At 38.7% G+C, this 51815-nt stretch overlaps 3 protein-coding genes and 1 non-coding gene across 4 annotated transcripts; 2 read left to right on the forward strand and 2 right to left on the reverse strand.

Moving 5' to 3' along the window:
* Window positions 1-527: 527 nt before the first annotated feature.
* Window positions 528-8946, reverse strand: ren (renin). The gene is made up of 9 exons (XM_053504326.1): window positions 8891-8946; window positions 7240-7393; window positions 6003-6126; window positions 5062-5180; window positions 4204-4400; window positions 3909-4031; window positions 2650-2794; window positions 1213-1311; window positions 528-732 (listed from the first exon to the last, which is right to left on the reverse strand). Exons 1-9 carry the CDS (start codon window positions 8944-8946, stop codon window positions 571-573), a joined length of 1179 nt encoding a protein of 392 aa, XP_053360301.1. The 3' UTR covers window positions 528-570.
* On the reverse strand, window positions 5905-5976 carry trnah-gug (transfer RNA histidin (anticodon GUG)). Its single transcript has one exon. It is a non-coding gene; the product is annotated as a tRNA-His (tRNA).
* A 4892-nt stretch (window positions 8947-13838) lies between the features above and the next one.
* On the forward strand, window positions 13839-33872 carry zgc:162200 (uncharacterized protein LOC558638 homolog). Its single transcript, XM_053504044.1, has 10 exons — window positions 13839-14041; window positions 15157-15431; window positions 18424-18636; window positions 20799-20951; window positions 22297-22758; window positions 23881-24720; window positions 25424-25597; window positions 28165-28316; window positions 29400-29739; window positions 31300-33872. The coding sequence occupies exons 2-10, from the start codon at window positions 15213-15215 to the stop codon at window positions 31303-31305; spliced, it is 2559 nt and encodes an 852-aa protein (XP_053360019.1). The 5' UTR covers window positions 13839-14041; window positions 15157-15212; the 3' UTR covers window positions 31306-33872.
* A 4405-nt stretch (window positions 33873-38277) lies between these two features.
* Window positions 38278-48005, forward strand: si:ch211-218o21.4 (uncharacterized). Its single transcript, XM_053504667.1, has 4 exons — window positions 38278-38515; window positions 40530-40641; window positions 43463-43610; window positions 46883-48005. The coding sequence occupies exons 1-4, from the start codon at window positions 38278-38280 to the stop codon at window positions 46997-46999; spliced, it is 615 nt and encodes a 204-aa protein (XP_053360642.1). The 3' UTR covers window positions 47000-48005.
* The last annotated feature ends 3810 nt before the right edge of the window (window positions 48006-51815 follow it).

Consider the following 51815-nt stretch of genomic DNA (forward strand, 5'->3'; position numbering starts at 1 on the left):
TGCTATGCTATGATGTGGTATAGTAAGATGTGGTAGAAATGTATAATATAGTGTGGTTGAGTATGGTGTGTATGGTGTCAGAGGGTAGAGTGTGGTATAATATTGGTTTAGTGTGGTGTGGTGTGGCGTCATATTGTTGAGTGTGGTATGATATGGTGTAGTTTAGTATGGTGTAATATAGTGTGGTGTATTGTGTCATATGGTGGAATGTTGTATGATATAGTGTGGTGTGGTATGGTGTCATATGGTGAAGTGTAGTTTTATATGGTGTGGTTTAGTATAGTGACGTGTGATATGGTGTGATATACTGAATTGTTGTATGGTGTGTGGTGTGGCATAGTGTTATATGGTGGACTGTGGTATGTTCTGGTATGGTGTGGTATGATATGGTGAGATATGGTATAATATGGCATGTTGGTGTGTGTTGTGGTATGGTATGGTATGGTGTGGTATGGTATGGTATGGTGTGGTGTAATATAGTGATAGGGTGGGATATATTGAAGTGTTGTATGGTGGAGTGTGGTTTGGTGAGGTGTGGTGTGGTATGGCTCTGGAAGACCCTGGAGAACATCACACTGCTTGTGCAAAGCCAATGCGGTTGTGTTTTCGATCAAACACTGTGTAATATCGTGCAATGAATTTAGCCCCCAGGATCCAGACAGGACCAGCAGGAGGTGGAAGGTCTAGCTCTCTGAATGTCACAGTGCAGATGTCCTCCCCAAACTGTGATTGCTGTAGATGGTAAACGAAAGGGAAGAGAGTCGAGAAAGGAAGTAGATAATGGACATATCAAAATATTAACAGTAGCATTCCACTTAGGTAATCTATTCCACTAGTGAGTGTGGGTAAACAAAGATAATGAAACTGGAGTTTCTTTACATATAAAAGCAGAGTCAACATTTAATCATCTTTCAATTCAGTGTCTAATAATATCTTGTACTCCCTTGTCCTGCCATACGGTAGCTTAGTGCTTAGCAAAAGCACCTCCAGATTCCAGGTTTGATTCCCGGCCAGGGTTGATTCCCACCTCTGTGTGCATGGAGTTTGCATGTTCTTCTCATGCTCCCCATCCTAGTTGCTTTCCTCCCACAGTCCAAAGACATGCACATTATGCTACTTGCCGTTTCCAAATTGCTTATAGTGTGTGTATGTGTGTGCCCTGCAATGGAAACATGTCATCCGTATTTTCCTCTGTGATTAAGGCCAGCTTACCCAGAGAACATAGTCTTCCTGTGTCAGAGGATACTCCTGATCACCAAGGTGAAAGGTCACACTGGGTAAGGACATCACCAGATTACAGTTCACGGTATACTAAACAGAGAAAGACAGAGACCAGGACAAGCTTTACACAAAATCTGTCTACATAGCATCTTACTTTTAAACTTCATTTTTAACAGAACATGTTTAAGTTTAATACACTGGTTAAAACTAGGCTGATAAAAAAAAAAACCTTCATGACATATTAAGCGTTTTCATGAACAGCTTGCAAACTCCAAAACAACTCCAATGATCTCTTCATTAAATAACGAGGAAACAGGTGACTTCTGGCCATAAAACTCCCTATTAGTCAGTTGTCCAATTACTTTTAAGCATGTGGAAATCAGGTGGCATGGTTCTAAAAATGGCTTAAATTTTTTTAAGGCTAAATGTAAAAAAATAGCTTAATGGATCATAAATTAATAGAGACCTCTCATTGGTTATCTTACCAGTTTTAACTAGCTGACACCAATTCAATGTTTTCAAGGAACCCCTGGAGACATGTACTTTTGACATATTCAATAGCCTTATGTCATATTTGATCTTTACCACAGTCTGTGCAACATAATGGGCCAATTAAACAATGGAGAGCTTTTACAAAAATTCAAATATTCATCATTTGTTCTCAGAGCTGCAGCTATTATTTTATGTAATCCATATTTTGTAACAATGTCTAGGGAAAGTTGGCTTGAAGAATAAAGCCACAGAGCTGGAAAGAGACAATCTATATAAAGGAAAGAATGGCTTGGTGTGTACATTGGTCAGTACTCGCTTTTTCAATGATATGTTTATGTTTCATATACTGGAGGACACAAAACCAGCCTCAGAAGAATTTGTCTGTCTGTCTGTCTGTCTGTCTGTCTGTCTGTCCAGCCAAATTATGTCATAGCATCACAAAAAAATGTCTAGAAAGAATTTAACAAGGCTTTTGTAGTACTTTCATATCTTCCTGACGTTTAATCTTGTTGCTTACTAATAAGTTGCAAGCAGTCAGATACGTCTTACCTCTTATTCTTACCGCAAGCTTCAGAAACACAATTTACCCTGAAAGAATTCTCTTTCCAAAACATGCTCAAGCAGATAAAGATGAAGCTGTTCTGGAACTAACTATAGCCAACTACACGACACATCTAAGGTAGACTACTCTTATTCTGATAGCTACTTCCCAAATGATCCAGCCATGTAGTGAACACTCAAGCTAATTATTAAACAGGTTTGACTATAGATTGGTCGAATATACAAACAACACAAACAGTTACACACACAGCAACCTCGCTGCCAATATTAACAGTATTCTGCTTTTGTGCTGCAAAGGGCCATCTGTGTGTCAGGCTTCGTGTAGAAAAGCTAGATACAGTTCAAGGATAGTTTCATGACATGGACAGAACTCACTCCTCCCTCTGCCAGCTCCACGGCACCGATCGTCTTCATCAGAATTGAGATGGAAGAGGCGGGGCCAGTGATGTAGGAGGAGCCCGTGTCAATCATGGTCTTACAGCCTTCTGTACAAAACAATGTCTCTTCACCTACGGATACACTGTAAGGAAGACAGTTTAACATTAGTAGTAAAAAAGGAGAAAACTTCCGTTTTGCTTGTTTAAGTAAATGTCTTTACATAATATAGTATAAAGTATACATATATGAGGAGTGTTCGGGACTTTTAACTGTGCAGAAAAACTGATCATACCATCATTCATAAAAAAAATTCATCACAAGCCTCGGTTTGATTTTTAACACTCCTCCTTATCCTATATATATTGTTTTCCATGTTAAAAAAAGAGTAGAAATACTGCTATGCCCCATTTATTAAATACATAGTAATATAATTTGTACATGGAGGGTGTTATGCATGGGTTAGAAATTGCAGGTGGCAAAAAAAATAATAACTTATGAGACAGGATATTAATACATTTTATATGATTGTAAGTTAATTAGATATTTTAAAAAATTATATCCTTTAGATTTTTTAAATGGGCGGCACGGTGGCGTAGTAGTTAGCATGGTTGCCTTGCACCTCCAGGCTCTGGGTTCAATTCACGTCTCTGTGTGCATGGAGTTTGCATGTTCTCCCCGTGCTTGGTAGGTTTCCTCCTATAGTCTAAAGACATGCAGGTTAGGCTATTTGGCGTTTCCAAATTGCCCGTAGTGTGTGAATAAGTGTCCAGGGTGTACCCTGCCTCGAGCCCTAAGTCTTCTGGGATAAGTTCCAGGTCCCTGTGACCCTGAATACAGGATAAAGCGGTATAGAAGATAAGTGAAAGTGAGTGTGAGTGAGATGTTCAAATGGAGTTGTAGAAATGTCTCTCAATATTTGAGCATCCCAGACTCATCAGAAATAATTATTATTCCATGGTGTTTAGGGTACTATCCCAGTAACATAAGGGTCTATTTATTGTACTGATGTGATTTTTTAACTATTATTAACTATTTTCGTTGTTTTTCCTCCAGAATCATACAAGAAAATGTATAAAGTATTAAAATAAATTAAGTGTTGCTGTATTTCCTTACTTATTGTCTTGTTCATTTTTAGCTGAGCTCAACTCTTTGGGTAAACTGAAATATATTTGTAGTTAATTTAATGTTATAAATGCCATCAGTGCTTTCTAAGAACAGATTATAAAGGGACTCAATAGTATTGCTGAAATACTCACGCCTTCATAATGACCTCCCACTTCCCCTCGCCCTTGGTGCTGACGTAGTGGAAGGCTCCCGTATAGTAATTCGGATCAATGCCGCCGAACACAAGTTCTCCTCCCGGGTTGCGTTCTGGGTCTCTGATCCAAAAAATGTATAAATGCTTTTTGTTTACACAATGAACATGTTAAGCTAAGACAATATACAGGACAGATTTTTTTTTACCTTGACTTTAGATCAAGATAGAGGTATTTCCTGGGCTTAACAGGAAAAAAAAACTTTGGGGGCATAAACCTGCTTTGTACTGCTCACCTGCTGTAATACACAGAGAAAATGTCCTCTTTCAGCACACCCTGGGACATAATCTGATCAAACACTGGTGTGATGCCACCGATAGCTGCACCTGGGTAGCCCATTCCCAGCACACCATCAAACTTTGCAAAGATGAACGGGATAGCTGGGAGAGCTGTGGCCTCTGCAAATACCTGCACCACTGGAATCCCACTCACCTATGGATGGCAAGGTCACCGGTCAAATCATTTCATAGTATAAATAAAACACCATATGTTTGCTGTTATAGAAAAATAATCAAGAACAAGGTTGTATGATGCAGCCCAGTGCAAATCTCGTTGTTACTGCATTGATGAAGTTGATTATTATCATATTATGACATGTTTTAAAGTATTTTATTCCTCTTCTGGCATTGCATTGCATTTACCCATTTATGCTTTTATTTAATATTATGGAATGACCCTGCAGCAAATTAGTTCCTTTTATCAGCTACATTATAAAAGCTTTAAACTATCTTTAAACAATTCTCACCAGCCTTGCTTTGCTATTAAGATGCAGCTTGTAACTTTCATGAGACATTGCAAAAAACAAATCCTTATAGGTATAAGACACAAAGTTATAACTTTTTAATCAGTCTGGACTGTTCCAACTCACTAACACTGGAGACTCCTTCCATAAATGTTGCATTAACATCGCCTTACAGAAAACAAACATCATCATCATAAAATAAACAATTATAACATATCAATTTAATATTTTACAACTAAATAGAAAATGAAGAATATTTTTTCAAAATCTGACCAATCAGAGATTTGAGAGATTAGTAAAGGAAAGTTATGAACACGTGCAATGTTTGTAATGTTGCCCTTTCATTCTTACCACAACTATATCCTCACTCAGAAATCCCCGCACATTTCCAGAAGCATACTGGATGGAGAATCCTGTCCCGTTTTCAATATACGTATGAGATTTAGATGAATCATATCTGTTATGAGTAACTGGTTGAAAAACAAGAGTGATAAAAAGAAAGTTAAAGACAGGCAGAACCTTAAATGGAGCATGCATTCACGTGTGTGTATATGGGTGTGCGTGATAATTAAGCCAAGACTTTATTAGTCACATATACAGTTCATTACTTGAACAGTGAATCTTTTTTTTTTTCACATATCACAGCTTTGTTAGGAGGCTGAGGTCAGAGTGCTGGGTCGGTCATTATATCATTCAGTGGTCATTCAGTGCCAGTGCCAATAGAGGCTGCGTTCCAGTCAGATTTTAGTTCCCTGTAAAGTATTGTCCAGGGTATTCAGGCATGTTAAGTGTGGTTTCACTTAACTGTCCCAGAAGTAGACATGGAGCTCGAAAAATGCTATATCTATTATCTTTATTATCAAGGACAATGTAATATCAATTATTTAATTAATAAATCCTTACTATTATATAAAGTAGGCTATTAATCTTAAAAAAAACAATAATAATTTCTCTGGACATAATGTAAATTAATAATTTATTTATGAGTTATAAACATTTCAATGGTATAGGGTTTTTAATGATATTAGGTTTTGGCTTAATAAATATTCAATATTTAATTTCCATAATGCAAGGTACTTATGTTACCAGGGTAACGCAAGGAACACAGCCAGTAGGAGCTGGGGCTTAAACCGCCGACTTTCTGATCAATAATTCAGAGCCTCAACACACAGAGGTGCGACTGACTAAAACTCCTGCCGTGACCCGGATTCGAACCGGGGTTGCTGCGGCCACAACGCAGAGTACTAACCACTATACGATCACGGCTTGCCAGCAGGAGCTGAAGTACTCACAGCATGCTGTATATAGTGGAGAACAGCTCTGGGAAGGAACCCAAAGATTGGCAGACCCGGTATCAAACACGACGTTGAACATCTGTGCTGGTGTACCAATACTAATCTCCCCAAAGTACTGAGTCTGCAGAGACAGAAGATGAGACAGAGAGAGTGGGAGAATATTACAGACGATCTGTAAGATTTTCAGGGATCCAGATGTGATATTTGAATATTTTGATGATGTTTCACAACTCATATTTAAAATTTAATTAGATTTCTATTTATGTAAAAGAGTAAATGGCTTAGATTTTTTTTTTAATCAAAATCTGATACATTGATATTGTAAATTAAGTTGCGATACTACCGTCTCCATGCTTTACTGTAGGGATTGTGTTCTCAGGTCAACATTTTTGCCTCTGTCTCAATATGGCTTTATTCTCTCAATCCATCAATATTGATCATATAGTTATATTTTGTCTGCTGCTGTCATTGATGCCCTTGTTAGAAGTTCACTAACATAATCTTCCATTCTCCCAATAAACTCTAGGACCTTTCAGGAATATAACATTTATATTGTGTCCATGTAAAACTGTAAAAGCACACAGGTCAACTCCATCCAACAAATTCCCAGTAAAAAAATTTAGAAAATCACAACAATGAGGTTCAACCCCCATGAAATTACAGCCTATATATTTTTGATTTACAAACTATTTGTCAATATTGTTTTTTTATTCTCCCATGTTGTGGAATATGGCCTAATTACTTAATTACTTATAACTAAACGTTATAAGATCACAATAATTACTTAAGTGCATATTTCATATACCTGTACTTAACTTGAGTTGTTTTATTAGTGAATACTTTTTACTTTTACTAGGCTACATCCAACAAATATTTGTACTTTCTACTTCACTACAGTTCTGCATGGTGTTGCATTACATAACCAGAGTGGTACATAGTGTTTGCAGTGACATGATGCGGTAACATGCTGGTTTCTATGCATAAGCTTTTCTAGGTGTTTGAAATCAGAAGTGGAAAGAGTTTCTTTTACAGTGACTTTAAAACTACTGTAAGCTACAGTAATATAAGTTCAGTATGTTAAATACTTCTGCATAATCCCAATTAAGTCCAATTTATCATTTCAGACTGTAAGAATACAAATGTGGAAAAGTTCAGAAGAGTTATTCACTCTGTGTCAGATTTTTTTTCTTAGGTTTCAGCTGTAAATGATATAAATGACAGTTTTAGCTCTCACATCCAGATAGTTGGTAAGAGGTGTTGGGGCTGTGCCATTATGAAGTGAAGGACTGGCATTCAACTTTGGTGCAAGTACTGCAAACACTTCCTCTTGTCTGATGCCTGTCTCCTTAAGAGTCTCTCGAATGGACGGCATTTTCTTCAGAGTGATCCTAAATAGTAGACAAAGTGTTAATAAAAAGGTGTAATGTTATAGCTTTAATTCTGTATGTTACAAATTCCTGACACTATGTTTTTATCCCCATAATTAATAAATAAACCTCCCCTTAATGAAAATTTCACAATATTAAAAAAAAAAAAGAGCATTTTTGCACTTTGTAATGATCAAAGGTTAAGCTGCACCTTACAGAACAGAGGGATTTGTTGTTTAAATTAACATCACAAGCTGTGTTTTTTAGTCTTTTTAACTTCAAGAGAAACTGAGAGACTGATGGCAAATTACTGTTAAAAGCCCTTACAATTCCAGCGGCACAGATCTGTTTCAGCAACACAGCATTGGTTAATGAACCATTTAAAAAATAAAAAAATAACTGCTTATACAAAAGTAAGGTTTTCAGATATGTCAGGTAAAACTAAATTTATCATTAGTTTTAAATTGCAGAAAATTTGCATAAATATGAAAACAACGTCACAAAAATGCTGGACACACAAAACGCTAGTCTTCTTTTTTATTTTTGGTCACAAAAAGAAATGAAAACACCCATAAAAGCACATGGTCACATTTCTTTATCTGTGTGACCCATTTTTTATATTTAATTTTTTTGCTGAGTCATGCTTGTGTAGTAGATTAAATTGGAACAAAATTCATTTTTTTATATTGTCTAAGCTGTGCTGGAAAAACGATATGTCACTCTTTATGACACAATCCTGACCCCTATATACTGTATGTATTAAAAACACAAAAAGTATGATGTCATTCTTCATTACCTCATTCTAATGTATAAAAGTGATGGGATGTGCCGTTACTGAAAATTAATCACGTTTGTTCATTATTTTCCTTTTAACAGAAGGAAAGTGAGCTTATGATCGAAACAGAATAAAGATGCTGAAAATTAACTACACTTCACATCGTTTTCTGTACAGAACCAGAATGAAAAAAAATTACTTATCCTTGTCATTAACCCATCTGCACATATGATATATGATATTTGCCTGGCACAAATGCATTTAATTATATCATAAAACATTAAATATAATAGATTGTAGAAATTAAACATTAGTTTAGGAAATAGGGTAATTCATTCATTTTAGATCTGCCCAAGAACCCCATAAATCCCTTTACCCCATGAATACATTTCAGAATTATAGTAGTATTTAGTTTTAGTATTAGGATTTGTTGTATTGCACTTCAATCCTTTAGTGATTGGTTTAGATTTTTATATCACATTTATATTTACAGCATTTAGCAGATGCCATTATCCATTTGTCATCTTATCCAGCACCTTGGAGAAATAGCAACAGAAAAAAAAAACTAATATGTCCATGCTAGTACAAATATGTGAGCATCCATCATGCTAATAGTTGTTAAGATGTTATAGCGATGAAAGCTCAGCAATGAACTAAAAAGATCACACAGCATCCAGCCACATTTCACATCCCTTAAACAGAAATAATCACCTATTATTTAATAAAAAATTGTATAAACATACCTTCGTAATGCCTTCGCAGCCACACACAGCAACAACAGAGCTGCCCACACTTTCATTGCTTCAGATGTAGTTTAAAACTGATGAGAACCTGATGACTTCCGTAGTTTACACCGTTTAACTAAAAAACTGTCTTTCCTTAATGGTTACACTAACTTCTTCCTGCAATTCCTCTCTATTTATCTCTTTATCTTCATCTGTCTCTCTCTCTCTCTTTCCATCCTGATTAAGTGCTCCCTCGATGAGTGACCTATTGCCCTTCAGTATGTTGTGCAAATTTCTGTAAACCAGTTCAGGCCAGATATTCCTCAACTGCACAATATTATAATACAACATTCAGGTCATAGAAACTCTCTTTGGAAAATATTGAGTATAGTGTAATCAAACACAATTGAGGAATCTCTGTGACTATCGTAAAGTTTACACTAGTTGTTGGAAACTTTAATTGTTGGAGACATTATAAATGAAACTGCCCTATTAATTATTGAGTTCATTCAAAGCTTATGGTTATAGGTCTATAACCTCAGGTGACAAACAGCCAGGTCCATAAATGTTGGAATAAAGATAAGTTTTTTTGGCATTTGTTCTTTGTAGAAAGATTAAAGTCAATTTTATTGTCATTGTGCAAGGTACATGTACAGAGCCAATGAAATGTAGTGCACCACCATTAAATGCTCTACACTACCAAATTAAATTTAAATTCAATTTCTCAAGAGCTTTGATTCAAGGGGGTTTACAATAGTGTGGCAGCAACCATTCAGGAATTACAGCAATTTTTACACACACACACACACATGCCTATTTGTGGGAGGGGCTTATAAATAAAAGAATAAATATAATTACAAACATAAGGATTGTTGTTCATACTTGGATGTAAATGCTTTGCAGTCAATGACCGTCTGAAGTCTGGAGCCCATGGACCTGACCAAATGCTGAGTTTCCTCCCTCAAGGTGCTTTTGGATGCAGCTTGTTTTTAAATCTTTCTGCCCTAAGTTGTTTGTTTTAGTGAAGTTTCCTTAAGTGAAAAGCATGCTTTGTTGAGTTGAGATCAGGTGGATGACTTGACCAGTAAGAAATATTCAATTTCCTAACGTTGAGAAACTCTTGGGTAGCTTTCATTGGATGTTTTGGGTCATTATCCACCTGAAATATGAAGCGGCATCCTATCAGTCTAGTAGCATTTGCCTGAATCTGAGCAGAGAGTACACCTTGCGCTTTACATAAAATTTATTCTGCTACTTTAATCAGCAGTTGGGTCATCAACAAAACATCAGTGACCCAGTTTCATCTGCAGCATTAAAGACATGTGCCTTTACCATGTTTGACAGATGATGTGGTGTGCTTTGGATAGTTCCCTTCTTTCTCACTCTCCTAATTTTACTTTGATCATTCCAAAGTCTAATCTGGCCTATCTGTTCTTGAGCATTGCTAGTGTTTTTTTTACCGTATTGTGAAGCTTCTGCGCTTATTATATGATTTTTTTCCCCAGCCTGATCACGGCCTCCTTCACTTGTCCAGATGCCTCTTTGGACCTTACGTGGAGAGTTTATGTGAACAGGGCTGTTCCTGAATGGGTGATGCCACACTTTTGTCAAAGACCTTGAATTAACGCTGAAAGTCAAGCAGCATACAGAGGCCAAATAGAAAAAAGAAAAAAGGGTAAAAAAAAAAAAAAAAAAAAATTATTATTTTTGTTGCAAAATTAATGCACCTGACTGATATGTAATAATAGAAATGGCTATGGCCTTAATAAAATATATATACTGTTTATGCTTTTTCTATACACATTTTAATTATATTCATGAAAGTATCATATAATTTATTAACCTGGCCATGCAGCTTAACTGTTTTAAATAATTTAACAAAAAATAAGCAATTTAACAAACATTTGGTTTGGATCACCTTATTTTATGTCAAGCAGCGGTTTAGTGGTTACCAGTGTCGCCTTGCACCTTCAGGGTTGAACTAAAATGTATGTAATTTTTAGGCATTGAGTTTGCATGCTTGATGGGTTTCTATTTAGGCTGACTGCTGTTTCGAAATTGACCATAGTGTATGATTAGGTGTGTGAGAGTGTGTGCTTGTGCACTGCTATGAGTTGGCATGCCATCCAATATCCAGGGCATACGCCACCTTGTGCCCTAAGTTTCCTCAGATAGTCTCAGGTTTTCTGTAATCCTACACAAAATAAGCAGTATAGATAAAAAAAAAAAATGGATGAATCTTTTTATGAAGATTAACCTGATGCACTTTAATTCCACTGACGGCATGCTTATTCACCAATTTCAAACACTGTGAAATTTTTTATGAAAAATGTGATGTACAGAAAATATGTAACATTTAAACAAATTACAATTAAAAAAAGCAATATCTCTATCCTCAGCATGTATAACAAGCAGGTGACAGTACATAGACAATACAAATGAACAAATGATGTCTCATATACAGTTATTTGTAAAGGATAATCAGAAGACATGGATCTTTATCAGCATATTAGTCCAACAGTGTAAAAAGACCAAATCATGCAAGACAAGACTTTGTTCTTTACACTAGTAGTCTTTAATTGGTTTATTAAGTTTCTTTCATTTTTTGTGTTTTGTGTAAATTCTCTGTAAATAGGGGTTATGGGATTTTCATATGCTCATATAAACTGGTTTGATCTGGATTTGATCTGCTAAAAGATTACCTAGACTAGCATGTTAGATGGGAGCATAATTATTCCCATCAGCATCCCTGTAGTGGAATCAGATCGCACTGCTAACGTCAGTCTCAGATTAAAGGTTACTGCTTAATTCATTCCCAGGCCTTGATAGTGGCCAGCAAAATAATTCAGATAAAGTTTCACTATTCTGTGACTTCACCGAGACTATCCTATTTGCTTACGATATTACGTAAATTGCTGAGACTGTGTCACCACATGTTATTGGAGCCTCCTGGAATGACATGAATTCTTTATATTTTGGTTGCATCACTGCAGTGCACTGACGCTTTTGACCTAACCATGACGGCAGGCAGTTCCATGTGACCTCTGACCTTTAAACTTGGGAGGTTGTGTGGATGCCTGACACTGAGTTTCCCACACCAGAGGGAGGTCTTGATCTCTCTTCATCTTCCTGCTCACTGTTTTCCTGGCTTTAATGGGCCTGGGAACTCCACATATGACTTCTGATGTCATAAAAATTTATATTCTCTGTTTAATTTGGCGGCTTTGCTTTATGTGGCCCTTGTTTTTTTTCTACAGTGGCTCCATGCGTAAAGCTTTCAGCTGATGGGAACGTTTTTGGGAAGATGGTGAGCAGGCTGAGTGCACTTACTTTAAGTGACCACATGGTGGTGAGATCTACAAAATTTATGATCTGAATTACTGAAACGTTTTCATCTAGCCCTATTTTCCTTTCTTTTCTTTTCTTTCTTTCTTTCTTTCTTTTCAATTGGCTCATTGGCTGTGAACCTAGAGGAACAGCAAGGATGATTACATTTTAAGATGATGATGATTAGCCTATTAGTAGTAGTAGTGGTAGATAAATTAGATCTATAACATGATTAATTCATCTTCTATACTGCAGTTCCTATACAGTGTCATAGGAGGTCTGAAGCCTATCCCAGGAGACTTTGGGCACGAGGCAGGCTACACCCTGGACAGGGGCCAATCCGTCGCAGAGTACTCTCACTCACACACACTACAGGCAATTTGGGAATGCCAGTTAAACTAATCTGCATGTCTTTGAACTGTGGAAGTACAGTCTTTGGACTGTGTTCTCTCCATGCATGGTGGGTTTCAACCCAAACTCCAAAGATTATGCTAATTGGGGTTCCCAAATTGCCAATAGTGTGTTTGTGTGCCCTGTGATGGATTGGCACCCCGTCCAGGGTGTACCACGGCTTATGCCCTAAGACTCCTGAGGTAGGCTCCAGGTCTCCCATGACCCTGTATCCAAGATTAAGCGGTATAGATAATGAGCGAGCAAGTGAGCGTCTTCACAGTAAAACGCTGATTTGTGCATGTGGGTGTTTATAAATATGCAAACTTGTGCATATTTAATTCATTTTGAAAAGCTTACAAAAGTGGCATGGTAGCTTGTTGTTTGGGTCTGTGTGCCTGGAGTTTGCATGTTCTTCCCGTGCTTGGTGGGTATCCTCTGTGTGTGTGTGTGTGTGTGTGTGTGTGTGTGTGTGTGTGTGTCCAGCGATGGATGGGTGTACCCTGCCATGTGTTTCCTAGGATAGACTCCCTTAATGTGACATTTTTTTCTATAAAAAACTACTTCTTGATAGATAGATAGATAGATAGATAGATAGATGGATAGATAGATAGAAGGCAGCATGGTGGCGTAGTGGTTAGCACTGTGGCCTTGCGCCTCCAGAGTCGAGGGTTTAATTCTCGCCTCTGGTCTGTGTGTGTGTGTGTGTGTGTGTGTGTGTGGAGTTTGCATGTTCTCCCTGTGCTTGGTGGTTTTCCTCTGGGTAATGGGGTTTCCTCCCACAGTCCAAAAACATGAATGCTTCCAAACAGCCTGTAGTGTGTGTGTGTGTATGCGCTGCCTCGTGCCCAAAGTCTTTACTTGACCCTGTACAGAATAAAGCGGTATAGAAGATAAATGAGTGAATACATAAATGTCTATAATATATTTATTTATTTATTTAGAGAGAGAGATAGAGAGAGAGATAGAGTTATAATTCATGACGCTTTGTTTAGATTTCCCTGAATAAATAAGATGCCCTGCATGACTAACTCATCATTCCAGCCAAAATGCGGTACTTGACGTTGTCTTTCCACAGAACAGGACGCGCTGGTCTGGTTTTGTTCTCATACCGCTCCGTACTTTCTCGATAGGTGCACTACGTAGGGTGAAAGATAAAAGCTTATGTGTGCTACCTAGTGCACTGTGTGTGCGTCAGGATTGGCTTACGGCAGTGACGTTGTCAAGGAAGCGCTGAAGAAAGGAAGAAAGAGCCGGTCATTCGCGGCGCGCGCACAGGACGAGGAGGAGGAGAGCAGTGCCTGAATGCGGATTTAATCGGAATATTTCTCGTCCTTCGGTTTATTTGAGACCGGATTTTATTGTGGATAGCTTTGGACAAAGGAAATTGCAGCGTGTCACATTTACAGACGGTAAATACATTGGTGAAGGCTGAGGACGTATTTTAAAGAGGTAAGAATGGCTTTAACTAGGTCAGGGATGAATTATAAATTGTAGCTAACTAGCTGGTTAAGAGTCGCATCCAGTGCTGCGGCTTTTAGAGATGTAACGTTAGCTAGCTGGCTAACTCTGTGAGGGAGCGTTTTACATGAAAATGTTAAACATGGAACGTAGCATTTATGCAGCAGTTAGCGTTTATTTGATAATTAGCTGCAGCTTATTTAGGCGGGTTAAGCTCGACTAATTTACAGAGTGAACACCACCAGACTGTTCTTACATCTCGCTAACATCTGTTATCTTGTAACAGTTCGTCACGAAGCTAGCGTGCTAACTGCTACCACCAGCCGTACGCCTGTGTGTGTATTGATTAGCCTCCTTGCTAAGAGGCAGTCCGCGATGTGACATGGCTAACACCCGGGTGATGCTAGGGGTTTAGCCGACATACAGTACCCATTAAAATGTTATGTGTTTTATCAGGTTTATACTTGTTCAGTTTATATATTTGTTCTTTGTCTTATATTGGGAGAGTGTATACATTGTGACCTAACGTTTAGCCACCTGACTAAAACCTGTAAGTAACACTGCTTAGCTTGTTTAATTAGTAAAATGTCATTATGTTTACTTAAGATCTTATTTATGGTGTCGAGGTTTAAAGTGCCTAGTCAGAAAAATGTCAGGAGGCCCATTTAAACATTACAGCTTGAGCTTGAGAGAACAATAGGGACACTAATAATAATAATAATAATAATAATGTATATTTTTTTATGATAATAAAAATAATTATAGTGATAGTTGCAAAAACAAGTTTTAACATTGTCTTTCATGTCAAGTTAATCTATAGTGAATGTCTTGGTGGTTGTATTGTTGTCAAGTATTGTCACTAAGGGTGCACAAACTTTTGCACTGCACATCCATTTGGCTGTGTCTTGAAACCAGGAATTCCAGGAAATATTATTGTTTAGCAAAATCCTTACAGCTCTGATACAAAAAGGGAACATGATAAAATGTTCTGGTTGCCCTCAAGTCAGAGATTCCTCTGGTGTTCTGTATAATGTCCTTGTAAGGTGATTACACGAGCCGCGTGCATGCAGCCGAGTCTTACAGTAAACCCTCTGTCGCATGATCAGGGCCATGAGGAGGCAGGCGTGACCGGCGTGTCCCAGAGCGCAGCGTGAGGAGGAGGATGCTGGAGGAGGAGGACATGGAGGCGACAGGAGGAGTGAGCCTCCACGCTGAAGTGGAGCGGCTCTCTGCCGAGCTCCAGGAGGCCAACGAGGAGAAGCTTCAGGCGGCACGGTACGGCCTGGCCGTGTTAGAGGAGAGCGCCGCTCTCAAGACCAAACACACCCAGCTGGAGGAGGAGCACGAGGCACTCAAACTGGAGGTGCAGCAGCTCCGTGAGGTCAGTTCACATGCCCTAACAAATGGCTTGAGTGATGGAAAATAATGTGATCTGTAAAAATGGGAAAAAGCCAGGCAGATGGTGTTTGTGGCTTCAGGGAGGGATTTTGCACAGAGGGTGTGGGTCTAAAGGGGGAGCAGGTGGTTGACTTCAGTGGCCAAGTGTGGCAGGATTATTTTTCCAGATTGCCAAGATTATTTACAGTAGCTTTAACATATGAGAATGACCTTTTTGCATGCTGTTTATTAGAGATGCGAGGAAAAATCAGTTAAGTGATGCATCACAAATATTATTTGTGTGGCGAGTCATGTATCACCACCATGACGACAATAAAAAAAATAATAATAATAATTTATTAGTTTTTAATTTATAATAATTTTAACTCCAAACTAGTCATGCATTGTTATGCACTGGTGTGCTAGAAGCGAATTATTTGCTAAATTTGTTTAGACTAATAAATATTTTTAAATAATAAAAAAAGTCTGCCTGTCTATCTATCTATCTATCTATCTATCTATCTTATTGGACAAAGCTCAACTTGCATAAATCAAAAGTGATGTGCTGTCTAACTGTACGAGTGTGGAATTGGACGTTTGTCAAAGAAAGAGGTGCCCAAACTGTAGCAATTACAGTACTGCAGCAAGCTTGCTTTCTCATCCTGTTCCCACTTTCATGAACATTTAAATTGTTATTCACCATTTGCCAGGGGTATAGAGATTATGATGTCTAAAATTGTTAATAAATGTTTTTTAAAAAATCAACATTGTAAAGTCTGTAGCCGGCAGGAGGATCTTCTTGTATGATGTTCTAACTTGTGCATTCAGCAACACTTGAGATATCAAAGAACAATTTGTTGCATTGAATACATAACCTTGCTAAAATTAGCCAAGATGCCATTCATAGGGTTGGGCAAGGCTTGGAGACTTCTCTGGTCACCTCCCTCACAGAGAATGCCATGAAATGAAAATGAACCGCATTTCATATGTGATTCTAAGCCCAATTTAACAGTGAGTCATTAGCTTTGCCTTTTTAAAAAATGTATATCTATTTATTGAGTTGTCAAATCTGATCGTTCAAAAGCTGTTGATTAATTTTCTCTAACAGCAGCTTTAGTTGTAGTTTCAGCTGCCAAACAAATCCTAGGTTTATATTAATGTGCTCAGTTTAATACATTATCTGTTTTTTTACTTGTTTGGTAGACCCTTTGTGTGGTAAACAGATCTTTTATAAACTATAATTTTTTAAATATAGTGATGTAAGGGAGTGTATTTCTAGATTTATTAAGCATTTTCAGAGAAAGTTTCTATTGACAGAGCCTTACTACAGTGGTAAAACTGTACGTTTTATGTAACAGGAGAGCTTTTAAAGATTTTTTCTGCTTCCTGCTAACATGATGTGTTGCATTTGAGTTGATTTGTGAACGTTTTGTAAGGCTGCTAAAAATGACTTTAAAGTCGTAAAAAATTGTAGCCTAATTACTGGTATGGAGCAGGCATCATTAAATGAAGGACCGTGGTCCAGATTCGGACCGATTGACGGTTCTATTCAACCCTGATGCTTTTCTGATGAATAAGAATAATTAATATAAGAATAATCTAGGACTTTTGTTGTGTGTGAAAGAAACAGAAATGGATTTACAACACAGCAATGATCCAAGAAAAGTAAAAACTGAAAACTTTCAAAGATGAATGAATGGATCAGTGTATATATTTATTCTTCCTGCGGGATGTTTAAAGCCAGTTTGTCGCATATGTTACAAAATCTTGACGATAAATAAAAAGCAGTAATATGAGGTGCCACTATAAGACAAAGCATTTGTCGTTAGTGCAAACGTATCTGCAGCACTCAGTGTTGAGGGATTGTAAAATGCCCAAACTGAGAGCCTGGTATGACAGAGTAACCAGAATCCTTTCACATTATTTTCCAGCCCAGGATCATGCAAATGAAAATTTAGAAAAATTTGAGTAAAGATTGTTGCTTGTATTCCATACGGGTACAAGGAAATATACAAGGCTGTTAATGTTCAATTTGTTCACATGGTTAACGTTGTTACTGAAAATTGACAGTAAATATTATTGAAATGCTGTGGAAATTTTCAATTGCTTGTTATTATAAACTTACAACAACTGCATTTATGGAGACATCCGAATCCTACACAAACATGAAATTCAGACCTCAAAAAAACTTTATTGACAGGATCTCTTAAATTTTAATTTGTGACCCATGGATTAGAGGAATAAAACACTTTAGTACTGGCTTTAATAGGAAGATAAGCAACTTGTGACTGTGAATTACATCAACTGGATAGGTGGGGAGATAGTGGTGTGATTACCAGAGCATGAAATCCACAAAGTGGTACATCAAGATGTGCCCTTAAATGCTCTCTGTGCAGTGAAACAAGGCAGAAAGGCAGCATGCCTATGTTAAATAACTTGGAATGTTAAGCCGTGAAGAGGAGACACCAGATCGGCTGAGCTTTTTCCTCCTTTTTACTGTTTTTAGTGTCTCAGCTATTCATCCTAAAGGCGCCACTCTTAACCTGTTTTTACCACAAGTCTCTCCCTCAATGTTTGTCCTGCATGTTCACAAAAGAACGGCACATGGTTTATAAAGGTTGACCTATTCAGACTCGATTCAGTCCATAGTAATTCATCACATAGGGTTGTGGTGTAAATTTGGGTCATGTGATCCTGAAAGTGCAGTGCCTCGGTTGCCAGCAGGTTGAGAATGCGAGGTCGTAGGAGTTGCAGGGAGACTCAGCTTGCTTCAGTGACTCAGAATGCATGGTCATGTGTACTTTGCTTCCACCAAATTAACTAAGAGTAGTCTGTCCTAGTCGTCTTGTTTGGGTTCTCACAGCTGATGACACAATTTGACTGCTGCAAAGAAAGCAGTCATATTATGCAATTAGTTATTCATGCTTATAAATGTAAATGTACTTACCATATACTGGCATATAAGATGGTATGTGTGTTTGTGTATACATGTGCAGGCGCTGGCCGACACTGTGAGCAGCCACAAGCGTGCAACAGCAGATGGGCAGTGTCGAGAGGAGTGTCTGCTACAGGAGACGGCTAGTAAGGAGGCTGCCATGGCAACGCGGATGGAAGAGCTGCAGGCAGAGCTAAAGCAGTCTCGGCTGGCTCTGGCCAACAGCATGGCTGAGAACGAGAGGTTAAGCGGTCTCTCCACTCAGCTCAAGAAGGTATTCTGATACTTAGTATATCACTTTAGGATCACACTTTTTTAAATTAATTAATTTATTTTTTTATAAATATATAATTAAATAATTAACAAAAGTGCTCTCAGGTCAGTCTGAACTAGGTTTTTAGATGTTCAGGTCTACAAAGAGGAGCAGAAGTGCTTATAACGGTTCCTCTGTGGATATTATGGAAACAGAGCAAAGCAAAATAGGGAAAGAGATCTGATCATAGGTTCGTCTCTTACAGGTATTGTAATTCAAGCCCAGGGTTGGTTTCAGTTTCTGATGGAATAAGAGATCAAGGTCACTTACAGCTGACTGACTGGTGTTAAGAGAACAGTTTTTTTGCACAGATGGTGTTAGTTCCATATGGTAGAACACACACTCTACCACTTAAACCTCTGGTGGGGAACAAGGTGTGTGACAGCATATGTGTATTAAAGTGGGGAAATCCCTCTCATTCTGAAAGTTTACATTTTGATGTTTTCATCTGTATGTTCTGAAATATGTTTTTCTTTTATACGCATCTCGAAATGTAGTGAAGCATTTACATTATTAAAGCAGTTAATTCCCAAATATGACACAGAAAAAAAAAAAACATTTTATAGCATGGACATAATATTTTTATTCATCCCTCTGTAATAAATAACATTTGCAAAGTAGCATTTATGAACATCCATGACAAGATAACAACTATGTTTTGATTCGTTTGTGGCAATGATGGAGAATTGCAGTAATTTTCACAGACAAAATCTGATTGGAACCAAAAACTTTTTCTTTCGGCTGCCCCCATTAGGGGTCGCAACACGGATATTTGTCTCCATTGAACTCAGTCCACCACATCTTCCTCCAAGACTTCCACCTGTGGTGTCCTGCGTCATCACATCCATAAACCTTGTCTTGGGCCTTCCTCTTTTCTTCGAGCTTCATCTCTAATATTTTCCTCCTGTTATCCCCCCCATACATTCTCTGCACATATCCAAACCATCTTAATCTGACCTCTCAAACTTTGTCTCCTAACCATCCTACCTGCACTGTCCCTCATCCTGTCCATTCTTGTCACTCCCAAAGCAAATTACAGCATCTTCTGAGCTCTTGTACCAAACTTCCAATTGCTTGGGACAGTTAAATGAATATTTAAACTTCTCTACCTTCCACTACCTCTGCTCCCTGCAGCTGCACCTTTCTCCCACCCTCTCTCTCTCTCTCTCTCTCTCTCTCTCTCTCTCTCTCTCCTTTACACCCATGTAATCTGTCTTGCTCCCACTGATCTTCATGCCTCTTCTCTTCAGTGCATCCCTCCACCTGTCCAGACCCATCTCAACCAGCTCCCTGCTCTCGTTGCTGGTCAGAATATCAATAAAAAGCGTCATAGTCCATGGGCACTCTTGTCAAACCTCATCCGTCAACCTGTCCATCACCATTGCACACAGGAAGGGGCGAAGAGCCGATCCCTAATGCAGTCCCACCTTCACCTTAAACCACTCAGTCGTACCTACGACACACTTCGCTACTGTAATGCTGTTCTTGTACATACCTTCCACCACCTTCACATATTTCTCTGCCACACCTGACTTCCTTAAGCCATACCACTGTTCATCATCTAAATAGAAACTTAATATTTGCATTACAGTTTGGTGTGTGTCTGTTTAACAACTTAATCAAAGCTTAAGGTTCATTATATGACAAAATCATACTTTGCTACAAAGTGTTAAGACATCCTTAAACACGGTCTTTTAATCAGCGCTTGGTTAAAGTGGCCCAGAGTCATCTGGAGGCAAAGGTGTCATGGTAAAAGTATGTTAGGTGTGAAAGGTGTTATGGCTAAAGTAGAGTTGTCAAATTATAGGTAGGAATACCTCATTCAGCTCACAGTGCTAAAACAGCAAGAGCAAAATATGAGAGAGGGTACTATATGGAGAAAATTAATACAAGGTCTTGAGGGGCTAATAATTGAAGAAAGTCATCTCGCTTTAGCCCTCTCCGTTATCTTTTATTGTTTCTATTAATTTAACCCCTCTCACAGAGGCTGTATATAAATGTATATATGTTTATACTGTATATATTACATAGTGGTAATATGATATATAACATTATTTTAAGGGACCAGTAATCTTCTGAACAATAATCTGACTTTTTTGTCTGTATCTTGGTTTTTGCTGTAGGAGTGTGATGGTTTAGAGGATGAGAAGGCCCGTGTCAGAGAAGAGATGAAGGAATTTAAGGTTCGCGAACTGCAGCAGCTTCAGGACAACACAGAACTGGAGGAAGAGAACATCTCCCTGCAGAAACAAGTCTCTGTACTCAAAGAGAACCAGGTGTGTGTTTGTGGGTGGTGTTGTGGGTGTTACAACACTTCCTCTGATTTGCTGTTGCCTAATGCGTGATACACGAAACACTTGAAGCTGGAAAGTTGCTGTGTAACTGTGGGCAGTGCCGCACGTCGTCTCCTAATCTTTGCTACATGAAGTCAGCCTTTGTTTAAAAGGACTGGTGAGAGGTGTCTTGTGACGGTTTGTGTGTGTGTGTGTGTGTGTGTGTGTGTGTGTGTGTGTGTGTGTGTGTGTGTGTGTGTGTGTGTGGTCCTTACTGTTATCAGGACAACACAACTGCTCCCTTTGTAGTATCTGTGTTCTCAGCTCTGTCTCGACAATAGACCTCTACTTAGTTTGACCGCATAACGGAAAGGCTTTCACAAATGACCTCTTCTGAAACTCTCTTCACATTAGCACATCTCTGGTTTAGAGCACTCACTGCTAAACTGGTTCGACTAGAAAAACAATCTAGAACAGTACAATCAGACCAGAAATTCAGGGTGGTACAAAGGGGTTTAATCCTTACTTTACATGGACTTGTTGTTTGTTAAACATCAAGCTCTGACTCTAAATAAGGATAATTAATCCTGACAAGCAAAGTGGTTTCAAGCAGGGCTTTATACTGTTAGTTAAAAATAAAACTATAATTACAGTTATCTTTCTCACTGTTGAAACCACAATTATTCAGTCAGTTTAGATACAAAGACATTTTATGACAGACATTTTATTTTTATCAGTAAACTGAACATCAACAATTATAACCCTACATTTCTTTAGCTGTTTAAAGCATTAAATCTTAAAACAGTTCAATAAATATCTTTATTGACCCTTTTAAATGTTAAATCTAAATCAATCTATACATAAACAAATAAATAAGCAAACCACTTCGACGTACAAAGCCGTCAAGGGACTATCACACTTTTTTTTTTTTTTTTTTTTTTTTTTTTGCTACTTTTTTTTCCCCTGTTGTAAGATGATAGAAGGACATCAGTCTGTAGTCTTTGTGTGTTTGTGTCAGATCTTTCTAAAGTTTGTCAGAAATTGTCAAACTTTGAATAGGGAGTTGTACAGTACTGATACAGTGCATTAGACAGAATCGTTTTATGAGCCAGGGTGGATTTACACACATGCTGAATTTTGTACATGCTAGTCAGTGCATAGTGGTTAGATTGTTTTTCCACAATCAGAACGCAATGGTTTAAGCCAGAACTGTGTATACAAGATGGCATAGGCAGAGCACCCGAGACTGACAGATCAGTGATTTTGATCATTTTTAATTTTCCTTTGCTCATCCAAGTAAGCATACACAGCGACTTGATCTAGTTCTCCTCCTCTGCCCTGCCCTCAGGTGGAGTTTGAGGCACTGAAGGTGGAGCTCTCACAGAAGGATGAGGAACAGGAGCTGCTGCGAGCACAGCTGGAGGAGGCCGGCCGGTTGCGGGAGATCGCTGAGAGGCAGCTGGACGAGGCCCTCGAGGCCCTGAAGGATGAACGTGAGCAAAAGAACAGTTTAAAACGGGAACTAGCTGCTCACACGGTCAACCCGTTCGATTCTGTGGTGAACCTGGACCTGCAGTTGGACGACAGTCTGGATGGCGATAGGGCTGCAGAGGAGAAGGATCGGGGGGATAAAGAGGGAGAGGAGCAGGACAGCGGCTACAACCACTCGAAGGGAAGCGAGAAGCAGCACTGCTCTACTCCGAGGAACACCGGCGTGTTCCTTCGGCCTCAGGCTCCCGGGCTGGTGGCTGACCTGCTGAGCGAACTCCATCTGTCCGACAGTCAGAAACTCAAACAGCAGCTGTTGCAGGTGGGCCACACATTAAAATTTCACAAAGAAGAATATAAAACTACTTTTCTTAAGCTCCTTAACCTGAAGCAAGTATGCTGAATCCTTAAGTGGGTGAATACACTCATGCATTGTTATTTTATAAAGCTGAATTCCTGTCTTAGCTGGTAATGAACCAAACTGTCAAAAGGAATTAAGAACCCTCCTCTATATATATATATATATATATATATATATATATATATATATATATATAAACACACAAACACAAAAAGAAACAAACACACACACACACACACACACTTTAAAATGTTTCTGTTTTGACATAAACATAGAAGATTGATGCAGCAAAAAAGTACAAAAAAGTTGTTACTTATGCAAATTATAAACTCCTAATTGTAAGTTGTTTGTATGAAGGTACCTGCTGATCCTAACCAAATCTAATTTCTCTCAGATCAAACCAAAAGTGATTTAAAGGTCTTCAGCTGTTAAGCCGCTTGCCTTTTATGACTTTATGATGCTTGAAATCTGCTTCCCGTCTTTAAACCACATCCTGTTTGAGATCATGTACACAGAAGCCTCTTAACAGGCGTTGAAAGTGTTTTGAAATGGCTTGTAACCATCATCTCTTTTCAACAGATGGATGGATTGAGAAGCATGATTAAGAAAAAAAAGGATTTTTTTCATCAGCTTATATAGATTTCTACATATAATGTTACTGAATCCATTTCTTCTATGTAGGCCTACCATCTGCTTTGCATGTCATTTCCACAAAAAAAAAAAACTGACACAAGAAGAGTTGCCTGCTTCAAACGATCTATAAAAAAAAAAATTGGAAACGCATTTGCTCACCTCCTTGACTTGAATAACTTTTTAAGCCTATTTTTTTTTTTTTTTATAATTGTGTTAAAACAGCCAGAGTACAATTCTTTTGTATTTTAATCAGTCTGCAATAATACCATATAACCCATTTTTTTTCACTGCATCACATCACACTAAACCAACCATGAATACAGATGACCAAAGCAATATTATTCCTAAATCCCCAAAATTTAAATTGAAAAGTTGAAAGTCAACCTATGTTTTGTCGTGAGTTACTCTAATATTGTGTTGTTTTTTTGTTTGTTTTTTTCCTGACTGTAGGTAGAGAGGGAGAAAGCAGCTTTGGCCAGTTCAGTCCAAGACCTCCAGGAGGCACTGGCTCAGTCTAAAGTAGCTCTGGATGAGCAAAAAGTGAAGGTGGAGCAGCTCTCTCAGCGTCTGGAGGTCTTGCAGGGTTGTTCCACTTCCTCCATCTCCCAGTCCGGGACGAAAATCCAGGAACAGAATGGAAAGAGGGAGCAGGAGAACGATGAAGATCTGGAGCTGGATGCCAAGAGTGCGGAGGTGCTCGAGAAGCGCATGCGTGCAGCCAACGCCGAGCTTATGCAGCTGCGCGACGAGCTGAAAGAGGCAGGCGATCGCTGCCGGGGTCTGGAGGAGCGCCACCTGCAGGAGAAGGAGCGCTGGAGGGCTGAGGCTCAGGAGCTGGCTGACAAGATTCGCCAGTGCATCGCTGCCAGTCGCCATGACCAGGAGCGTATCGGGCAGCTAGAGCTCGAGATCGGAGCTACGCGTCGTGTCGCCACCGACTCCGAATGCCACCTGAGCGCCACACAGGAGGAGCTGCTGGCCTTCTCTGAAGAGCTGGCTAATCTCTACCACCATGTTTGCATGTGCAACAACCTCACACCGCGACGTGTGACGCTAGACTACTATCGCGATGGAGCACGAGGTGGGAGAAGGCACCACCACGGATCATTCCGGAAGCAGAGAAGGTCAGGAGAGGCGCTGGGGAAGGTAGACTTGGACATCACAACGGCAAATGGAGATTCCTCTACAAACTGTGGAAGTGGCCCTAGCTCTCCAACACTGGATTTCAGGGACCCCACCAACGTGCGCAACCTGGTGGCTGTCATTCGCTGCCAGATTAAACACCTCCAGGTAAAACTGACAAGATTGTGTTAAGAAGTAGCATAGAAACAACGCACATTGCATATTTCTGGTTATCACTACTGCAGCCTCCAAAATACACTAGTAAATTCATTCATCAGTCTGTCTTACAGTAGCTAAAGGGCATAACAGGATGCTGGCATATTGTACATGATCTCATCAGCCTAGTTTATGTTGGCAACGAGATGGTTTCATTGTTTGTGTTTGGAGTAAGGAAGAGAAATGTATTGCTTGACTTCCTTTTTCCTGTGCAACTTTGAGCTCTCTACCATGTAGTTCATGTGACATTGTACAATCTCCCGTGTTGTAAAAGCTCTAAGGTTAAATACAAAGGTATGTATGTTTTCAACACATGTTTAACCCACATATGTTCTGTTGTGAAAATACTGACGTTACAGTACAATAGTCACTAATGCAAATTTGTGTTGAGCTTTCATTCAGTCCTATTTCTGTACTCATATAACTTTTTGTTTGGGTTTGGTACTATGTAAGTGACCCAGTAATGACAAATTTTAAACCATAGGCAAGATGGAAGATCCCAGTTAAAGGCTGTGTGATGTTGCCCTATTAAGAAATGAGCTTTTATTTAAAAAGAAGATTTTGCAAACATTTACACAATGACATTCCACCCCCAAACCTTTTTTTAACTGTAACAGGACTCAAGGAAACTTAATTTTTTTTTTTTTCTTTTCAGGTAGCTGTTGACCTGTGCAGGCAACGTGGTGCCTTACCCTCATCTGCGTTAGGAGGCAGCTCTGAATCTGACCGTGAAGCTCTGCTCGAGGAAGTGCTGAAGCTCAAGTCTCTTCTAAGCACCAAGAGAGAGCAGATCGCCACACTCAGGACTGTCCTAAAGGCAAACAAACAGGTACGCTCATCAGGTCTGGCTTTTTTTTATTGGCTTTCACTAAATACTACCACTGTTGGGCTCTGGAGCAAGGTCCTTAACCATATCTGCCTATTAAGCGGCACCGTATTATGGCTGACCCTGGACTCTGATCCCATATGCAAAGAAAGAATTTCACTGTGCAGTAATATATATGTGAGAAATAATAATGTATTGTCTGTTTTTGTTAAGCAAGGAAACACAGAGTTCAGTTAAGGGCATGTGAGATGGAAAAAAGTGGGTACAGATTTGGACACAGTCAACAATATTAAGAGTTTGTTTGTACTAATCATTCCAGATTAAAATGTTGATGTGCTCTTCCCCTGCTACACAAGGGAGAAAAAAACTGCTCTTTCAGTGTATTTTTTTTGAGTGACTAGTATTAAATTGTGGAGCTTGTTTACTAACTGCAGACTAGTTAGTGCAGTATAATCAGATTAGACATAACGTGTATTTTGGAAGCGTAAAATTGTTTAGCGGTGATGATCACTGCATGACACAAGACAAGTTAGGACCAAAGTCCTCTATGACCCAGTGTACTAGGTCAGTGTAGTATAAAGCTATAGATGCAATGCCTCTGACACTTTTAAAGCAAGGTGAGAGTGTCACACATGTTGACTTATATCTAGAAAACAATTGCTAATTTGTGGGTGATTTGTACATTTGTCATCTGAAACTCATCATGTTGGGAGTTCGCACTGGCTTTCTAATAGATGCTGATTTTGGGAAATGTTTGGCACATCGGATCCATTTGTCATTGAAACTTGATCATTGGCCTGTTGGCCTGTTTTTCTTTCTTGTTTATATTATGGAAGGTGTTTCGTAAGCAGGTATTCTCACCTGCCAATGCAACCATGTTGAATTTTTAGAAAGTCATCACTTTGAACTAATTCACTGAGCCCTGAGAGCTCGTTCTGCGAGTTTTGTACGCTGTGGTTGTCTTTGTTAGATTGCGTTGTCTAATTTTTTTTAAATACTGATCTTTCCCATTGTGGACATAATCGTGTCTGGAAGAACACTTTGATTATTTGTTGAACTTCAAACATCGTTGTTCATTAACACACAATACACAACTGTATTATGTAATAATCTGGACAGGGAATGCTCCAGGACCAGACTAATATCCTGAATAAGTCAGCTCACGGCAGTTTTTCATTTTCTTTTGGGATTTCATTATTGTTTATTGTATTAGTACTATTGCAACAGGCAGGAAATGTATTGTTCTGCTCTAACACACCTACAGTGAGCCTGAAACATGTGCAGCTATACATTTTTCCTGTTCTCTTTTTAATGTTAATTTTAATTATTTGACTACACCATTATATTTTACTGGTGTCTGTTATTTGCTATATTGTCTGCTATGTTTAATCATTAATCATGGTTAATAAGTGTTACACAAGGAGAATTAAGTGTATAGGATGATATAACGATAGTTATATTTAAAGGTATAGGAATTGAACACCAAAATTCAACAAGTGGGGATTGAAATAATATAACGCACTCAGATGACTATCCTACTTTACTGTAAAAACAGCAGAACTATATAGCAAATTTCGTTTCTTGACAGTCGAACATGGAACATTTACTGCCAGCATAGTTTGTGAACAGTACAGAACTAATGAGTAGCGCCTGCACTTACACACAAACAGTTTGCAGAACAGTTTTGCTTGGTTTTGTTAAACACTTATTACTAAACACATTTATTCCAGTTGCAATAAATAATAAATTCATAACTTATTAGTTAAGCGGATATACTGCAAAACTGAGGTTTGATAGAAATTTCTCCTTTTTCTCGATCATCTCTATGTGCTCTAAAACAGAAACAGTATATAAAGCCTTGATCTATTTTTTTTTATTTTTTTGCTTTTCTCATTCCCTTTTATTTTGTACAGTCTCTCAGCTAATACCGAAATTAGCTGAAATTGTAAACCTCCCCTTACAAAACCCGCCTAGGCTGTGCGGAAAAAGAAAGAAAGAAAAAAAAAAAAACACCTACTCGGATAACAAGCCCAAATAATCTGTTCTAGAATTCACACTGTAGCTCAGTTAACCTAAAACAGATTATTTATTTTTCTAAACTGCACAACAGTTATTTTAATTTTTTTTTAGCCAACATGATTAAAAAGTATTCCAAATGAGTGAAAAAACAACCAATTGGGCAAGACCGGAGTTGAAACTTTAAGTTTATTGGCATAGAAGCTTAAAGCTGCTACATACTAGACTGTTGGTTGATTGATAGCCGTGTTTAAAAACCTGTCATACAGTAGCACTTCTTCACATAAAGAAAAAATTCTTTGGAGAGTATCTCTACAACAAAAAAAAGGAAAAATGTCAAATGTTGTACATTTATCTTGTACCATTTATCATTTTTAAGAAGCTTAAAATTTATACAAAAATACCAGACACTCTGGCACATTTGTTTAGAGCACCTGAGACACAAGCTATGTAATATCTAGCTCATTATCAGCAACCAACATATGTTTGCATTTATTTACTTGACTAAATTTGCTACATACTTGAAACTTCATGATCAATTTATTTTTTTTCAGACTGCTGAGTTAGCTCTAAGCAACTTGAAGACCAAGTACGAGACAGAAAAGACTGTCGTGTCTGAGACCATGCTGAAGCTGAGAAACGAGCTCAAGGGCCTGAAGGAGGACGCCGCTACGTTCTCCTCGCTGAGGGTCATGTTTGCGAGCAGGTACAATGCACATGGCTACTCCGAGGCAGTTAAGGATTCAGACACTGTGTGACACCCGTGATAGGACAAGAGTGTAAAGCTGCAGAGATTATAGTCGGTCTCTACATTCAGTGTTTTGTCTGAAGAAGATAATCATATTATAATCCTAACCTCTCATCTCCCATTGAGCTCTCCTCACATGCAGATTAACGTGCACATTTACGTTCTGCCTTGTAACCACACTCGGTCATGTGGTTTAGACTGCAAGTGAAACAGACGATGAAAGAGGTTTAATGTTTAATAACAATGGAATTGTAAAGTATTGCTGTTAATGCGGTTACAGAGGAACACTCGTAGTACTTTTGGCAAAGTATATGTGCGGTGGAAATAAGACCTCTTCAAACATTTATGGGACATCTGGAAAGCTACTGCTATTTTTCCGGACGTTATATTAGATTATATTACTTAACCAGCCATCCTAATCATATTTGGCTTGTATTATGTGGGCTGGTGTTTCAGTTGAAACACACAACTGTCGTCAATGAGATTAGATTAAAATACATTTTGCTTTTAGAGCCTTGTTTGTATTTTTTTTTCTTACGTAATTCAGCCTAAAAAAAATATCGTAAGCAGATGTAAGATGATCATGAAAATAGCTGTTTTAAGCAATTACTAAAGAGCTAAAAGTAATTTCCATTGATCAGTCTTTACCAGTTCCACCCTGTTCCAAATGCAGTCTGTGTGCCCGTTTCCTTTGGGTAACATATTTAACTTGTATTACTCATTAGCAACATAAGACTAACTTGCACATGATTGCATAAGACACAACTGCATGTATAAAGATCTTATTGTTCTTTCAAAAAACACACTTCAAATAAATCTGTATGAAGTATCCCTATGTAGCAAACTCTGACCCATTTTTTAAAATATTCCATTTCTTACAAATAACCTTGATTTGTGTATGACCCCTCCAAGTGCAGTGATCACAGCTTGAGTGAATTCTAATGAGCCCTGTGTGTAGATATGCTGTGCCGTTTTTGTTGCCAATTGATTTTAGTAAAATGTCTGGTTGCTGCTTATTTAAATAATTTCTTTCTCACCCAGATGCGACCAGTACGTAACTCAGTTAGAAGAGATGCAGCGACAGCTTGCCGCTGCAGAGGATGAAAAGAAGACCCTCAATTCACTCCTGCGCATGGCCATCCAACAGAAGCTAGCACTGACTCAGAGGCTGGAGGACCTGGAGGCCCCACTGCATGCCCACAGTAATGGAGGCAGCCCACGTCGCTCTCGTGCCAAGCAGCTGGCCACCAAATCAGGAAGAGCGCCACGGAGCCCTATGAGAAGCAGTCCACGTGCCAGCCCTGTGTTGGTGTCATCATCAGGCAGCTTGAGCACGAGCGGACATCTGAGGGTGCAATCACGCAGCCTCCACGGCAGCCCTGTAAGACCCGTGTCATCTTCTTCATCCTCTTCCTCTTTTGTCACTCAGCCTCTGCCATTCACTTCCACGCAAAGTCTGGTGTCTATGTGTGTCGCACGTGACGCTACATTCATTCGTAGTCGTGGAGCTAGTTTATCTTGTTCATTAGATGACACGAAAGGTGGCTTAGGGCCTTTCACTACACTCTCACTAAAGCCTAGGGCTACTGAGACACCTGGCAAAAGCATTCAAGTCTCAGGGCCGTGTCGCGATAATACCTTCATCAAAGTGCGCCGGGCGTCTTTACCCGCCAGTAGGTCAAAAGCATCGCCTTCACGATCTGTAGAAAACCTCGCCTCTAGACCCAGTGTCAACATTACAACCAGATCAGAGCCAAGAGCTCGTGTGAAAGAGGATGTAAGATCCTTTTCAAAATCTAAATCTACTGCTGAGCGTAGTGTGGTTCCCAAAAAGCAATCCAGCATTTCCAAATCACGCTCTGTGGAAGCAACTAGTGTAAAGCGCTTTTCTGGTGCACGTGTACCATCCACCTCCACGTCCACATCCACGTCCCCACCAGCTCACAGACGCTTGAGTGTAGCATCCTCTAGTGGTCAAACTGCTCAGTGTGGTCAGTATAGTAAACCCCAAATATCCTCCGTCACCAGCAGTAGTGGTGCAAGATCAGCTTCTCGAGTCAAGAGCCGGTCAAACTCGCGTTGTAATAACGTAGAGGAGGCGTTTTCTGTCCCAAGCCAGGAGAACAGAAAGCAACCTGACGCAGTGAAAAAGCAGCACACAGGCACTGAGACAAATCGCAAGCCTGCACACAACAAACGAAGTTCAGAGTCAAATAGCCGCTCCAGTAGTCGTCAACATAAGCACGCTAAATGATGAAGAGCTAATTTCCACTAATGCTAGTATGGAAAATGGTATGGATCTCGTTTGATATATAAAGGCATTATATAATATCTTATAAATCAGAAAATTTTACCAGTAAAACGTTTGTCACATTTTAAACAAAATTTTCCATACAATTTCTACAAGTGTAAATTATTAAGAAAAAAAATGGGAAAGAAAATTGAGAAAATAGACTTCTTCAGCCAACTACTTTTTACAGACAATCTCATAAAAAAGCACATTTTTATAAATATCATTTAATAAAATTGAGGCACTTTAGAAATCTTGGCATCAGATCTACTGCTTTTACACCAAAATACAGAAATTAACCAGACTGGATAAATTAATAGTTAATAATCATATATATATGTATTAAACAATTAAAATCTTAATAATTAGAAATCTTTAATGATGTAAATTTGAGAGAGTAACTTAATAAAATTTTGTAATATAATGGGTACATAAATATCATGATCATCGCGTGTTCTGTGGTGGTGTTTTTTGTTTAGTTTTTTTTTTATTATTTCCTTTACAGTTACATGACCATGCAGACTAAATTTCACATTAATGTGTCGCTAATAGAACTTTAGATTTTTCACATCTAGAGCACCCCGAATTCTCTGAATGTACATTTTTGTCACTGTCATGCAATTGATTTTGTCTTTCGGCCTGTTTTTGCAGCGGTGAATGCTCCATTCCTCCTGTCCTGCTCCAGTGTGTGTGGACCGTGTTCATGCCCAGCTCAGAACCACCCTTAACACTCCAGACCCGACCCGACCCGCTCCGACATCCACCTCATCCCACTCCAAACCACATCGGGCTCCCCTTGTGCTTATTCTCGTCTCATTTAACTTTCCGTCTCTGTCTTATCCGTTTTTTTTGTGTCCTCTACCTCACTTTTTCTATCTTTCCTCTTGCTCTGTCTGTCTGTTCGTCTGTCTGACTTGCTCGCTCAAGTATTGTGCAGCTTCGAGGAACTGAAGGCTCCCCGGAGCTTCATTTCATTTCACCATGAGCTTTCTGAAGTAAGGCAAGTTATCAAACTTGCTTTCAGTCTCATGGGTATTGTACCACACCTAACCCACTTTAAAAGACCAATGTGTATGTTTAAAAAAAAAAAAAAAAAAAAAAATCCCCATCCTGTATTTAGCTGCTGTCTTCGGGGAGGATTATGTAAGAAGGAATTTCTGGCCTGCATTATTGTAAATTATTCTACTACCTAGAATGACTGACAGTCCGACAGTATTAGTGTGCAGCTGAGGCATGTTCAGAATGTTTGTGAACTTTAATTTTTATTTCCTACTTCATCATAGAGTGTAATGCACTGCTCCCTAAGCGTTGTCCATCAGACTTCTCAAAGTATAAACTAGACAGATTTTTTTTTTTTTCTTTTTTTTTTAGAAAAACAGACATTAATAGAAAACCTTTTATCTGCTGTACTGTACACTTAGTAGGGTTGTTACTGTCTCATGGTATAAAATAACTTTTTAATTACTGACAGTGTTTTTTTGTGGTTTTTTTTGTTTTGTTTTTGTTTTTTACTCCTATCAAGTGGTTTCGTCTTTTTTTTGGGTCCAGCTAGTTTGAATTTTACATCCCCCCCTTTAAGCCACTTCTGTCTTTCAGTGCAGGAGACATGGACTACACTGAAAACTCTTGGGCTGTGTGTGTAATTTGTTACTGCTGTAACCATGTTGTGTTGCTACCTCTGCTCCTGCTCTTAGTGACCCTAACATCATACACAGTGCATAGAAGAACATGACACTGCTGACCAGAGCTAAACGAAACTGCTCAGCGTACTGCTTTTCCTCACAGCCACCCTCTCTCAGCTGAGAAATGCTGACAGCATCAGATTTTATGAAAAATTTGTTCTTATTAATATATTTCTATTTGGATTTGATCTTGTACACAAAGACATTTGTGAAACGTTTCAGTATTCTTTTAAGTTTTTCTTTATTTTCTATCCTTCTTTACCATGATGTTTGTCGATTAAGTTAATATACCATAATTGGTAACAACCCTACTCAGCCTCTTAATGGATAGATGAAGTTCTGTGCAGAGATTGGGAGGTCTTGCTGCTAATGCTGAATAGAGTAAAATGTAAAAAAAAAAAAAAAAAAAATTGAAAAGGAAAGAAAGTGTCATGTCCTGTCAGAACTACTGCGAGTTTTGTGATCTTTTACACAGGGTTAAACACAAAGCACTGTTACATCAATTATTACTCTCGGCTACAAGTACAAGCAGAGCCATGTCTAGTTTTTGTTTTATTATTATTATAATTATATTATTTATCAAAGCAATAAGGCACCAATGTTTTTGCTAAAGGGAACACATCATGGGAGAGAAACAAGATCTGAAACAGTGCCTTAATTACTTGCAGAGTCAACCGGTTTTTAGGAAATTTGTAGGTACTTGTACATAAATTATGTTTCTAAATAGGGTCCTTTTTTTTTCTTTTTCTTTTTTTTGCTGTGTAGTTACAAATTGTGTTATTCCCCCTGAAATTGTCCTTAACTGGCAGGACCTGGTAACATAAACACATCGCTGTTCTTATCAGAGCAGTGCTGTTGTTTATATGTGTATATAAAATTTCGTATTTGGTAGCTGATCAGCGCAGGTTGTTCAGCTTCATTCCTTTGCATGTTCATAAACCATGTTAAACAATGTAGGAAGCTTACACGGGCCATGGTGTGAGAAAATAACTGAATCATGAAGTAAAAATATTAAAGTGATGAAGCTCCCAACTGAAGCAAAGCTTCAACTTTGCTTTAGCTTCATTGACTTGGACTCTAAGGATTGTTGTTGTTGTTTTATTACATAAGCAGACTAATTAAAACATGATCTTTAAAGATCATGTAACTAGCACATACTGAAGAAACATATTTATTACCAATGTCTACTAAAACCATGATTCTGATATTTTCGCTCACACCTCTGGACCTGACTTGCATTATTATTGTGTGAATCAACAATATTGTGGCTTATAAATATCTTTGCTTTTATCACAAATGGTAGTGAAATCTCAAAAAAGACGAAAGTAACAGTTGCTTGTTAAGGTTTGTAACTATGGTCTGAAAAATGTCTGCCTGTTCCGACCTTTTAAACTCCCTCGATCCCATCACTTTTAACCACTGCTTTACTGCTCTTTTTAGTTTCCACTGATCGTCCCATTTTAACAAGAAGATGTAATTTTCATATGTCAGTCACACTGTTTTGTGCAATGTGTAGTGTAAAATAAAAATAAATTAAATGTCCTTGGAGTTATGGTTTATTTCTGCTCGATGTCTGGATTAAAATGAAACATGATGTGGAAATGTTTTCATTTTTTTTTTTTTTTTTTTTTTTTTTTTTTAAAGTCTGCAAAAGTGTCTAAAATTGACTAGCTAATTGGCAGGATGGTGGCGTAGCAGTTAGCCCTGTGGTCTCGCACCACCAGAGTTGAGGGTTTGAGTCCCGCCCTAAGGTTTGTGTGCATGGACTTTGCATGTTCTCTCTGTTCTTGGGTGGGTTCCTCCCACAGTTTAAAGAAATGCAGATTACTTTAATTGGGGTTCCCAAATTGCCTGCTTTGTGTGTGTGTGTGTGTGTGTGTGTACTGTGATGGATTGCCATCCTATCCAGGGTGTGCGCTGCCTTGTGCCTGAAGTTTCCTGGGAAATGCTCCAGGCCCCCTACAACCCTATACAAGATGAGCAGTATAAAATCTGAATGAATAATTTAACAAATCAGCAGGTGAATTTGACCTGCTTGCTCAGATTAATGTATATTCTTGCCTCATTATTTATTTCCACCTGCTTTTACATTTAGATTGCATTCAGTAAGCACTAGACCTCTGCTTTTTTTTTGCTTTGGATATCTTGTTCTTGTCCAGTCAGGAGCTGACGGTTACGTTTTACACTGAGTGGGTTTCTGTTTCTTCGTGAGACAGAGGAGCTTGTAGATGCACTCCAAAAAAAAAAAAAAGAACCTAAAACTTTTTCTAATTACGTTCAAGTAAAAAGATCCCTGAACTCGTTTGTGTGTGTTCTCCAGTTACACTAGTGGATCAGAGAGGTTTAGGAGAGTGCGGATCTGTTTTTGACTCGGCTCCCTCTTTCCATCAGGGAAATTGAGCTGTTATCGCTGCTCCCTTGGCTGATTATAGTGTATAACTATACTGTACATTGAGGTATAAATGTCTGAGACCGCAAATTAAAATGTCTCTATTGTACATACTCTATGATTTGTTTGTTTAATGTTTTTATCACAAGATTACATAATCAGTATAAGAAATTAAATTGGTGCCATGATGGTTTAGAGGTTTGCACTGTTGCCTCAGACCTCCAGGGTTGAGGGTTTGAATCATGATTCTCATCTGTGTGTGGAGTTTGCTTGCCTTCGAAAGATTTCCTCATTATAGTCTGGTTTTTCACCAGTCCAAAAAAAAACAAAACATGCATTCTAGACTGATTGGTGTTTTCAAATTGCCCACAGTGTACCGCTGGGTGGTGTGTGTGTGAGTGTGTGCATGCCTGTGGATTGCCAGAGGTTGGGTCCTCAGCAATGTAACATCTGGTGTGACATTATAGGATGTTGCGGCCAACATAATAAATACATTTTGCAAAAAAAAAAAGTGTATTTAACAATATGGACAATCCATATTAGAGATTATATAATTTTAAGTGTGGTCAACATGTGCCTCAATGGAATGACTAGGGCTTAAAGAGAATCTGAGTGAATTATTTGAAGTGGAATCTAAAAGATGCATGTTTAACATGCTGAGTGATGCATCAGGTGAATTTCCTTAAGATCATTAGAATAAGAAAAAATTGTCTCATGATTCTCATTCTTTTAAATTGCCAGTCCTCTGAACTAATATCTAGTTGTATAACCATGCTTTCTGAGAACTGCTTCACATCTGTGACAATTAAACTACACGCCACAATTCCTCTGCATTTCTTAGTTTTGCCTCAGAAACAGCATTTTTATCGTCAGGTCATAACTTTTCTATCGGATTAGGGTCTGGGGATTGGGCTGGACACTCCATAACGATAATCTGGTCTGGAACCAAGATGCTGCTCGCTTACTGGTGTGTTTGGGGTCGTTGTCTTGTTGAAACACCCATTTCAAGGGCATTTCCTCTTCGGCATAAGGCCACATGACCTCTTTAGGTATTCTGATGCACTCAAATTGATCCATGATCCCTGAAATGTAATAAATAAGCCCAACACCATGGTACAAGAAGCATCCCTATATCGTGATGCTTGTCCCTTCATGCTTCACTGTCTTCACAGTGTACTGTGGCTTGAATTCAGTGTTTGGGGGCCTGACAAACTGTCTGCGGCCTCTAGACCCCAAAAAGGACAATCTTGCTTTCATCAGTCCACAAAATATTGCACCATTTCTCTTTAGGCCAGTCAATGTGTTCTTTGGCGAACTGTAACCTCTTCACACATTTTTTTTTTTTCAATGATGGGACTTCTTGCTGATAGCTTGGCTTCACATAGCCTCTTCTAATAGTAACAGTACTCCCAGGTAACTTTAGATGTTTTTTGCCCATGCTGGAACTGGCAGAATGGTGGCGATCCATTCGAATGGTAGTTTTCCGTTTTCTTCCACGTCTTTCTGGTTTTGATCTCCATTTTAAAGCATTTAATATCATTTTAGCAGAGCAGTCTTTAATTTTCTGCACTTCTTTGTATGTTTTTTTTCCATCTCTAATCAACTTTTGAATCAAAGTATGCTGTTGTTCTGAGCAATGTCTGAAACGACCCGTTTTGTTTTGATTTTCAGAGGGAAATCCACGGAACAACCTTTTCTACATTTATCTTTAAATAAGGGGAACTTGTTAACAGAATAATTTACCTCTAATTAAACTTCCCACTGCTATTATTTCGAACACGCCCCATTTTAATTAATGATTCAATTACACAGAATCAGGTGCATCCAATCATGACTGTTGGTTTTCTATTACTCCACTACACCTACAAGTAAAATATTTACCAGGAAGAAATATAATTTCTCCGAAAAACAATTATTAAACTGGTTACTTATGTTGGACTGTTATTATTTTGAACACAATTGTATCTACCACTCACTCATCTTCTATACCACCTTATCCTGTATTTATTGTCACAGGTGCCTGGAGCCTATCCCAGGAGACTTAGGGCACGAGGGGGGTAGACTCTGGACGCGGTGCCAATCCACCGCAGGGAATACACACTATGGCCAATGAATCTAATCTGCATGTTTTTTTTTGCACTGTGGGAGGAAACCGGAGAACCCGGAGGAAACTCACCAAAGAGAGGGAGAACATGCAAACAACACGCACGCAGACCTGAGATGGGAATCAAACCCTTGACCATGGAGATGAAAAGCGACAGCGCTAACCACTAAATCAGAGAGCCGCCAAACCGACTTACAACATTGAACATTTATAACTTTTTATTTATTTATCAAATTGCCCGTAGTGTGTGAATGAGTCTGTGAATGCGTGTTCGATGGATTGGCACCCCGTCCATGGTGTACCCCGGCTTGTGCCCTAAATCCCCTGTAATGACCCTATAGACAGGATTAAGAGTGAGTAAGAGAGTGAACGTTATAAACAACACCACGCAGCCCACCTGCAGTACCCTTATCACCCACTAGAGGGCACTCGGAGAAACGCGTAGAGCACGAGGGTGTACATGTATAGCGTTAAAAAAATACATGAACTATATGTAGTTCTACTTTCATTAGTTCCTCAATTTTCACTTGAAGATTCAAACAAATCAGTAAGAAAGAATTGTTAAAAAAGAGTTAAAAGAGATAAAGTTTGACTTTAGAAAGTTGCAAAAGGCTACATGAATAAACTTCCAGAAATAGCATTAATCTCTGGACCACCTCTTAAAGGAGAGAGAGTGTGGGGAAGAAAATTCGAGCTCTGTAAGACTTTAAATGATTTTCTATCTGTATAACTTGTTTGAGTAGGCGCTGTTTTTGCTCCACACTTCCCTCTTGTGGCAGAAACCGGGATTACAGTTAAGCACTCGATTTCCTGAGCTGCTGAGCTGCTGCTGCTCAGTGAGGAGGACAGCTCGCTCATGGAGTGACACACACACACTTCAGGTGAGTTCATATCAACAACATCAATACTTTGAGTAATGAGCAATGCTTTCAGGCAGGAATAACTGCAAGGTAAACATGTCATTGAGTTTTTTTTTTTTAGTTTTAGTAAACCTGCTTGTGCACTGGTGTGTAAGAGATGCTCTGAAACACTGCTTTAGATTCTGTTTTCTCTGTACAGGTGTGATGTGCTGATGCTCTAATGAAAGAAGTCTAATGCTTTCTAATGTCACGTATATCGTTTTTATTGTTGCAACTTGTCAGATCGACAGTCTAGACGACACTTATGCTTGCGTTCTCATGTGCAGTGTTTATTAATATTAAATCCAGTGATTGATGAGTTTAATAATCAGGTATATTTTGCATGTTGAATCAGATTTGCTGCGCATACTTACCTGAGATAAGACATGAATAATTAGCGCTAGATGAATTATACATCTCCCACTTAGGTGAAACTCGATCCCTCCACTCTTCTCGCTCTCTCTTTTACATTCATTGGCAACCCCAAAACATTGCCACACACACACACACACACACACACATACACACACACCTGACCCCCTGCAGTTTCCCAGCATGCAGCAGGAGCTCTGGCTCCGGGCCAAATCTCAGGTTATCGCCTCCCTGAAAGCAGTGTGTGCAATGAGGGCAGCAGCCGCCTCGCACCCGCTTCCTCCACCGCCGTACGAACACGAGCTGAAGAACGCCCTGTCCTCCAGTGATGGCAGCTCACTGAGACCGACACACCTCAGGACACGGGTGACCAACGGCACGTTTATAAACAGTCACGGGTTTCCACATGGCCATACCAGAGGTCAGTGTGTGTTGTGTTTTCCATGTGAGATGAGTACGCTCATCAGAACTCACTTTATACACATTTACACACAGAATGCTCAGGTATTAAAGATGTATTCAGATGATATTTCATCTCAATAAATATTTCATATTTTAACGGCAGAATTGATAGGAGTAATTAATGAGGGGATGTTGGGGTTGTAAAGGTGAGGGGGGGATTACCATAGTTTCTGTGGCAGTTACTTATGGAGTCAGGTTTACAGCTCAACACCCAATTGTATCTGAGCACTTAGAGGGTGCAGGACTTCGCTCAAAGGTCCAACAGTGGCAACCCGGCGGCAAGCCAGAGGCCTTCTGATCAGCAGTCCAACACTTTAACCACTAAGCCTATGGGGGTTGTAACCCGCCAATAACTGATACCACCAGTTTAGCACCTCAAATATCATATCTTAATGATGAATTAAAATTACTAACTGTTGTCAAACATGACGAAGTAGGACGTTTTTTCAATACAATGTAATTTGCAAGCAAAGAAGTATCCAACACATAAGTTGTAAACTGTCAACAGAAAAAAAAAATAAAAAAATTCCTTCCCAACAGGAGGCAAACAAATTTGGCGCTTTTATACAAAGTGAATGATTTTATGCTATCCGGCTGCACTATAGAGCGTAACGTTCTGATATGCCTCTTCCTCGTAAAATTAAGGTGAAACCGCTGACTCGCCACCGAAAAAAAACTCAAAATGTCCTTGGACGCCCCTACATGGGTGGTGATCTCAATCCCCCGCCCCCCCCCCCCCCCACCCCCCGCCCACCACCTGCATGGTGACCCGAAAGTTACACCCTTGGCTGAATGTTTAGATGATGATTAAACTTTTAAATTAATAAAAACATCTGTATAACATGACAAATCCCCCACAAAATTGAGGTTATTTCCAAAGCGCGTACTCAGTCACGTGACCTGGATGGACTGGCACAGAGTTCAAAAGAGAGGAAAGAGGTGCAAAGCAAACAGTAACAGATTCTGCAAAGAGGAGAAATAAAGTGGCACCTGAGCAGGTTCTAATCAAAGTAGAGTTTACATTGGAAAGCAGTTTCAAAGACGGACGTCATGTGATTTTTACGCACTTTGAATACATTTCCTTAAATGAAGCTTTAGCAATACTTCTAGTATTATGCAATGCTGCAAGTCATATGCATTTGTTTTGAAAAAAAAAATTCTATATCCACATCATGTTTATTTCATACTTTAACAGTTCCCAAAAAGTAGTTTATATTATTATATTTGTATAAAAGTCTGTTTTATATTTGTAAAAAAAAAAAAAAATGGCGGATACATCCTTAAAACACAACCGTCTTAAAGGACAAAGCGAGAGTTATAGGAATAGAAAATAGTTTTAAGAGCTGTTTTTTTCTGCTGGCTGTAAGATAATGTGTGAAGAAAGTGAAACATTACTAACATCACTATTAACCTTCTTCATCTTCATGCAACTGAACACACGGCCTCGTGTCCCTGGGACTGGAGGTGCCTTGTGAAGTGTGTTTTAAGGGAAAAGGGGGCAGCTCTGTTTGCGCTTGGGTCAGAGCTGGAATAATGAAAGCTTTAATTACATCTCTTTACTGCATGGTCATGCTACAAATTGCAGTTTTAAAGATATTTTGAAATTACATTTATACAAACTGCTTCTTTAATGCAGCTCAAATAACTGTGAAATCATTCATACACGGCTACATATAATTTACTCAACAACTGAGTCAATTACGTTCTAATTCTAAAAGTTATAAATAAAAACGGCCTAACTTCTAGGTGAGGTATTTATTCTCCCAGATTTACTGCGAAACAATGTTGCAACTTGCACCTTTGAAGTTGTATATTATATAAGCAATACTGATTGCATCTTTAATCCCATAATAAAGCAATATAATCAAAAGAAACAATATACCAGGGGATGGAGTTTATTAAAAGGAGCAGGATGACCCTTCATGATGAAGAGGCGTATAAAAAAATAATCGATGTATTTTATTTTATGGCAGAACCTGCAGATAAACAAAATACTGCTGAGAGCCCAAGGAATCTCAACAACCCGGTGAAATCCTCGAGGAGCCACCAGGAGCTGCACAGAGAGCTGCTAATGGCCCACAGGAAGTAAGAGCAGTAATCCTCATCTCCGTTTGTTATCTCGACATGGAGAGATACTGTATAGCGAGCGACACTGATGCTGGCCCAAGCAAGTGCATTAGAAAGGAACTGCTACCTTTTCATAAATCGCAGAAGCAGTGAATCGAGGTCGGTTAAAAATTGATGACAGTCTCTCTCTCTCTCTCTCTCTCTCTCTCTCGTCTTTTGTGTCACACAAACTACGCTCGGCCACACGGGCTGCAATCGTACACCGTCTCACATGAGCGCTGTGTCAGGCGCTGTAATGATAGACATGCACCTTGCTGGATAGCTCTTCTTTACAGGACTGAGCTATCATAGGGACGGCTGAGAAACATTAGACCGGTTTGGTTAAAACCAGTGCTCAGTTAAGTCTTGGCCACAGAATGGCGTAAGAATTCAATTGTAACTGTCAGTTTGTATTGCAACATCAGCAACTGACAAGTGCAGTAGTGGCAGCTGCATTACTAATCATATGTGTGTAGTATAGTGCAGTAAGTTCGACCGTGTGATCTGATTGGACGAGAGGAATTAAACAAACAAGTCTTGGTATAGAGCATATCAGCACTTGGAGGTTAAACTACTGTATATGTATCACTCCACATCATAGATGTTCTAACAAGTCGTAATTACACTAATTAATGGGATAAAGTATGTCGGTTTGGTACTCGAAAGAGGTGAGAGCAGCTGCCTGCCAAAAACCAAGTTCAAGTCTCCACTACATTCCAAATTATTACGCAAATGATATCTTACTCTGATTTTCAGAATTAGTCAATGCAAATGACAGTCAGTATAATTTTCTAGTTATCAACCATTAAAACATTGTATAGGCTGTAAAGAACTGAAAATGGGCTTTTGTTCAATTTGCAGCTCATATTTACTGAAATCACTTTAATCGAAAACATCCTAACAGGGCATGTTGCATCTTGACATAGGACCCCTTCTTTAATATCACCTTCACAATCGTTGCATCCATTGAACTTGTGAGTTTTTGGACAGTTTTTGCTTGAATTTATTTGCAGGATGTCAGAATAGCCTCCCAGAGCTGCTGTTTTTGATGCAAACCGCCTCCCACCCTCATAGATCTTTTGCTTGAGGATGCTCCAAAGGTTTTGGGTTTGAGGTCAGGGGAGGATGGTGGCCACACCATGATCTTTTATGCCCATAGCAGCCAGTGACACAGAGGTATTCTTTGCAGCATTAGATGGTGCATTGTCGTGCATGAAGATGATTTTGTTACGGTTTATCTGGCAAACTAATTATCACACGTGTCTGAGATTCATTTCAGTGATCCAAAGAACCCGAGACACAACACCATCCATGAGTTTAATTTAAAAACTAAACATTTAATGTTTATGACACTTACATTCAATTTGCATAATAATAAATCGGAGTACACAGCGGAAACCCACCACGGGGAGAACATGCAATCTCCATGCACACAGAGACGGGAATCGAGCCTGGCCAGGAATCGAACCTGGACCCTGAAGGTGCAAGTCGACAGTAAAAAAAAAGTAATTCGGAATTTCCCCTGAACCGCACGTGTTGTTTTGTCCACAGTTGACGCAACACAAGGCTGAATCCTAAATCCCTCTTTAACCCCTGATCAAGGGCCGTACTTGGTGTGTAAAACAAGAGATTGTCCACCCTTGCACACTAGCTTAAGAAGTTTCTCAGGAATGTCCACCACCTCCATGGCTTATTCCGCTCACCTACTGTAGCTGTACATAATATGGATAAAGATATTGCTTTTTTAGTTTTGTTTCTGTAGCAACAGTTCATTCTAAGGAGCCATACAATACAGATATTCCATATGAATGGATTTTAAATATGGAAAGTATTCTATGGGTAGACTTTTACTTAACATTTAGGGGAAAGAGTCTACAGTGTTTAATAGTTCATTGTAAGATTGCGGCCACAGAAAAGTCAGGAGCACTGTGTGTACAAATGGATATTGTTGCAAAGCAGCTTTACAGAAATCAAAATTCTGGGTATATACTGTATTTTCTAAAGATGGTAAAAAAAAACCTATACATTTATAGCTTTATCAGATTGTCCCTAATGAGCAACCTAGAGAGCTCCCTGAAATTACATGAGAAAGAAACCTTGAGAGGAACCAGGTTAAGGGGGTCTCATCTCATGCTTATTTGGAGAATTAATTCCTATTATAACTGTGTACAATTGTAATTGTAAAAAGTGTTTAGTTGAAGTCCAAAGTTTGTTGAGGTTACCAGTAATAGAGACTGTTCAGGGCCATTTCAGTCCTAAAACCATTTAGGCGATTGCAGTCACAAGTCATCAAAGAAAAACAGCACTCCAAAGCTATCTTCAGGGTGATTAAGTGGAACCGTCCTCAATTATCACATCAGTGTCTTTAAGTAGTCCTCAGCAGTAGTATGGGGCCGTCCTCAGCAGCATGGAGGGCTCTTCATGTGATAAGATCTCCAACCAGAAGTAGGACATCAGGATGAGTCAAGCAGGTCCGGGGGAAGAAGGGGAACATCAGGAGAGAAGGAAAAGTTCTTACTTTTTAAAAGAAATTATGGAGAATTTGATATCTCTGTCAGTGATGGAAAAGAAAATACTTAATCTGAAACCTCTCAGATGTGTGTTTGGATTTCTTTTTCCCAATAAGTGTTTTATTTATTTATTTTTTAATCAGTATATATGATATCCCTCTTGTTTTGGCTCCTTCATTGAGCAGGAAGATGACGGCATGAAACGTAAACTATCTCATTTTGTTTCATTCTGTAATTCTTCTAGTATGCCTGGTTGTGTTTTTGTGCTTTGTCTCCTTTGGGGAGGACAGGGGTCTGGCTGTGTGCTGTAAACCTGAGCTGCAGATGGTTCTGGAGAGGAGGAAGAAGGAGCAGACCCAGAGAGAGGAAGGGGAACAGTGCAGGAGCCCTCTGGAGCAGGTCCTCCTCCAGCGACAACAGAAGCAGCAGGAAGTGATGGTCAGCACCACTTTAAATCCTAATTCAAAATAAAACCACAGAGACTCTTATGACAGATGTAATATTTAGACCGGTATGAGGTTATACACATAGAAGAAAATCTAAAAACATTGTAGTTGCATATTGTTACAGTACATACAGTACTGTGCAAACGTATTAAACTATTTAGTCTCTGGTACAGTTTGTGCTGTTTAATAAGGGTATTAGATAGTAAGTTTTACTGAGCATCCTGCAGAACCACCAATAATTCTTCTTAGGACTTTGGTTGCTCCACCTCCTTCTGCCATACAAATATTTTTATATTTTATTAACTTTAAATTTTGTGCTGGAACACTAATTTTTGTAAATCAAAAATGTTTTTTTTTTTAAAATCAATAAGAAAATTAGAATTAAAAACTAGGGCTGTCAATATTAATTAACGCATATTCATGCATCTAATTAATCTATACATTTTTGGTACTTTTTTGATGCAAATTAATCATGTGACCTAGTTTGACCCTATTGGCTTCCCATAGTAGCAGCAAGATTACACTGCTGTGTGAGATAATAGCACGTACAGTAAATTCTTGGATTGCGATTAACTTGGTCTTTGAAAGACAAGCAACATTTTTTATAAATTTTAAGTCAATAAACAAGCGAGGTCTTGATATACAAGTTCTCAAGTACGTATACACTTTGTCTGCCGAGCGTCATGTGATCACAACTGAGCCAATGGTTCTTCTCTCTCTTGTGCTGCAGGATTGAGTAATCGTTTTCCATACTCTGTCACAGTGCACGTGCATCACTATAGTCAACATCTGTGTGAGCGTGTACTGTTTCTTATAACATTGTGACCATGTGTGTGTGCGCGCACGTAAAGCATTTGTTTTATTTTGTGTCCAAGTGTAGTGACTGTTCTTTAGTAACTGTACTGCAACAATGGACTCTTGGAAAAAAAAGGTTAAAAAGGCTTCATTGTTAAAGTCACACAAAAAGAAGAAGATTTAAGTGAAATGACAGAGACTCTCTGTCAGAAAGCAGTGATTCCATTAGTTTGTGTGTGTGTGTGTGTGTGTGTGTGTGTGTGTGTGTGTAAGGGTACACAATAACCCCCACCTTCTCCTTCCCTGCTCTCTCTCACACCAGCCCTGATTTTTTTCAAAGGTAAAATGCAGGTTTATTTGTTTTATTTTTATTTTATATTTTGTATTAATCCTTTTTATATGAATATTTTTGGGTTGTGTAATGAATCATCTGAGTTTCTGTTATTTCTTATGGGGAAATTCGCTTTGAAATATAAGTGCTTTAGATTACAAGCATGCTTTCGGGAAAAATTATGCTCGCAATCCAAGGTTTAACTGTATTACGTGGATAATAAGATGACTGATGAAACATCACCAGGTGTACTGAATGGCATCTCATTATAAAAAGCTTCTAGTTGGAAGTTTGGATAAAACCAAAGTTGTGTGCTTAAGCTACCTTTGAGGGGAAATATTTTTACAAAAATACATTAAATGTATGACACTGAAAAAGGCTATGAAAGTGTGGCAGTTAGCAGAAACTACTTTTATAGCAATTACTGGAGACCAATGGACATCAATAAGTAACCATACCTACCTCTATTTAACATCTGTATCTGTTTCCTCTGACTATATTTCAACATTGGAACATGCTTAGGAGAGGTGGCAATAGAGTTTCTGACTATTCTGGTTAACAGGATCTTGGAGAGTGAGGGGATCCCAGAGGAATGGAGGAGAAGTGTATCTTTCCCTAAGAACAAGGAGGATGTGCAGAGCTGTGGCAACTACAGAAAAATACAGCTAATGAGCCATACAGTGAAGCTTTGGGAAAGAGTAGTGAAAGCTAGGTTAAGGGCGGGGGTGAGCATTTATGAGCAGCAATATGGTTTCATGTCTAGAAAGAGTACAACAGATCCAGTATTTGCTTTGAGGATGCTGATGGAGAAGTACAAAGAATTTGTTGCATTGTGTCTTTGTAGATTTAGAGAAAGCACATGACAAGGTGCCGAGAGAGGAGCTGTGGTATTGTAGGAGGACGTCTGGAGTGGCAGAGAAGTATGTTAGAGTGTTGCAGGACATGTATGAGAGCTGTAAGACAGTGGTGAGATGTGCTGTAGGTGTGACAGAACAGTTCAAGATGAAGGTGGGCCTGCATCAAGGATCGGCTCTGGGCCCCTTTTTGTTTGCTCTGGTGACAGACAGGATGACAGATGTGGTTAGTAGACAGGAGTCTCCATGGACTATGATGTTTGCAGATGATATTGTACTTTGTAGCGAGAGCAGGGAACAGGTGGACAAAAATCTAGAGAGGTGGAGGTATGCTCTGGAAAGCAGAGGAATGAAGGTTAGTCATAGCTAGACAGAATACATGTGTGTGAAAGAGAAGGACCCAAGTGGAACGGTAAGGCTACAGGGAGCAGAGGTAAAGAAGGTTCAGGACTTTAAATACTTAGGGTCAATGGTCCAGAACAATGTAGAGTGTAGAAAGGAGGTGAAGAGGCGTGTACAGGCAGGTTGGAATGGGTGGAGAAAAGTGTCAGGTGTGTTTTGTGATAAATGAGTATCAGTGAGTATGAAAGGAAAGGTGTACAGGACAGTGGTGAGACCAGCAATGCTCTACAGCTTCAGAGACAGTGGCACTGAAGAAAAGACAGGAGGCAGAGCTGGAAGTAGCAGAGATGAAAGATGTTACGGTTCTTTTTGGGAGTGACAAGGATGGATAAAATAAAGAATGAGTTTATCAGAGGGACAACCCGCGTTAGATGTTTTGGAGATAAAGTCAGAGAGGCTGTGGACATGTTCAGAGGAGAAATTGTGAGCATATCGGTAGAAGGATGTCAAGGTTGGAACTGCCAGGCAGGAGGTCCAGAGGAAGACCAAAGAGGAGATTTATGGATCTAGTAAGAGAGGACATAAAGTTAGTTGGTGTGAGAGAAGAGGATGCATTTTAATTGATTAATCACAGTCTATAATTATTTTTAATTGTAATTAACTAGATTAAAAATTGTAAAAAAAATGTTAAAGTTTCTCAATGATAGTTAAAGCCTTCTAAAAAAGATAAAAAAAACCTCATACGGTGCCAAATGGAGAGTTACGAATGTAACATTAAGACGTACTAGCCAAGAATCTGGGTTACGATACTAACTTCAAGGAAATTACATTTTTGGTTTCTGATCAGTGTCCTTTTTTTAGGAAAAAGATAAGTTAATCTTATATGAATGAAAATCACAACATGTGCGTCTGTTCTTTGGTGTGTCCTTTTCCATCTTACAGAGGGAAAAGGAACAGGAAGAGAAATTACGGCACGAGGTACAGCTTCTGGAGTTTGTCAGAGTGAGACAGAATTTGAAGAAAGTGCATTCAGCGCTAAACAAAAACACCAACTCCTGAAAATCAGCCAGGAAATAAAGCTGGCTTTGACAAGGAGAAACAAATCTGCCGTAGATCCCCAAACCTCCCGGAATAACCTTCAACAAGACTGAATGGGAAATTTGCATTTTAAATACAGTACCACAGTGTTTGTCTTTGTCCTTTTTGTCCAGATGAATGTTTTCAAAATCCATAATGCAACAAACTAATGTAGCTCTGATATAAAAGTAAGGGTTTTTTGAGCAACACATGCTTTGTTTACGGGACAAATCCTGACGAGTTGCATGTTAATCTTCAGAATTGTGTAATTTTAATAAATTTAAACTTTTTTTCCTTGGAGTGATGGTCTATCTCCACTTTGGTTAAGATTTTCCTATAGCATCTACAATGACCTCAGAACACCCACAGAATGGCGTCAGTAGGATGGTGCGTACTGTAACCTATATTTGACTAAGAAGTATTTTGCAGGATGGAATGATGTCATTTTCTCCCCTGGTGTCATGGAACTGCAAAGGGCTAAATTAGGCAGGTGTCTGCATGTTCATAAACAGGGAAGGAACGTCTAGTTAAGGACACTACCCCGAGTTAATGAGCAGGAATTTTAAGATAAAGTACTGATTTCTTCGTCTTTTTCTGGTTATAGCTTGGGAATTATAAGCTGCAACCGTAAATCAAACCCAACATAACTCTAATGCTGAATTTAAGGTGAAGCTGTGACTTATACTGTAGCTCCCTGTCTAAGGCTGACACAGTTTGTTGTTCAAACAGTATGGTGCAATTTCGGTTTAGGAGACAGCACACCACAAATATAGAATAACTCTATTAATGTCATTAGTAACATCAGCACTGCATGCACCTGCTAATTTCTCACATAAATAACGCAAATACCTCACCAACCAACAAATTAGCACTAAACACACTATACATAGTTTAATATAAACATAATGAATGTGTTTCAAGGTGGCCTTTTTTCTTTAATGTTCACCTTTGAGTATATTATTAATCCGTTTGCTTTTGTTCTTGTAAACTTTCGGGTGTTAATTGTGACTTATTTTTATTTGCACCTGTATTTGAAATAAAGTGGAGAAAAAAAACAATAATTAACATGAATTATGATTTACTTACTTTTTTTACTTTGGGGAAGGGGTGGTCTGGGCTTAGGGAAAATCACAAAGAATTAAGAATTAAAGCAGCACACATGCACAAAAACGAGTGCTTTCTGAACACTACCAAACACTTGTGTTCTGAAGCATTCATAAGATCTCGAGCTAAATCCTTTAATCCCAAAATTTCCAAAGACAACTATTAACTCTGTGAAAGCCCAAGTGAATAAAAAGTATGCCAAGTACATTAAATCGTAGCCAAAGCTTACATAAGTGTACTTGCAGCCAAAGGAGTAGTATACTTGAAGTTTGCTATTTCAGAATAACTCATTTTGTACTAAGTGCATTTAGGTTGTAATTAAATTACACAAAAGCACAATTTTAAGTGTATACTTTTGTGTGCTAAAGTGAAACAACTATAAGGCTGTATACCTATATGGCTGTAAAAAATGTACATACCTGACAAAGTAATTAATTAAAATATATATTTAATGTATTATATGTACTGTACATTACAGCAATTTTTACTGTTACAAATACACAAGTAATATACCATAAATATATTTTTATTACAGCAGTAGCATGCTGTTATGCTTCTGACCAATTCCAATTGCTAAAAAAGTATTTTTTGGTTAATAAAAAAAACTTCCTTTCAGCTGCTCTCATCAAGGGGTCGCCACAGCAGACTATCCGATCTGCACACAACTTGGCACAGGCTTTACGCCGGGTGCCTTTCCTGACACAACCCTACCATTTATCTAACCGGGCTTGGGACTGGCACTGCATGCAGTGACTGGGTGGTATAGGGTGTGGCAACCACCAACGACCGGTCACACCCAATAAGTCACACCAAGACCCTCAGATCCCGAAAACAAGAACCTGAGCAGCCCCTTCCTTATATTGTTGTTAATTAAAAAAAAAAATGTAAAAACTTGCTTATATCATGAAGTACAGTACACACAGCCTTCCATGCTGCTGTTTTGCAAACGTGTTCGCTAAACAGGGGTTTCAGGAACTTTTATGTTTTTGGAACACATTGCATCAGTTACGACGAGGCAGATTATAAGTTTAACAGATTTAATTTGCACAAGGTTACAAAAAATATATAATAATAATAACAAATGCTTTCTGTACATTATTACAATGATTATTTTAAACATTTATCTTTTTAATAGTTAAAAAATTAAGTTTAAATAAGTGTGCTTTCGAAAATACACTGACCTTCTATTTATACTTTAAAAAGTAAAAGCATGATGTTACTGTACGTTTTATATATTAATTGATGGTACATTTTTTTTGTTAGTCTTGCAATGTACTATAGAAAATTTGAATAGATTTGTAACACACGAAAAAGCACTATTTTAAGTGTGTTTTTTTTACTAGGAAAGTGTTTTTTTTTTTTTACTAGGAGTCCATTCATATTAGAAGAACCGGTCCCTGGTACAAGTCCTAAACCAGATGGGATACGAATTGTATGTAACTTTAAGTGTTGTTTGATGTGAACTTACATTGAACTCTATCATGAAGCAAAGGTAAAATTCTCTCATTCCAAACGCAAATAAAGATCTATTATGTTTTGAAAATTGGTGCCCCATAATAAATGATTCTGACTATAATCTCTGTTCCCTGAGGGAGAGGAACAAGATACAACACATATCGTATGGGATATCACGCCCTCTCGTGTCCTGGTAAAAACATTTTCTTCATGTCGTAAAGGCAGGCAAACCTGTGGTGATGTACGCGTAGCCCCGCCTATACACACCACAGTTGACTCTCAGTTTGATAGCCGCTCCTCACCGAGCTGAGCTATAAGACCCGGCTGCAATTCGTTAAACCTTGTTCCTCTCCCTGGGGTCATAACCATTAATTCCCTTTCAGTCAATTCATTCAAAACACACTTTTTATTGCTTTTGATAAATAAACATTTACACAGTTTATGAAAGGCACCTCTCTTGAGGCCATCAGAAGGTAAACACTTGCTCTGGGCACTTGCTGTGGTTCCCTGAGGAACTGTGCTTGGGAGACTGTGTTAGAGAAGTGCAACACCGTTTGGGACTGATTCCCTAAATAGAACATAGCAGCCTCTTGGGTGGCATTGAGAGAGGAGCAACAGTGAGTCCCTGCTGCCAGAGCTCCTCTCTCTTCAGGGTCTGATCAAAGAGGAGTGTGGATTTTTCCTCCTGGCCGCTGAATCTCTCTAAAGTGCCAATCCATTGCAAAGCATACACACAAACTCACACACTACAGGCAAACTGGGAACGCCAGTTACCTTAATCTGCATGTCTTTGGAATGTGAGAGGAAACAGGAGTACCCTGAGGAAACCCACCAAGCATGGGGAGAACATGCAAACTCCATGCACACAGACCCGAGGCAGGATTTGAACCTGGATGTCCAAGGCAACAGTGCTAACTAATGCGCCACAGTGACACCCATGTCTTCCCTTTTTTTGTATTTTTAATTGCAGCAGAACGTATTTCCCTCTTTATTGTTGAATGTTTTAATGGAAAAGGTATCATGATAGGTATCCTAACAATATACCAGCTGGCACCAATCTGTGTGCAGCTGTTGACTCACTCTATTTAAATTCATTTGAAAGGTTAAATGTGAGTACATACAAGGGGAAATGCTCGTTAGAGAATATACAGAGGGTAGTTTCAATGTAATAGATTTTCAAAACATAAATGTTATTTTTAAGCAATATCAAACAAAAGAGAATGTTGTTGTACTGAATATTAGAACAGTTGTGATGTAGTTGTAGATATTACAGCTGTGCTGATATTCACACAAAGTGTTGTTAAGATGAGATAAACATTATCAGATCGTGCTGAACGTGCTTCCGTGACTGGTTTGGAGTGGGAGTTTTAGCAGACAGCTGCTCTCTCCTTATTACTGCAGATACAAAACTACCTTCAACCCATGCTGATGACCGACAGTTAGATTGTTAGAACACCTGTGTATACACCTCACACATGTATCTTATGGAATAATCAACATATCAAAAAATAATAATCAACAAAACAAAAATAAGACAATTTTTTTTAAAGACTGGTATGGCCAAGGCAATATATTCGAGGACTTAATGAACTAAAATCCTTTGAACTAGAGGTGTGTGCGTGCGTGTGTGTGTGTGTGTGTGTGTGTGTGTAAGAGAGAGAGAGAGAGAGAGAGAGAGAGAAATGGAAGTAATGTGCTGGAAACAAAAAAACATTTCATGCATGAATGCATTGTGTCATTAATGCTGTTTGCTGAACAAACCCGTAGTCAGGTTTTAACCAGGACTTTCTTGAATACTGGTGCTCCTAGTATTCCATAGGTCTAAAAGCATATTCACCAAATTGCCATCTTTCATTAGGGGTTCACCACCACAGTAATCCCTAGGTTATGAATTGGTGGTAAGAATCTTAAAGAATGTCCTTGTAATAAACCTCATATCAGAAATGTTCTTGGTTCTATTCAGAATCACTGCCCGAATTCCTTCTGCCTTAAAAAGCAAACTTATCTAAAATTAACAAAAAATTGGACATAACTTAACTTTTTAAATTCATAAAATTAATACATTTATATTAAATAATTTAATAAACTTTTTATTTCCAGTAAGGTTGGGAAAATTCATATTAAATCTTACAGAGCATGTACTATAATTGCAATAAATGTATTCATACATTTTGTCCAGACATTCCCCTTATATGTTCTTTGTGTAAGAAAGAAGTGGAATGGTTGTCCCATCTTTTTT

Source organism: Clarias gariepinus, chromosome 9 (assembly GCF_024256425.1).
Source record: "Clarias gariepinus isolate MV-2021 ecotype Netherlands chromosome 9, CGAR_prim_01v2, whole genome shotgun sequence".
Taxonomy (NCBI): Eukaryota; Metazoa; Chordata; class Actinopteri; order Siluriformes; family Clariidae; genus Clarias; species Clarias gariepinus.

Coding starts and splice junctions, on each gene's coding strand:
- ren (XM_053504326.1), bottom strand. CDS start 8,946: ATGAAAGTGTGGGCAGCTCTGTTGTTGCTGTGTGTGGCTGCGAAGGCA. Junction 6,127..7,239: donor CTCTTACCAACTATCTGGAT/GTGAGAGCTAAA, acceptor CTGTCTCTGCAG/ACTCAGTACTTTGGGGAGAT. Junction 733..1,212: donor AGGAAGACTATGTTCTCTGG/GTAAGCTGGCCT, acceptor TACCATCTACAG/CAATCACAGTTTGGGGAGGA.
- zgc:162200 (XM_053504044.1), top strand. CDS start 15,213: ATGCTGGAGGAGGAGGACATGGAGGCGACAGGAGGAGTGAGCCTCCAC. Junction 20,952..22,296: donor CTGTACTCAAAGAGAACCAG/GTGTGTGTTTGT, acceptor CCCTGCCCTCAG/GTGGAGTTTGAGGCACTGAA. Junction 22,759..23,880: donor TCAAACAGCAGCTGTTGCAG/GTGGGCCACACA, acceptor TCCTGACTGTAG/GTAGAGAGGGAGAAAGCAGC.
- si:ch211-218o21.4 (XM_053504667.1), top strand. CDS start 38,278: ATGCAGCAGGAGCTCTGGCTCCGGGCCAAATCTCAGGTTATCGCCTCC. Junction 38,516..40,529: donor TCCACATGGCCATACCAGAG/GTCAGTGTGTGT, acceptor ATTTTATGGCAG/AACCTGCAGATAAACAAAAT. Junction 40,642..43,462: donor CTGCTAATGGCCCACAGGAA/GTAAGAGCAGTA, acceptor TGGGGAGGACAG/GGGTCTGGCTGTGTGCTGTA.